The sequence below is a fragment of the Gossypium arboreum genome, chromosome 8 (genome assembly GCF_025698485.1).
Source record: "Gossypium arboreum isolate Shixiya-1 chromosome 8, ASM2569848v2, whole genome shotgun sequence".
Classification (NCBI taxonomy): Eukaryota; Viridiplantae; Streptophyta; class Magnoliopsida; order Malvales; family Malvaceae; genus Gossypium; species Gossypium arboreum.
Window position 1 is genome coordinate 141506758 of NC_069077.1, and position 67919 is coordinate 141574676.

At 32.0% G+C, this 67919-nt stretch overlaps 12 protein-coding genes, 1 non-coding gene and 1 pseudogene across 18 annotated transcripts in view; 8 read left to right on the forward strand and 6 right to left on the reverse strand.

The window, feature by feature from the left end:
• Nucleotides 1–2941, reverse strand: part of LOC108465174 (vesicle-associated membrane protein 714) — a 3586-nt gene extending 645 nt beyond the window's left edge. Inside the window, exons 1-3 of the mRNA XM_017765498.2 lie at nt 2459–2941; nt 1546–1736; nt 694–857 (exon numbers count right to left, since the gene is read on the reverse strand). Of these exons, the coding sequence (XP_017620987.1) occupies nt 694–857; nt 1546–1736; nt 2459–2675 (572 nt within the window). The 5' untranslated portion in view covers nt 2676–2941. The remainder of the gene's footprint in view (nt 1–693; nt 858–1545; nt 1737–2458) is intronic.
• A 3011-nt stretch (nt 2942–5952) lies between these two features.
• On the forward strand, nt 5953–8786 carry LOC108465173 (40S ribosomal protein S14-2). The gene is made up of 6 exons (XM_017765497.2): nt 5953–6074; nt 7201–7320; nt 7449–7494; nt 7777–7862; nt 8022–8151; nt 8519–8786. Exons 1-6 carry the CDS (start codon nt 6072–6074, stop codon nt 8584–8586), a joined length of 453 nt encoding a protein of 150 aa, XP_017620986.1. The 5' UTR covers nt 5953–6071; the 3' UTR covers nt 8587–8786.
• Nucleotides 8787–11394: 2608 nt separating this feature from the next.
• LOC108465179 (uncharacterized) lies at nt 11395–14258 on the forward strand. Its single transcript, XM_017765502.2, has 2 exons — nt 11395–11831; nt 13741–14258. The coding sequence occupies exons 1-2, from the start codon at nt 11702–11704 to the stop codon at nt 14091–14093; spliced, it is 483 nt and encodes a 160-aa protein (XP_017620991.1). The 5' UTR covers nt 11395–11701; the 3' UTR covers nt 14094–14258.
• Nucleotides 14259–15855: 1597 nt separating this feature from the next.
• Nucleotides 15856–16647, forward strand: LOC108465177 (uncharacterized). Its single transcript, XM_017765501.2, has one exon. The coding sequence runs from the start codon at nt 15973–15975 to the stop codon at nt 16522–16524; it is 552 nt and encodes a 183-aa protein (XP_017620990.1). The 5' UTR covers nt 15856–15972; the 3' UTR covers nt 16525–16647.
• A 1215-nt stretch (nt 16648–17862) lies between these two features.
• On the forward strand, nt 17863–20844 carry LOC108465172 (uncharacterized protein At2g27730, mitochondrial-like). 2 transcript variants are annotated; one of them, XM_017765496.2, is made up of 4 exons: nt 17863–17969; nt 18862–18995; nt 19908–19946; nt 20371–20844. In XM_017765496.2, exons 2-4 carry the CDS (start codon nt 18894–18896, stop codon nt 20587–20589), a joined length of 360 nt encoding a protein of 119 aa, XP_017620985.1. In that variant the 5' UTR covers nt 17863–17969; nt 18862–18893; the 3' UTR covers nt 20590–20844. The 2 variants fall into 2 exon arrangements, with proteins under 2 accessions (XP_017620985.1, XP_052887833.1); XM_053031873.1 differs by having other exon boundaries at nt 17877–17969; nt 18870–18995.
• Nucleotides 20845–21347: 503 nt separating this feature from the next.
• Nucleotides 21348–24031, forward strand: LOC108465176 (putative box C/D snoRNA protein SPCC613.07). Of its 2 annotated transcripts, XM_017765500.2 has the most exons (6): nt 21348–21497; nt 21608–21936; nt 22024–22243; nt 22321–22389; nt 22472–22604; nt 22991–24031. In XM_017765500.2, the coding sequence occupies exons 2-6, from the start codon at nt 21741–21743 to the stop codon at nt 23615–23617; spliced, it is 1245 nt and encodes a 414-aa protein (XP_017620989.2). In that variant the 5' UTR covers nt 21348–21497; nt 21608–21740; the 3' UTR covers nt 23618–24031. The 2 variants fall into 2 exon arrangements, with proteins under 2 accessions (XP_017620989.2, XP_052887832.1); XM_053031872.1 differs by having other exon boundaries at nt 21361–21936.
• Nucleotides 24032–26096: 2065 nt separating this feature from the next.
• Nucleotides 26097–31471, forward strand: LOC108465186 (protein transport protein SEC24). The gene is made up of 14 exons (XM_017765509.2): nt 26097–26556; nt 26657–26722; nt 27399–27452; nt 27553–27725; nt 28021–28210; nt 28335–28480; nt 28557–28711; nt 28968–29049; nt 29141–29256; nt 29478–29576; nt 29849–29972; nt 30096–30376; nt 30553–30767; nt 30870–31471. Exons 1-14 carry the CDS (start codon nt 26229–26231, stop codon nt 31079–31081), a joined length of 2241 nt encoding a protein of 746 aa, XP_017620998.1. The 5' UTR covers nt 26097–26228; the 3' UTR covers nt 31082–31471.
• Nucleotides 31472–32116: 645 nt separating this feature from the next.
• On the forward strand, nt 32117–37354 carry LOC108465168 (heterogeneous nuclear ribonucleoprotein Q-like). Of its 2 annotated transcripts, none has more exons than XM_053017972.1 (9): nt 32117–32447; nt 33569–34272; nt 34688–34804; nt 34927–35067; nt 35174–35347; nt 35565–35772; nt 35851–36026; nt 36298–36383; nt 36947–37354. In XM_053017972.1, the coding sequence occupies exons 2-9, from the start codon at nt 33895–33897 to the stop codon at nt 37086–37088; spliced, it is 1422 nt and encodes a 473-aa protein (XP_052873932.1). In that variant the 5' UTR covers nt 32117–32447; nt 33569–33894; the 3' UTR covers nt 37089–37354. The 2 variants fall into 2 exon arrangements, with proteins under 2 accessions (XP_052873932.1, XP_017620980.1); XM_017765491.2 differs by having other exon boundaries at nt 32125–32447; nt 33859–34272.
• A 1540-nt stretch (nt 37355–38894) lies between these two features.
• LOC108465171 (probable calcium-binding protein CML48) lies at nt 38895–42144 on the forward strand. The gene is made up of 5 exons (XM_017765495.2): nt 38895–39385; nt 40439–40485; nt 40683–40840; nt 40969–40987; nt 41715–42144. Exons 1-5 carry the CDS (start codon nt 39013–39015, stop codon nt 41823–41825), a joined length of 708 nt encoding a protein of 235 aa, XP_017620984.1. The 5' UTR covers nt 38895–39012; the 3' UTR covers nt 41826–42144.
• A 1193-nt stretch (nt 42145–43337) lies between these two features.
• Nucleotides 43338–45593, reverse strand: LOC108465170 (uncharacterized). 2 transcript variants are annotated; one of them, XM_017765494.2, is made up of 2 exons: nt 45322–45593; nt 43338–44019 (listed from the first exon to the last, which is right to left on the reverse strand). In XM_017765494.2, exon 2 carries the CDS (start codon nt 44012–44014, stop codon nt 43562–43564), a length of 453 nt encoding a protein of 150 aa, XP_017620983.1. In that variant the 5' UTR covers nt 44015–44019; nt 45322–45593; the 3' UTR covers nt 43338–43561. The 2 variants fall into 2 exon arrangements, with proteins under 2 accessions (XP_017620983.1, XP_017620982.1); XM_017765493.2 differs by having other exon boundaries at nt 43338–44028; nt 45322–45589.
• Nucleotides 45594–46018: 425 nt separating this feature from the next.
• Nucleotides 46019–46105, reverse strand: TRNAY-GUA (transfer RNA tyrosine (anticodon GUA)). The gene is given in 2 exon segments: nt 46019–46054; nt 46069–46105. It is a non-coding gene; the product is annotated as a tRNA-Tyr (tRNA).
• Nucleotides 46106–46993: 888 nt separating this feature from the next.
• On the reverse strand, nt 46994–51663 carry LOC108465184 (cell division protein FtsZ homolog 2-2, chloroplastic-like; annotated as a pseudogene).
• A 2300-nt stretch (nt 51664–53963) lies between these two features.
• LOC108465183 (uncharacterized) lies at nt 53964–61594 on the reverse strand. Of its 2 annotated transcripts, XM_017765507.2 has the most exons (17): nt 61445–61594; nt 60443–60763; nt 59709–59949; nt 59122–59393; nt 58606–58773; nt 58368–58480; nt 57728–58265; nt 57540–57634; nt 57125–57187; nt 56908–56996; nt 56748–56813; nt 55979–56581; nt 55801–55872; nt 55590–55660; nt 55446–55503; nt 54815–55082; nt 53964–54702 (listed from the first exon to the last, which is right to left on the reverse strand). In XM_017765507.2, the coding sequence occupies exons 2-17, from the start codon at nt 60718–60720 to the stop codon at nt 54083–54085; spliced, it is 3615 nt and encodes a 1204-aa protein (XP_017620996.1). In that variant the 5' UTR covers nt 60721–60763; nt 61445–61594; the 3' UTR covers nt 53964–54082. The 2 variants fall into 2 exon arrangements, with proteins under 2 accessions (XP_017620996.1, XP_017620995.1); XM_017765506.2 differs by having other exon boundaries at nt 57728–58480.
• A 1405-nt stretch (nt 61595–62999) lies between these two features.
• On the reverse strand, nt 63000–64908 carry LOC108465180 (beta-1,6-galactosyltransferase GALT29A-like). Its single transcript, XM_017765503.2, has one exon. The coding sequence runs from the start codon at nt 64906–64908 to the stop codon at nt 63739–63741; it is 1170 nt and encodes a 389-aa protein (XP_017620992.1). The 3' UTR covers nt 63000–63738.
• Between the last annotated feature and the right edge of the window lie 3011 nt (nt 64909–67919).

The window sequence follows — 67919 nt, forward strand, 5'->3', positions numbered from 1 at the left end:
TTCATCCATTTGTACAATTAAAAACTGAAGCGGCTAACAAAATAAATGAGCAGTGACACATAATGTGTCATGTGTACCTCATGCTGTTGTACAGGGATCAGTTTTAAACAATAGAAATGAATGGAATTTTTAAAAGGAGGATCAATTTGCTCTTTGATTTAACATACAAGGGCTAATTTGCCCATTTTTTAGCGTAGAGGGCCTCCATGATACTTTTACCGATGTTAGGATGATTTTCTATTGATGTGCATAGACAATAAGAAATGAAAGCTAAAAGTACAATCAGACAAGTTTTCTGTGTCAATAGTCCACTAAAATTGGTCAAAACCAGTGGCTACTCAACTGACCACTCAAAAAAAAAACATCCTTCAATGATAATCAAAGCTAAAAGTGATGTTTTCCCCAGTTTGTCCGGTTTTCCTTTTATAACGAGCCTTGTACACAGTATGCATATTAGATGGATCGGAGGATTGACATTTCACCATTTTGATCAAACCAAATTGAACAAGGTCAGTGGTAAGATAAAACCTCTAGATATAAAATAAAAATTGCTCCATTGTGGTTCCCTTGACAATGGAAGCCACTATTCATGCTTTTGCTCCAAGATTATAGATGATAATAGGACTCATAAATTGGCTATTTCTCTATATTTCTGTAAATATAATCAGTTAAAAAATAGTTGCATGTACTTACAAGAGTTTGGCATTTTTCATCCAAAGTGCTTGACGAAGGCGTTTAGACTGTTTCTTGAAGTGAAAAGCACCATCCTGCATTGTAGCAGTTTTGTCAACAAGAAGCTCAATCCTGTCACCTCTCTCGAGTATCTTCTCAATGTTTTCCACCATGATTGAACGTATCTGAAAATTAAATAAAAATAACAAATTCAGGGCACATTGATCATTTGATATGCTTCCATTCAATGATGTCAATACAGACAATAACATGCACACACATTTTCAGAATAGATATTGAGCAATTGACAGGATTTTTTCTCAGCCAAATTAGTGATTACACTAGTATGTTGTTTGCAAAGTTGGAAAACTGCCACATTCAGGACAATTGAGGAGGTCCAACTCTCGTTCAGGAGAAGTATTTGAAGTGTTGTCTGCCAAGCAGCCAATTGGACCCTCAAACAGTGGAGGTATTGTGCCCAAAGCATCTATGCTCGGTTTTAGCCCCTGAATTCCATGAACCCGTTGGGTTCTTCTTGAAGTTGGGAGAGAAACCCCGGGGAAAAAACCGAGCATAAACATCCCAGGCACAATACCTTCACTGTTTAAGAGTCCGATCGGCTGCTCAGTTGACGACACTTCAAATTCAAAGACTTCACCCGGAATAGAGCCAACCCCCTCAACAAGGACTAGATTTGAATATACAAGACATTACACTGACTATGGCTTGGGAAGTGGATGGTCAAAAATATGAGCATACTTGACTTAGTATGAAAAGTAAGTCAATTTGCAACCAATAAACACATTTACAGGTCCAAGGTAAAAAGAAAAAAGAACGTAGAAAATGAAATTCCAACCAATGCAAGATACTTGCCTCACCCACTTCACCTCTAACACGATTGAGAGTATCTGCACTTGGACTACTGGAGAAAAACTCCATTTGTTGATGCAATACCCGTGAGAACTCATCATTCATCGCGTATGCCGGTGCATAACGAGCCACTCTACCATAATTTTTCATGAACCTCATGTGAATATCCTCCAAGTATGAAAATGGAACTCTCCCTGCATTGAAACACAATAATTAATCGTGACTCGTAATTGTAATCATCTGTATCTTTTTCTTTTGTATCCTTTAGTGTAATCCCAAGGTATCCCAAGTCACATTGAACTTAGGGACTAAATCCGAGCAAGCCAATAAATTTTTCAGCTAAAACCCTCCCAACAAGTGTAATTCCCAGAGGATGAACTTGTATTCTCATCTGGACAGGTGCAAGGCAAATATCAAATTTCAACTAATTTATGCATAATTGTCGACTGACATAGGTGGAGTGCCAAAGGACTCGTGATCATCAGTCCCGGGTTGGATACAATCCCGACCCCTTACCTCTTATTAAATATATATACACACATAATCATGTTTAACCTTCTAGATCATAGAAAGTGCGGAAACAACCTATCCAACGAGGATACAAGGATATTGAATCTCAACTAATTTATGCATATCTTCTCAAATTTTTCATAGTAAATAAAATTCCAAATCTCCAAATTCATGTTCCTAAACATAGCACTAAAGTATTTTTAAAAAATCAAAGCTAAATTAAATGAAAATTATATCGACAATTACACAATAAAATCAGATACAAGTACTAAAAATTAAAATCAAGCGCGCATTTCAAGTAACGATTATATTTTTTACTGCTTCATTTACCTAAAAATTTAAACTCGTAACAAAGGTTAAAAAGACCCAAAATTCAAGAAGAAAAAAAAATATGAAGAAAACGTACTTCCAAAGGTATCATTAGCCATACAGAGGAAAGTGAGGCCATCCGATCTAAGTATATGAAAGATATAACGATCCTGCGATAAACAGAGTCTTGAATCGGCTTCTGGCGGAAGTTTCTCGAGGATCCGTCGTGCCACCGCACCGGTGTTCCCCGTTACGGCACTAAACTCCGCTAGAACCACCGTGCCTCGAGCCACCACGGCGTAAAGAATCGCCATCGAGAACCTTCCTTCTTCTTTTTTTTACTGATTTCAAAGCTAAATTAGATGGCGGGGGCAGCAACGAAGAGGTGTTTTATGCGAAATTTTTGGGGATTAGTCTTAAAAGAACTTTGTTTTGGGACGAGTTGAACCAAACAGGGAATTTTGCCTGCTGGAAAATAAAAATTAATTGAGCAAATATAATTATTTTATAAAAGAAAATCCAGGGAAAAAAAAAACCGAAATTGACTTCAATTAAAAATCAGTGAGTTTTAAAAAAATTGGTTAATTCGTTGGATATATCGATTTTTGAGTACGGAGTGGGGTAAATGAGACATTGTTGTTCATATCTTATTTGAGTTTAAACAAAAAAAAAAAAATCAAATTTGATTGGGTAATTATTGAGTAGAGTTTGAGTTAGTCGAATTTGAGTTTAATAATACTTGATTCGATCAACTTGTGAATCTTATCGGGTTTTTTTATTTTTTATATTTTAAATTACAATATTACCTTTAATATTTGTTATTAATCTTAAGCTTAATTATCAAGTCAAGCTCGAATATAAAATTGGTAAATGAGCTTAATCGAGCTCAAGCTTGGTAGTACTCGATAAATATGATAGTATTACACTCTCAACCCGCTTGTGGAGTCTGAAAATAATGATGAAGTTAGATAATCATTTTTTGGAGGGCGAAGTTATATGTTTTTATAATAACGAATGTGTAATTTCATCATTTTATTGGCGTGTATCTATGTAACTTTTAGAATGATTAAATCGAAAGTTTGTCGTTTGGAGGGGACAAACTGTAATTTTACCATGTGTTATCTTAATTTTTTTTTAAGTTTTGAGAGGGGTAAAACATAATTATCCAATTTTATCTGTCTAAAAAACTTCACAACCTGTATACAAATCAAATTGATCAAATTAATCAATTGTTGATATCGATCAATTTTAAAATTATCTAAATCAATTTGAATTAATTAATTTAAATTAAAGTTGTTTATGAAAAGATCGAGTTTAACTCGAATCATGTAATTCAATGATAAAACATATACATAATTATTCAAGTTCCAAGCTAACATTATTTACAAATTGTTCATTTTTAATAAAAATTGTTAATTTTATTTAATAAATATAATTTATATATTTATCAAAATTTTAAAGATAAATACTTTAACAAAGAAATAATGTATTATAATCTTTTAAATTATATTCGATTCAGATCTTGAATATTAAAACTCATAACTTATATTTTAAATAAGTCATATAAAATTATAATTTTTATTTAATATTTTATCTAAACAATTTAAATTATATATTTTTTGAGAAAAAGTACATATGCTCGTAATTAAAAAAAAAACTAATCTCTAACTTATTTATTAGAAAAGAAAAAGAAAAAACAATCCATATCCGTGATTGATTCATATAATTATAAAACAAAAGTATAATGATAAATTTAACTCTTAATGATTACATATTTTCTCAATTTGATTTTTATTCTTTTTTAGCTAAATTTGGCACGAACCTTTCAAAAGGAGTCAAATTCAACTATCGACATTTTAAAAATAATTGAACTACTTTTCTTAACAAAATACTAACTAAAACGTTAAAATTTTAAACATGGTAATCTACATATACTTCAAACTAATTTTTGAATTTTGTATGAAAATTTATATTTTTATTTTTTATTCAAAAATATTTCAAAATTATTTGTTTACGTAATATATAAAGCAAATAACGTCATGTTAGCATGAAGTACATCTAAACTGTCACACCAAACATCATTAAAAGATTAATGTTTTATTCAACATTTTCATTAAAAAAGGAAATTGACTCTTTTTGAAAGATTGAGAGTCAATTTTAATTTAAAGAAAATAATAATGACTAATCGATAAAATATGTAAGCGTTGAGACTTAAATTTATTATTATGCCAAAACAAATAGAATAATCCTTTAGGGTTAAAAAATAAATTAGTTTTAATATATATTATTCTATTGTTTCCCAATATTAGGAAATAATTGTGCCGTGGAGGTTATTGTATTAGGAGTCAGATTGCATTTTACTGTTTAAACTAAAAAATATCGACAAATTAATCCCTATATATTAGATCAAATAGCAAAATGATCATTTTTGTTTAAAAATTAATCCAATTGTACTTTTCAAAACTAACATAGTTAACAAAATAACCAAACAATGATAGGTGACATGCCATTATACCTCATATTGATGTACGGAGAATATATATTAACAACAAAAATATATGAAACTTTAGCAGAAGGATCAATTTACTATTTAATCTAATGTACAATGATTAATTTGCTCATTTTTTCAATTAAGAGGATATAATACAATCTGACTTTTAGTATACAGGCCTTTATGGTACTTTTACCGAAATAATAACAAGATTAATGGTTGGATTAATATTTTAAATTCAAAAATGCAAGAAAATTTAATTCTTAATTTTAACAATGTTAATGTTAATCAACCACTCATACCTGTGATTGCCCATATCATTGATGACACGAATTTTATAGTATAACACGTGTCATATTATAATAGGATGTTCAATTTTTTTACTCCGTTACAAAAATTGAACTGGACCATATAATTAAATGTAGTTTTACATATTAAATTGGGGTTGTGAAAGTTGTAGTTTTAATCATTGTACTTTATTCGATTGTTTTTAGTCTTTGAATTTTTAAAATTTAAAATTTTACTTCTCATCAAATAATAATTATTAAATTCATTACATAAATATTTATTGTTTAAAAATTTGACGTGCCAAACATATTATCATATGTATAACCTTATATCAGCTTATTATTTCCACATATTATTCACTAAAAATTTAGTTAATGTATTAACGTCTCTCATTTGTATGAAGACTAAAACTTCACAGTTCAAAGTTCTGAAAGTACAAGGACTTGAAATGATTAATTTGGAGAATATGGATTAAAACTACAATTATATGCATAGTACAGGACTAGTATTTGAATTTAACCAAACGGATTTAACTGATACTATTTGGGTGAAGACTAAAATTTTAAAATTTGAAAAGTACAAGAACTAAAAGTGATCAAATGAAAGAACATGGACTACATCCACAAATTTTGTAAAGTACAGGGACTAATGGAAAAATTGGGCTAAAATAATTTAAAATGCCAAAGTGAGATAAAGGTATAGTTCAAGGGTTAAAAGATTAAATTGAAAAGAAAGAAAAGTACGTAAACCATTTAAAAGAAATAACAAGAAACCAAGGACCAAACTATAAAATTATGTAACTTACCCCCGTAAAACCCTAGCTAGCCCTTTCCAGTTATATATAAAAGCCAAAGCTTAAAGTTTAGCTCATTTTCTCCGTCATTTGAAATCTCGTTCCCCATCGACGCCTCTGCTTATCGCATCATCAGCCATGGTAAGCAAAACCCTTAGATTATTTTAAATAATATTTATTTTCTATATTTTTAGATTTTCTTTTATATATATGAAACTATTTGAGGATACTTTTAGACATTCATCTCGATTCATTTTAATTTGCTTGGACAATTTCTGTTTGGCTGCCGAGAAAACGAGTGTGAGATCGGGGAGAAGGATGGCGTTAATTTTTTTAAGTTTGTTTTTAAGCTTATTACGATCAGTTTGATCGAACAAAACACTTGATTTCGAGATCAATAGCTTAAACACTGAAGAAAATTAAAATGGAATGTAAACTAAATAAAGTATTAATAGATGCTTAGAGCAATGCATTTTTCATTTCACATCTAAGATTATGTGTAAATCTTAGTCTTATTTAGTATAGTAACCTGGGCTAAATTACAATTTTATCATTTTTATGAGAGCTAAAATGCAATATTATTATTTTTAGATTTTTCTTGATATATACATGAAACTATTTGACGAAGCTTTAGAGTTTCATTTCGATGCATTTGAATTTACTTGGAAAAGTTCTGTTTGGTTGCCGAGAAAACGAGGATGAGATCCCTGGAGAAAGATGGTGTTTTTTTTTGTGTCAGTTTGTAAGCTTATTATGATCAGTTTAATTGAACAAAACACTTGATTTTGAGATCAATAGCTTTAACACTTAAGAAAATTAAGATTGTGTGTAAATCTTTGTCTTATTTTGTATAGTAACAAGGGCGAACCCAGGAAAATCTTTTGGGGTTGAGATTAGGCTATATATTTTTATGAGAATTAAAATGCAATTTCACCATTGTATTATCTTATATCTTTATAGTTTTTAGGACTAAATCTGAATTTTATCATTCTTGGGGGCATACTATAATTTTATAGATTTTGGGGTCTAATGCCTGAATGTTTTACTTGTCAATTCGTGTATGCGCTTTGTGCTCGTGTATTTGCCATATCTTGATCAAATTTAATTTAGATTTTGAAACATTCATGTATCAAGTCTAGCTAAATGTATACTATGGTTAGCATTAGCAATGGTATTCTTTTTCCATTGTTTGAATCTTTATATGAACTTTGGGGATTTACTTCTATTTATGCTTTACATAAAACACATTATGTTGGTGATTTTGTAGTCGAGGAGAAAGGTTAGGGAGCCAAAGGAAGAGACTACAACCCTTGGGCCTGCTGTACGAGACGGAGAGCATGTTTTCGGTGTTGCCCACATTTTTGCATCTTTTAATGACACTTTCATTGTAAGTTACATGGTCTTTGAATTCTTTTACTTGGTAACACATATTTCTTGTTATTTCAATATGATTCTTTTTAAGCAATGAATTTTAATCGGTTTTATTTTTTTCCCTTGGTATTTTGACATTGATAGCATGTGACTGATTTGTCTGGAAGAGAGACTATGGTTCGTATTACAGGTACGATATCGGGATTGCATTAACATATCATTTAGCTGCCAATTTTTATATTCTAGTGGAAAGGGCTTGTTTGAAATGTCTATGAATAATAACAAAAATTGAACTTTGGACTTATGTTACTCTAACTTGGGTGTGAATGTGAATAAAGCATGTGTTTGATATAAGTATATCCATATATAAATGTATTAGATACAAGCTTGTAGGTACTTAAAGATAGCCTGACATTTGTATTGTTGAACATTTGTTCTTTAGATTGAGTTTGAAATTCTTGAATAAATCCAGGTGGTATGAAGGTGAAAGCCGACAGGGATGAATCTTCACCTTATGCTGCTATGCTTGCAGCACAAGATGTTTCCCAGAGATGCAAGGTCAAATACCATTCCATTTGTTTTTATCATTTAAGAAAAGCACTAAATTGTCACTTTACATTACAATACATTAACTCGTTAGTAGAAGACATACAATATCCGACATTACCGCTGGATTTATATTATTGTTGACGAATTGCAAATCTTTATACTGAGCAGGAACTTGGAATCACGGCCCTCCACATCAAATTACGTGCCACAGGAGGTAACAAAACCAAGACCCCTGGTCCGGGTGCTCAGTCAGCTCTCAGGGCTCTTGCTCGCTCCGGGATGAAAATTGGCCGTATCGGTAAGGCCACAACTAATTTAAACTATTTTAAAATTCTGAGAAACAATCTTTGTTTTGCATATTACTAGGGGTGAGCAATTGGTTTATTTGGTGGGTTCGGTTGGTTTTTTTGGTTAATTGACCTTGAGCTGTTCAGCTTATATGGTTATATATTTATTATATATTAGAAAATATAAATATATTTTAAGTAATTTTAAGATGATATAAAATAAGTCTGTTTTAACAGTTATTTCGGTTTTGAGATTAAAAACTGACTGAATTAACCAAATAAGTCGAGGTCAAAAGTGATTTTTTTTCAATTTTTTTGATTGAAACCCTTACATATTACTGTCGAACCCTTAAGATGTTATTCTATATGATTTTTCAGAGGATGTTACACCCATTCCGACAGATAGCACCCGAAGAAAGGGTGGTAGAAGAGGGAGAAGGCTATAAACTAGCACATTATGTTCTAGCAAATCTATCCTTCAGTGTTTTTTCGGTGGTATTGGAATTTGGTTATTTGGTAATAACTGTTCTTTATGAGCCCTTTTTCATAGTTTTATATTGGTATATTTTATATTGCAGTAATGTTTTATATGAATCTCATGTCATAAGTAGAAATGTTTAATGAATGGTGATATTTTTATTAAAAATTTGTGGGTTTTATCGTTGTTGTTCATATCATAGGTAGTCCCTAAACAAAAATTGTAACTTGTGATGTTATTTTTACAAGTTAATGCTCATGTGGAATTTATTTATTAAAAAATATATTTTAATTAAATTGAAAAACCCAAAACGTGTTTGATTCTTGCAAAACTCTTGTTTCCATCATGGATGTTTTGAACTTGATCAAATTGGTCCACATGGATGTTTGGATTTGATCAAATTGAAAACTCTTGTTTCCATCATAGATGTTTTGAACTTGATCAAATTGGTCCACATGGATGTTTGGATTTGATCAAATTGGTTGGTTTAATCAGGAATGGGTTGGGTAGAAAGTTGGAAAAGACATCAAATTGGTTGTCTTAGGTTGGGTATTAAGTTGGAAAAGACATCAAATTGGTTGCCTTACGTATTTGTATAAATGGTTGAATTAGATTAAATAATTAGTTAATCGGTTTTTATAAATATTTTTTATAATTTTTAATAATTTATTTAATTAATTCATTGATAAATTAGTGATAAAATCAATTTGACTATTGACTTAATTTTTATTTGGCTTTAATTTCTATTGAAGAAATAATTTCGATAAGAAAATACGGTTTTCAAAATTAAATTGATGATCAAATCAACTAAACAATTAATTTTTGTTTAACAATTTTTTAATTTAATTAAATAAATTATTATAGAGTAATATTAAAACAAAGAAGTTGTGATTTGGTTGAAAACATTTAAGACTTTCAACATTTATAAAGAATTATAAAGGTAGTTTAGTAGCTCAAATTTTTTTTTGAATTCCACAAGTAGAAATGATTTTTTTAAATTCCTTATAATTTTATTTTATTTAATACATATATTGCTATTATAAAATAAAATATTTAAATTTAAAACATTTTATTTTATTAAAATATTTATAATATATATAAATTTAGTGATATTTATATTGAATATTTTGTTATTATTTATTTTAATATAATTATTTTTATAAAAAATTTCATTCAAACAAAGCAATTATACTTATTAACGTTTTAAATTGATAAATTTTAAAATATTAATATTTTAAAAATCTCCATAAATTAATTTTATTTTTAGTAAAAGCTGTCTTGAGAAAGAAAAAAACAACGAAATCAATTTACAAGAATCTGAATTTTTGCTTTTAATTATCCATTTTAATAATCAAAGAATCTGAAATTTGGCTTTTAATTACCCATTTTATAATCATAGAAGTTAGCTTAATTTGTAATCAAACAAAAACGAGAAAATTATCTAAAACAATAAATATTAGTTTAATTTTAAATAAAATAAATATATTTATTTCGTTCCAATAATCACACCTTTAAAGTTTAAATTTAATTTTTTTTATAAAATAAGGGTAAAAGCATAGATAGAGGTAAAAGTGTTTAACGAGTTTTAACTTTTTACTGTTCAAATTTTGAAATTCAAATACAATTTTTAACACTGTTAAAATTCTAGAAAAATATTTAACCTTATTACATTTTAAAATTAAAAACTAAATAAATTTTAGTTCCATTTAGTTTTTTTACAATAATTTCTACTTTTATTTTTCATTTTCATTTAAGAAAAACTTAATTTTTATTATTTAAATGAAAATAAAAAATATTTTCAGTAATGAAAACATATTTGGTAATTGTGTTTCTATAATAGAAACACGAGGAATACTGTTTTTACATTTATATGGATTCAAACTAATGTATCAAATTTAATATACGATTAAAATATGGTTTAATTATTTCATAGGTCATTATACTCTTCACAAATTTAAAATTTAATCACTATATTTTTATTTTAAGAATTTAGTATCTCTATTTTTCAGATTTCAAACTTTAAGCCCAATTACTAACATTATTTTTTGGTTATATTTAATGGTGTGACATTTTGAAATTAAAGGAAAAAAAAACTCATTTGGCATCTTTGTAACTAAAAAATGACGATGTAATGAATCAAAATTTAACAAAATAATTTTAATAGCTATAATAATTGAACCTAAATATTGAAATTTAAAAATTAAAAGAATTAAATTCCTTGAAATAAAAATTTAGAGACTAAATTTTAAATTTGTGAAGAGTACAAGAACTTATATATTTAAATCAAAAAACATTTTTACATTCATATGAATTTTATATTGGGCCAATCCATTTAAAGCTAAAAACTCTTATTTTCACCATTTTTAACGAAATGAATGAAAATAACTTTTTATTATTTTTTGCTGATTGAGTTTTAATTTGATTGACATAGGTATTGTTGTCAATATAGGAGAATGTGAGTTCGAATGCGTTGAAGCATATTATCCATTATTTATAGGTTGGAGAGGACCAAAATTGTTTTTTATTGAACAATCTTATTATAAATTTTAATCATATATTTTTTTTTTACACAATGGTTAGAACTATCCATAGCTCTCTCTAATTTATAAATAAAATGATCATGCACTTCAATGCATTCGAACACATATCCTACTAGATTTACAATAATACTAAAAAAAAACATAAAATGCACAAGCATATTTTAACCCAAGAAAACAATACGGCTTATTCAGTAAAATATTTAATTCTCTGATAAATTTATTCGTTAAGATTCTAAATCAACTAAGAAGATTTACTTCAGATAATTTTCATTAAAATAAACGTAATAATTCAATTATTTTTCAACGATGGTGATCTAACTTTCAGTACCACCTCTTTACTTGACCCCCCCCATTGACAGTAACACGCACTACTGTGAGTGGACAGGAACGAACAGCGGGAAAAAGAAAACGCTCTTTATAGAGGAAGTAAATGGGAAAATCGACATTGATTTGCAGTTTTTCTTTATGAAACGGATAAACTGGGGAAGAAATAATACCTGAGAAGCTTAAAACCTCGATTTTCTTTCTTTTTTTGGCTATTTGATGATGGAAACAAGCTTGAAATTGAAACCCATCGGTTTCAAAAATCTCCGATTTTTGTTCTTTTCGTTGCTGATCTCTCTTCAGATTCATCTTCTTGTTGCGGTTCCTCAAGATTCCGTTGTTGTTTCAGGTAATTCTTCTATTTTTGAATCGAATTTCTATTTGATTTTTCTACTGTTGATTCGATGAATTTAAAAGAAAAGGAAAATTGGATCTGGAAGTCAAAAAATAAAGTCAAAAAGAGTTGAAATTGATTGAAACTATTTCTAATAGATGATAACAAAAAAAAAAAAAAGGACAGCTCTTTTTGGCTGATTGAACAGGTTACTTTCGGTTCATTGAATGGATGATGGATGTATGTCTTCATGTATGTATATAAACCAAAGCTCTAGTTTGAAAGAGAGATAAAGGAAAGGTTAAATTAGCCAAATATTCCCCCTCAAAAAAATGGAAAAATAGGTGGACTTTACTGAAATTTAGAGGAATAGACTATTTTTAGGAAAAGTGTGTATAAGCGCATACAGCTGAATATATTAACCCTCAACATTTATATATTGAATAATTTTTTTATAGTTTTAATTTTTTTATAACATTTAAGTTTAATTTTAAAAGAAGATGAAAAAATAATATTTTGGATTTTTGGTATATATATATTTATCAAATTTAGATGATAATTTTATTTTTATTTTATTTTAGTTTTGAGGTGAAAGGGATCATAAAGAAAATAAAATTATAAAAAATAACTAAATTATGCAATATGTAAACATTGAGGGTTAATTTTTTAGAATCAATACTAAATTGATTAATGTATAAATGTTAAGTGTTAAAGTTGTTATTATGTCAATTTTAGAAGTTGTCAGGTCATTTTTCTGTTAACCATTTAACAGCTGTGACAAAAAAAAGATAAAAATGCATAGTTTAGTAACTATTTTATAATTTTTCATAATTGAGTAATCATTTAATGACTTTAACCAAAAAATACAAAATTGCATAGTTGGGTGATTATCAATGTAATTTACACTTTTTAAAATATGGCCTTTCAACTTTTTTTAGTTCACATTAGTCTTGGAACTTGAATTTTTTTTCTCAACTTGGTCCTTAAACTTAGATTTCATTAATAGGTGATGATGTATCACTCTCGCAATGTGTCATGTCATCACTTGAAAATTTTAAAAAATGTATAATATCTAAATATGTAATATTAAAAAAAATTTAGATGATGACGTGACACAATCTCAAAATGTCAGTCATCACACTTTAATGAAATCCAAGTTCAAGATTCAAATTGAAAATAATTACCAAGTTCGCGACTGAACCAAAAAGAAGTTTAGGGGCCAAAATGTAAAAAGTTACTAACTTCAATGACTAAATGTTAATTTATTCCTTTGTATTATTATTCTGTTCACCAATGGAAATGGGATGATGTTTTGTGTTTTTAGAGGGTAGTAAACTACTAAAAATTAATACTTGTTAGCAGGGGCGACACTAGAGGGACGCAGGCAGGGCCCTGGCACCCTTAAAATGATAAATTGATGTTTTAGCTTTTATAAATTAATAATGATAAAATTATATTTTAACTCCTTAAAATAATAGATTAATAATTTAATTTTTAAAAATTATGAAGTTTTAAACTTACAATGAAAAAGATTGTATTTTGGTTTTTATAAAAAAAATTTAATAAAAATTTTAACTCGTTAAAAAAATTCCTGAGTTCACCTCTGCATGTTAACAACATAACTTGCTCAGGAAGAATTTTACTCCATTGTTAGTGGACTAAATAATTATCCTTACAATTTTAGTTCTTTTGTTATGTTTGAAAATTTAAATTTAATTTGGTACAAAATAATCCTTTATTTTTATAATATTATTAGTAGGTCTAAATTAATAACGCTGCTAGTTTCTATCATTAAACTGGTGGTGTTATCATTTTTAAATATTTGTATCTATTTTGTTAAGTTTCATGATGTAAATATGTGAAAAATAAAATCATTTAATATTTTTTTTAGAAAATTCGACTTAATTTAAAGTTGATCGTTCAGGTCACGAAAACAACTTCAGTAGAGAACCAAAAATGTCGAGGAAATTGTCATTCTCAGTTAATGTAGTAGGCAAACATGATACCACAGCTATAGAAAGAATTGCTGCCAACGGCGGCGACAAAGGAGGACAACATGGCGTCACAGTCGATGCTGGTGGTCGAAAGACAAAGTTATCCAATAAGCGTGGTGGAGCGCTAATCCCCGTGTATACAGCCGGTGCAGTGAACAGTAATCGTCGTCATCGTCAACAAACTCAACACCACAGTGGGACTAGTAGTGATACCATTAATCGCATTGCCTCGAGTCGTTTGGTTTTAGTCATCTTCACGTCTTTCTGCTTTGTGTATACGTAAAGGTGGGTGATATGTTGTAAGCTTGGTGCTTAATGTAGTTGGTTTAAATACGTAATATGTTCAAGTGAATTATAGTATCTTGTAATCTCTTACCTTATTGAGCTTTTGACCTTCTTTCTTTAAAACTTTTTTGGGTGCAGAGGGTAATATAATTGATATACGAAATGCTTGCGGTATTTATATTTTATGTATTGATAATATACAAATGTATTTATGTTAAAATATGTATAGATATGTTGATTGAATCTTAGTTTGATTAACATCGGTACTGTTGTCAGTACAGAAGGACGTGGGTGAGTTCGAATGTATTAAAGCGCATTATTCTCCTATTCAAGAGTTGGGAAGGAATTATGAGTAGTTCTAGACATTTTATCAAAAAATGGTAGATATGATAAGAACTTATAATGAGATTAATGTTAAAAAAATATGCTGCATAGGTTTTTTATTTTTAGTTTTGACTTTTTTTTAACGGATAAATTAGTTTATTATGCAAAAATAATTATTATATAATAAATATATTTATAAAAATTATATAAATAATAAATGAAGCGCATCTGTAAGTACAAGTGTTGAAAATTATAGAGATTTGAATTCAAAATTTAGTTTGTGTATTTTTATTTATATATATATTTTATATAAACGATATAAAATGACAAAAACACATTCAAAATAATATCATTTACTTTGTAAAAATTAGGACATTTTTGTCATTATCCAGCTAAGCCGGTGCCCTATAAACTCAGTAAAAAGTTTAATAATCATAGAGAGGGATAATATAATTTTTTGCTCCTAAACTTGTCAATTAGGTTTAAATTGGTACCTGAACTTGGCAACTATATCCATCTTGGTCATTAGGCTTTGATTCCGTCAAGATTTGACAATTTGAAAAGTATTCTCGGCACATGATTAGATTGGTCAATCGGACTAAGAATCGATCAATATACTTGTCTAAATAAAGGGGTTGAATTGATTAAATAAAAAACGACTCAAAATCGGTAAAAATAGAAAACTGGGATAACATCAATAGTTGAACAAGCTGAATAGGTTTAATAAATAATTTTCATGAAATTTTAATTATTTATTTAATTATTGTTGGTTTAGAAGTTGAATTGATCAAACCGATTGAATCGGAAACAGATGGTTTAACCAATTCAACCACTGATCTAATAATTAAAATATTGTATATGACATTTTAAGAATATATCACGTTATCATAAAAAAATTTCATATAATTTCTTAATTTTTAGGTGATTGATATGACATAATATCAAAATGTCACATTATCATTTTTTTATATTTTTCAAATTTAACAATCAAAATAAATTTATTCATCAAAATTCAATTACAAAAATCAACTTAATTAGCCGAAAAAATATTATCCTAATAGAGATAATAGATGTATTTATTTTCAATTCAATTATTTTTCTTGTTTGGAAAATTCTTCCCGTGTCCAGAAATTTAAAGCTACTTTTATTAGAACATATATGTAGCACTAAAACAATAAAAATCACATGTTTTTTTCTATATGAGCTGTAATCCAATCATTAGTTACATCACTAGCTTGTCAGCTTACCATTGGCCCATTTACATTTACTTTCTTTATTATAGCCACGTGTCTTACCTACCCAAAAACGTGCTTTTAGACATCTCCATACTTGATTCCTACTTGTCTTTTTTAATTCCAAAAACACCCTTGTAGATCCAAATAATAATTTGCAATGTAAGGATAATCTCGTAATTTCAAACATCGTCCTCTACCTTTTATCTTCCTTTCCACTTTCCACTTTCCACTTCCCACCCACCACTATCTGCTCCATTTTCCGACCAAAAAAACCCAGAAAGTAAGATAAGGTTTATCTTGTATTTTTCAACCAAAAAGATGGGCAAAAAGGTGAAATGGAGCTGGGCCTCCGCGTTCGTCGGAGCTGCGTCGGCGACGGCAGTGGCTACTCTTCTCAGTGCAAGACCAAAGGACCCAACTTTCCACTTAGTTTCAATCAAGCTTACTTCTTTTAAGCTCAACCTTCCTCACGTGGACGCTGAGTTAATCCTGACCGTCCACGTCACTAACCCCAACATCGCACCCATCCATTACGGTTCGACTGCCATGTCTATTTTTTACGAAGGGACGTTGCTCGGAGCGGCTCAGGTGAAAGCCGGGTCACAACGGGCTCGGTCTTGTCAAGTGTTGAAGCTGCCGACTCGGCTTGATGGAGTGGAGCTGGCTCATCACGCCGGGAAGTTCTTTGCTGACGTGGCGAAACGAGAGATGGTGCTTGATGCTAAAGTGGATATTGGTGGTAAGGCTAAGGTGTTGTGGTGGGGTCATAGGTTTAAAGTCCACGTGGATAGTCATATTACCGTTGATCCTGTTTTTCTTGATGTCATTGATCAAGAAAATAGATCTCAATTGGAGATTTTTCTTGCTTGATGATCCCATTGTTGTTTTTTGTTTTAAGGTAAAAGTTGGTTTTGGTCCCATTTATTTATGCTTGACTTTGAAATTCGGTCTTTGGATTTTAATTCGATATGATAGGAGGTTTTTGTATTATAAGTTTAAATTGTATTTTAAAAGGAAGTTGATTTTTTCTGTTAAAAATTAGCGTAATTGAAAGAATAATTAAATAAATTGAAATTTTGACATCAAGATAAAATTTAAATTTTTTAATAACATATAAGTATTAATTTATCTTTTTTAGTAAAAAGAATAAAATGTAATTTAACTCCTGTTAAGGGGCCAAAATGATATTTTTACCATAAAATTTACTTTTAAAATGTTATATACTAGTTTAAATAGTAACACCATCAATTATTGATATTTTAATTGGTATAGAATATGTGAATTAAGTCATGATATTATAATAGTAGAGAGAAATTGTGTTAGATTAAAATGTACATATTCAATTTCAAATTTGTATATGTTAGAAGGACCAAAATCAGAAATTGACCTTTTGTTTAATTAATGTGCTAAGCTTATGTTTGATTTATGCTAAATAAAAACTTAATCACTTAATCATATTTACTTTTTATGAAATTGATATGATATGATTATGCAAAAGTTGTAATTAAAGGTTGGGGATTTATGGGTAAATTAAGCCTAATTTGATAAAGTTGTAATTTAATTTTATGGAAACTTTATATTTAGTATATTTTAAAAATAATATAATAAAATCACTTTTATTTGCACAAATAAGATTTGGTAAATCTTTGATCCGAATAATTAACTTAATAAATTACATTAATAGTCATCTAATTATTAATAATTTTTTAATTATTCAATTATTTAAAATTATAAAATAATCATTAACTATTTAAATTTATCTTTCTTGGTTGCTAACAATTAAATGTGATAATTTTTAAAATTGATATAATTGCAATCTTAACCTTCAACATTTATATATTGTGTCAAATTAGTTTTGATTCTAAAATCTAAATTAGCTTTGATTCTAAAATCTAACTCGTAATATTTACATATTGTATAATTTATTATTTTTAATATATTTTTACTTTTTTAAGGACCCTTTAATCTAAAAAGCTAAAAGAATAAATTTATTCAATTTAATTGAAAATACAGAAAAAGTAAACATCCAAAAATCTATTTTTTATTTTTAAAATTAATCATAAATGTCAAAAAAGTAAAATAAAAATAATTAAATAACACAAAATATAAATATTAAGAGTTATTTTTTATAATCAAGATTAAATTAATATAATTTAGAAATATTAAGAATTAAAATTGTTATTATCTCAATTTTAAGGACTATTTTTTAAATAATTATAATTGATCCATCAAAACCTAATGGAAAACCAACCCGACCTGAGCAGGTTATAAAACCTTACAATCTCTTTTCATTTTCACCAGTTTTCAGCTGCTCGGTAAGCACCTTCTCTCTCTAGCCATTTTCGTTTGCTCTTTTTTTTCTTTAGTAACGCATTTTGCTTCTTTTTAGATGGTTTAAACGAAGTGATGGGCAAGTTTTTTATATGGAAAATTATTTGCTTATTTATATCCTAATTTAATGTGGTATAGAATATAATGCTGGGTTCAATCTTTTACTGGGTTACTATAGGATTTAATGAAATGAGCTCAGAAATGGAAAACAAAATCTGGGTTTTAGTTTAAAATGCTTAGAGATAATGATTGGGTTTTTATAACGTTTTTGAATTAGATTCTCTAGTGCTTTAATCATTGAGGCCTTTGAAGCTATCATTTGAAGCTGATTTGAGTTTCGAGTGTTAATGAATCATAGTTATGTAATACATAGTTTTGATTCAACTGTATCGGTCCTTGCTTTGAGAGAAATCGTGTGGTGGCGATGATACGGGATATTTACTTGCATATGAATAATGGTTATGTAATATGTAGTCTTAATTTGCTCATTTGATACTTGCCACGAGAGAAATCGTGTGATGGCAGTGATATGGGATTATTACTTGTATATGAATCATGGTTATGTACTATGTAGTCTTGATTTGATCATTTGATCCTCGCCTTAAGAGCAATTGTGTGATGGCGATGATATGGGATATTTACTTGTAAATGAATCACGGTTATGTAATATGTAGTCTTAATTTGCTCACTCAATCCTTGCCTCGAGAGAAATTGTGTGACAGCCTTGATAAGGGCTTTTTACTTGTGTATGAATCATGGTTATGTAATACGTAGTCTTAATTTGATCATTTGATCCTTGCCTCAAGAGATATCGTGTGACGGCGGTGATATGGGATAATTACTTCCATATATTTGGGTTACATGATTGTGTTGCAGCCTTGCAGGTGTTTTTGTAGTTAAGTCCAACTATGGCTACCCGAATGGCTGCTAGATACATGTCTAAAAGGTTCTCAAGTGGTGGGAAATTACTAAGTGAGGAGGAAAAAGCTGCTGAAAATGTTTACATCAAGGTACACAGTCTCTTCTCGCTGTTTTCATTTATCACTTGCACGTAAATATAGTTGTCTCATTGTATCTGACTCGGGATTATCAATAAGTTTATGTTGCTCATAATCATTCTCTATTAGGTTCAAAGGTCTCGATGAATAAAATGGGGTTCAACTGTTTTTGGCCGAGCAGTGACTAGGGATATCTAAGGCGTTTGACACAATAACATGTTGGTCTATTAAACTTAAAATGTGAAATAAGTTATGGTAGTTTTTTATAGTTTTGAAGTTTGAAATGTTCGTAGACATTTGAATGCCTCCTACTGTGCTATTCGGGTCATTCTGGTAGCTAATATATCTGATACCAGTTTAGTTTAGTCCCGAAAGAGACAAACACATATGCTTAAGCTCTTTCCACTTGTGATGCGGATTGTGCCCCTTTCTATTCTATAAACACAGATTCTTTGCTTCGGATATGGCTTAAATCCTCCATTTACAGACGATAACCTTTTTTTTCGATTACATAATCCGGTTCTTTTTAACGGTACTTCAACATTTTTCTGCGTAGCTAGCAATAGTAGTAAAAAAACAAAGCTATCATCTGTCGAATAATGTGGATATCCTCCCGGCTTATTTTCTCATAACTTAGTTCGTATGCTTGAAATTTAAATGGAAAATATTATGGATTTAAAGCAATCTGTGATGCTCAAGTGGTGTGTGATTTGTAATGGTATATATATGCGTTTGTTTTATTTACATTATGCATTATAGAAGTTTGAACAAGAAATATTTCGTTAAGCATCGCTCATACTCTCTTTTTGTATCTCCGTCGCATCCCTTCCACTCTTTTCGCCGCTCTTCACGATCATGAGAATTTATGTTCTTTTCTTGGTTACAATTTGTTAATGTACTAACCAAAATGTTGTATAATTGCAGAAATCTGAGAAAGAGAAATTGGAGAAACTTGCACGCAAGGTAAGCTCTTATCCTTTTAGTCTTTGATCGATTTTGATCTGAAATTCGTAGAATTCAGATTAGATGCTTAAAGGGATTTTTTTAAATAATTCAAGCAAAATACTCATCGAATCAACCTTTTTATTCCCACAAGCCATATTATGCAGCAGCCGATATATTACATGCGAAAACACTTGAAACTATGCATGCCGATATGATGCTTTGTATTTCATTTGTCGAGCATGTTGAATGTCGAAAGCTATGGTTTCGATCTCATCTCATGTGATGAAATTTATATTAGCTGCCAATGTGCTATAGCGGTTTCCGTGTGGACTAGTTTTAGTGAGTAATTAGGTCATGTAATAGGTTAACGATTAAGGTTTTTACGCTCATGATTGCATAAATTTTGAGTCATTAGTATTGAAGGAATTGTTGAAATGTTCAGGGACCGAAACCAGAGGAGCAACCAGCTGTTGGTTCAGGGGGTTCCGTGACTGATGCTAAGCCTAGTAGCTCTACATCAACATCAAGAGCTTCGTCGACTGAGAAAGTATCAACCGATAAGTATCAAAACTATGCAGTTCTTGCTGGTGTTGTAACCTTTGCAAGTGCTTCGGGATGGTATATGATATCTCCAGATAAGAAGAAAGAAACCCAGGACTGAGGTTAACACGAAACCAATCGGATTTTAGAACCGAAATATGGCACGGATAGTTGAAAATAAACCAAACTTTTTTGAGACCAGTTGGTTATGTTCCTTCCACGGCATAAATAGTACAATTTCATCCATTTTTTCTGGGATTTATATGCATCGCACTTGACCTTGAGTATAGGACACTTAAAGGGTTCTACCCGCAGTAGAGGTTAATTGTATCATATATCCTCAAACTATGATACAAATTTTAAATTGGTTCTTAAACTTTGAAATGTTATAGTTAAGTCCTTAAAAGTACTAATATCATATCAATTGGGTCCTTTCATTAGTTTGTTTGGATGTTAATAATTAATAAGTCAACATTAAAGTAATTATGTGAATTTTTGCTAAAACAGCCTCAATCAGTGGTAAATTAAATTTATTATTAGTTAAATATTAAATTTTGGCATGACACTACATGTAATAATAGTAAAAATATTCACATCATCACTTATGGATTTATTAAAATATTATAAAAAGTAAATATATTAAATTATGTCAAATCAAAGTATAATTAAAATTTAGTTAAAGTACTTGAGAGGTCTTTGTATTATAGGAGTTAGATCAAATTAGTCTTATACCATTAAATAGTTGTTTTCAATTTTTTGTGAGGCCAGAATTTGTATATTTTATGATAATAAATTATATCTTTGTAATTTTTAAAAATTAAATTAAATTTTATTATTTTTGAGTGCAAGGTGTAAATTTATTATTACTAATTAAAATTTTATAAATTCTAAATGATCTGAAAACATTTTACCTACGGAACACGGGTAAAATTACTTGTTTTTTATGTAAAATATCTTACAGAGTTTTTTTCCTGTAAGACATTTTCCAAACTTAGTGCGCCGTTCATCGTCCTTGTTCTTCTCATCCAGGTAACTTTTCTCCTTCTTCTTCTTCTATTCTCCCTTGTGTTCTGTTTCGACTAATGTTGTGTTTCACATGGTATTATTTTTGTGGTCCGGGATTGGGGCAAAAAACGCAGCGTTTCAGGGAATAAAAGAAATCCATAACAGAGGCGGTACTGCAGAAAAGTGTTTCATAAAAAAACCCTAGCAAAAGCTTCGATGCAGGCGTAAAACCCTTGTTCCCACCCCCTGTTTTCATTCGTAAAGAAAATGGAGGAACCAAAGATTGGGGATTGCGAAGAGTGCAAAAAGAAGGCGTCAAAATACAAGTGCCCAGGTTGCTGCCTCCGCACCTGCAGCCTCCCTTGCGTTAATGCTCACAAGCAACGCACTGGCTGCACTGGCAAACGCAACATCACTTCCTTTGTTCCCCTCTCTCGCTTCGACGATAATCTTCTCCTCTCCGGTTTCACTTCCACTTCCTTTTCCTATTTATTTACTTATTGTTTTTGTACGAGCCCATTCATCTTTACTGAACCTAAATTGCTTGTAGATTATAATCTGCTGGAGGAAACGAAGAGGGTCGCTGAATCTGCTACAAGAATAAGGTCCAAACTATGTAACACTACCAATGGTGGACATCATCCTCGTTTTAAGCTACCACACCCTCTTCGAAACCTCCGCACTGCTGCTGCCTCTCGCAGAACTAAGCTCTTGTTTCTGCCTTCTGGAATGTCTGAGAGGGAAACTAATCAAACTCAATTTAACCACAGGTTGTTCCCTGTATGATACCTTTGTTAAGATTAATTCCCTAGGAAACGCTTAATTACAAGTTTTGCTCTGTCTATAGGAAGAAGTATATTTCATGGACCATTGAATGGCGGTTTCACTCTACAGATGTTGTTTTACTTGACCATGGGTGAGCTTTCCCCATCTTCTCTATATATTGTCTTTTATTAGATGATTGTTTAATAGATAACTGATGCTTTATTTTTTGCCAGTATACATGAAGATACAAGCCTCTGTTCATTAATTGAAAACCATCTCCAACCTAGTCCCTGGAATCATCCTCTTAGGAAGTTCTGCGAGGAGCAGCTCGACTCCCTCAAGTTTTTTATCCGAAAATACCCTAAGGTGATTTAGGCCTCTGGGTTTCATTCTTTTTTATTCTTTTGAGTTATACACTCACCAACTTGCACATACTCATGCAGAGCATGTTGGTTGTTTGCTCGATTTTTCTATATTTCTGCAGTTTAGCATTTGGGGCATTTCCAAGTTTAAATTGGAGTTAAGCTTTGTGATCCTATAGATATGCACAATTTACTGAAGTTTCTACCTCAGATTCTTGAAATCATGATATCTAGATCATGTTTAATGCAGACATCCTGGATTGAAGACAATTGGCTTGTCTATTTTGACCTTGGATTATAGCTTATATGTATTGATGCTTGCCTTTTCACGTTCTTGTCTGCTGAAAATGTTCTGTCCATCCTATAGATGATTTTCTTGTGTTATTGTAGGGATCCAAATCGCCTTTCCGGGAGTTAGACATAAAGGCCCCATTACGGAAACTATTAGCTGATATGGTTGTTCTAGAGTATCCTGTGATTCATGTGTTTCTTCCTTCGGAACACTGTGATTTTGAAGTTATCAGGGAGAATCATCTCGTCACTCACGGGCCAGAGGGAAAAGATTCTAGTGGTGCTGATAATGAAATACCAAAAGGTGTTACCTTCAAGGAGGAGGAAATAGAAGACAATGGTAGCTCTTTAGAACCTCAGGTCTTTGATCATATGAAGCATGTGCTGTCAAGTCCAATGCATCAAATCCCTTCTCAAAACAAGTCTGAGAAAGCATTCGGTGGTAACTCAGTTTTGTCTTTGTCGGCGAGAGCCGGGGCAGGAAACAGGGTACATTGCAGCCTCCAGGCTAAGGACTCTGGATTATTTGATGACATGGAGTTTGATTTTGATCAAGGCTTAATAGATGCATATTCAGACCTGATTGCCGAAATTAATCCAGATGACTTTCTTGATTTAGAAGGTGAATTTGCTAAGCAACCAGAAACAGAAGATAGAACAGACCTTTCAAATTCGAGGGGAGTTTTCTTTGCTGAGGAATTGGAGGAGGGGGAGATCCTAGATTAATTTATTATGGTCAATCTTTCTGGGGAAGCAGCGAAACAATGGTTGGAAGAAGAATTTTCTAAGAGTTGTTGCTCACTACTGATCATAATCTCCGCGGACAATCTGCCCCAGCTTGGCATATCTATAGAGCAAACCCTGCAACTCTGTGTCATACTGAAGTTGCTCAATTACCTGGTAATGCACAAGATCAGGACAAATACATGGATATCTTGTAAATGCAATAGCTTATATGTAATTTCATTCCTGCTGAAAGGTATCTGTTTGAGAGGGGGGAGGTGAATGTGTTTTATTTTTTTTATTTTTTGCTTGATATTAAAGAGGCCTTGGATTCATGTTATTCTTTTCGGTTAGTTGGGTGTACTCGCGATTGTTGAGGAAGTTAAATTGTATCACATGCTGGTTTTTGTCTACAAATTTGGCTGAATGACCAAATTGTTATAAGTACAGCTGAATTCCCCTTGTAACTGCAAGTCCTAGATGAAAAATTGGCTAATTACGGTTTGCAACATATTTGATTCACGGTTGGACTCAAATCACTCCGTTTCCCTCCATCTTTTAACTTAAATGCTAAGTGTAGAAATTTGGGAAGTTCCTAATAAACTTTTGTTATGAGAAGCAAAATGAAAGTCCCCCTTTTTCATATTTCCTATTGGGTGTAGTACTGTGCTGTTAAGTACCTCTAAAAAGTGCCACAAGACACGAGCAAAGCATCTCATAATTTCAAGTCTTATGTTTAAAAGCTTATAGAGTTGGTCGTCTGCACTATTGTGGTCTTCTGATCTTAGGCCTTCTACGCAAGTAAATCACCTCATCTAATGAATCATGATTCGTGTTTACTCGGCCCTTGCCAAGTCATGGCATTAGATGAAAATGTGATGTAGCTTGATTATAACACACAATAATTTGCTTCAACAAAATCCTCAGCAGGAGTTTAGAGATGCAATTTTGAGAATTATAAAAAAATGCCGATTCAGTTGATCGAGTACTTATTAATACACTTGTAAGCATTGAGTTCGAGTCTCAAGAGTATAGTTCCATTTAATGGGTGAGTGATTTGTTAGTACTACTTTTGATGCTCTATGAGGCTGATGATATGCACTGACTTTAGGCAAAGGTAGCTTTCCCTCCCTTAATACTTTTCCTAATTGGAAAAAATATATAAAATCAATCCTTAAGAGGTTAAGAAAAAAATGTGTGTGTTATTTTTAGCTCTCAATATCACTTTGCTTGATGTGAAAAAAGAAAAAAGGATGAATAGCCTTGGAAGGTAATTATCACTGCATTATCAACATAAATCTTGAAAAGACGACATTGTTATTCATTAGTTAAAAATTAAACTTGCAAAATGCAGCTTTAGTATTAGCTTTAAGATACAAAACACCATAACAAGAACAACAACAAATAAGCATTGATCTAATTTTGGTCATTAATGATCAAGGCTCACTTAACATCCCTAAACTCAATCAAACAAAGAAAAGATAATAAATTCTTAAATATATAAATTTTTATTAAAACAGCTTTTCAGGAAAATATTTTCAGGAAATCTACCAAACAACAGAAAATATTTTACACAGATTCATCCAAACATCAGAAAAGTAAATCATTTTCCAGAAATCATTTTTCAAGAAATTATTTTCCAGAAATCATTTTCCACAAAACATTTTACCTGGAAACAAACGGAGCCTAAATGAAAAATTTTCTATTTTAGGATGTCAGGGCTCTGCCACTACCCCAGGTTATATTTTAATCACTTATATTTGATTTTGTCATTTATGTTAACAATGATGTAAAGGTAAGCTAACGTGACATGTTAAATTATTATTTTAAACAAAAATTTTATGTTAAATTATACAATTAGTCTCCATATTTCTTTCATTTTGAGCAATTTATTTTTTCCTTCTATGTTCTTTTAGCTTTCTTTTTTATTCTTTATTTTTCATTCTCTCGTGCTTCTCTCTCTATTTTTTCCCATTCTTCACATCTTTTAATATAAAAGAAAAAAATTAAATTGTTCAAAACAAAAAAATTAGAGATTAATTGTATAATTTAACCTAAAATATAATAGAGTTATTATTTTTGTATAAAAATATTTTTAAAATCTTTAAAAGTATTAACTTTGTTAAAAAATAAATGATATTTTTAAACAATTCATAGAATTTAAATTTTACCACATAGAAAATTAAAATTAGAATTATACCTTTTATAAATGATGAGGTTTATTTTTAAAATTTATATTAAAGTCTTATCATTAATTTAATATACTTTTATTAATTATTTAATATTAAATATTGTTTTAGTCAATTAAAATACCATTATTCATATTAAAAACAAAAAGCAATATATATGAGAATTTAATTAATATACTAAAGAGTTAGCTTTTGAGTTGAAATTTTAGGAGTAAAGAAAAGTCATTTAAGTAAAAAAACTCGAATTAAAAATAAAAGGAGATCTGCCACGTCATCGCCCACATTCCAACGTGGCATATTCTCTGTTTCTTATTGGCTATCTCCACGAATATCACTTTTCCTAACATACACCGCAGGGAAAAATGACCATATTATTTTCCGGGAAAATTTAGAAAGAGAAAAAGAAAAAAGGATACGGAAAAACCATGGCGGTTCGTGCGACGGTGACACGGTTCCCGATCGATTCCGATGCGCAAGAAGCTTGTGGCATTCCTTGGGGATTAACGGTAACACCTTTCGCTGCTAAAGACGAGAACGGTCAAGCGCCGGTCTATGGATCGGACGGACATCTTTTACCCCGATGCGAGAATTGCTACGCTTATTTCAACACCTATTGCGAGCTCGATCAATGGGCATGGAATTGCTCTCTTTGCGGTACGCTCAACGGCCTCTCTTCTGAAGCCATCGCTAGATACTCTCGACCCCAGTCTTGTGCTGAAATGATGTCGTCTTTTGTCGATCTCGAGTTTCCTTGTAAGTGTGATTTGGTTGCTCAGAAAAAATTATGAAGAAAGTGAGGGATAATGATTTTTTTTAACTACATTAACTCTTTGATTTTATTGTTTCTGTGTAGTGGAAGGATCGGAGGAGGAAATTCTGCATGCTCGTCCGGTGTATGTTGCGGCCGTTGATTTGTCATGTGAGATCTTCACTTTGTTCTAATGTTCTAATATTGTAATTATTTTTATCTGAATTTCAAATTATTTGTGCTGAATTTATGGTAACGAAATGGATTTCGTTTCTCTTTTTTTTTTTCTAGTTTTAATTCTTTCCTGCAAATTTGTGTGGAAGAAATATTTTGAATTGGACACTCTTGAGTGATGAAAATTATTACAGAAGTTAAAGTATTGGATTTGAGTATTATGTAGTTAAGACCATTTCTAGAGTGAAAAGTACAAAGAAGTTATAAGAAACTGAAAAAGATTATTGAATGCAGCAGTTGATAGTGACAAAGTGTTAAAGCACATTTTATGTTATTTGATACACTCAGGTTTCAATCTATATGCCTTATTTTCTTATACTAGTTCATGTTTACATGCGGCTCCTCCGTGTATATATAGTAAAAATGAATATGGGGGCATCTAGTAGTTGTTTGACATTTAACTTTTAACAAAGATTGCTTTTGTGTAATAAATATGAGTTTTTATGTTGCTTGTAGTAGGATGTTCCCTTGGGGGAGTAAAGGCAGTTGGTCTTTGACTCAGGTCTTCTCTTAATGTTTTTGCAGATACCATGCATGATGACTACCTCATTATGCTCTTATTTCTATTCTTTAATCCACATAGACTTATATAAAACTTCCTTTTTGTTTTCAGCTTCTGAAGAATTTTTGGAGCTTACTAAAAGTGCACTGCAGGCGGCATTGGAAGGTTCTCTAATGTTGGATAAAAATGATTTATTCATTTTGTTTATTCTTGATTTTTGTTCTTGGAAGGTTGATTCTTTCCTTCATTTTCATTTCTATTGCAGCTCTTGCACCTGAGTCCCTTTTTGGCCTTGCCACTTTCAGCCACAAATTAGGGTTATATGATGTTCAAGGGCCTATACCTGTTGTAAAGAATGTTTTTATCCCTCAAGATGCGGAGGGTACCTTGCCAATTGAGCTTGAAGATGTCATGCCTTTGTTACAGTTCCTGGCTCCAGTATGTAATCTTCACTTATTGTTTTCCTTTATTTTTGTCCTCTGCCACAGCCCTTTATAAAACATACGGTTGGCCCATTGGATTCTCTGAATGGTATATATAAAGAATGAAATAGTTATTCTATAAGAATAGAATTGGGAAAAGGAGCGGGGAGGTATATCTGTCTGTATTTGGTAAAAAGCCTAGTTGGTAGCGTCTTTTAGTTATGATATTGTTCTGTTGCCTTGTTTACATCAATCGAACCTCTATGTAATTTAGTATTTACTGGTCTCCTTGAAATCAATAACCTATACAGGTTGATACTTGTAAGGATCGTATCACATCTGCACTTGAAATTCTCAGACCAACTACTTCATGGGAGAGAACGCCCCCAGGAACAGGTCAAGAGTTAGATGGCATATTGATGGGTGGTCGAGGTTTTGGTATGGCAATGGAAGCTCTTTGCAATTACCTTGGGTCAGAATATGGAAATACATTTGCATTAGGTATGTGCGATAAGCATAGAGGTCTTCTAAAGTGCAATATCTTTATCTATTGTTTTTTCTTTTTAGCATCATAAATATCTATGTAATGTGCTACATACTGTTGTGTCTCTGTGCGCAACTGCAGCTAGAGTCTTTGCCTTTCTCTCGGGTCCTCCCGATCATGGACCTGGGCAACTTGATACAAGAAGGTATGGTGAGCAATATGCCAGTAAAGGAGAGGATGCAGACCGTGCTTTACTTCCAGAGCAGACACCATTCTACAAAGATCTGGTAGATTTGGATTGACTTTCAGTTTCTCTAATTTTAGCTGTATGGGTTGAGAATGTATCCTTGACATATTTTACAGGCTGCTGTGGCTGTTCAAGCTGGTGTTTGTGTGGACATTTTTGCCGTTACAAATGAGTATACAGATTTGGCTTCTCTTAAATTTCTTAGCATAGAAAGTGGTGGCTCACTGTTTTTGTATTCAAATACAGATGATTCAACACTTCCGCAGGACATGTAAGTACAATTGTTTTCTCCTCAAATTCTTTCATTAGGTTTTAATGGACTAAAATGTTGTTCTATTGGTTAATGGCATAACAAAAGGATGGTAGAATAGTTATTTTCTTTCAGGTTAGATACACTTCTAATTTATTCTTCTTCTTTTTTTTTTTTTAAAGATGGATTTTTGTGCATATTTTTGTTTCAGCACTTCATCATTACTTTTGTTAATGACATGAAAACTAAATTCAGTTCTATTAATGCTATTTTGCAGGTATCGAATGCTAAGTCGACCATATGCTTTTAATTGTGTACTAAGATTGAGGACATCTACTGAATTCAAGCCTGGCCATTCCGTAACTGCCTCTTACTTCTTTCAATTCATCTTGCTAAGGAACTTTATATATCAGTTCTTGCTATCTCACTTCTTTTTCCCTTCTTTTGCAGTATGGTCACTTCTTCCCAGATCCGCAATATGAAAATGTGCAACACATTATTTGCTGTGATTCGTATGCAACATATGCTTATGATTTTGAGTTTGCTAATAATGTTGGTTTTTCAAGGTATGAATAGCCCAGTGACAATTATCTTTATTTTGATTATATGTTATTTACATCTTTCCATTATGTTAATTTCTTGTATGGACCAATTGTAACCACCTGAATGCTTGAAACATCCCCCCTTTCCATTTTCTTTGTTTTCTTCCACATTATTTTCGGTGATAACATTTTGAGGAGCATCAATGTTAATATATTCAGATTGTATAATCGCTCCTCCTTTACAGGCATTCATCTGAACAACCCATGGTGCAGATTGCATTTCAATACACTGTTGTCGTGCCCCCCGAGGAACTCCCTGGTTCTGAATTGCTTTCTTCTAGTAGGTATATTATTCCTATTGGAAATTCTGATCCTAAATCACTCTTACCAGCTTTGTCGGCCTAAAAATATGAAAAACCTTGTAAGTATACTTGCGAGTGTCATTCATGAGGACATGAATATTCTAGCCTCATCTGCAGGTTGAGGAACTTAGAATTCGGTTTATCATAATTCATACAAAATCTTCTAGAAGTTCAAATCATTAAAAATATTTGATCAACAATATTGCTTTCTGGCGCTACTTTTTGGATTGGCTTGATGTGACATTTTTATGCAGAGGCAAACATTCTATTAAACGAAGACTTAGGATACGAACTTTGCAGTATGGAACAGCCCGAAATCTTAATGAACTTTATGATAGTGTTGATCCTGAAGTGGTTCTATCATTGCTTGTTCACAAGGTTCACCTTCTTTCTTTGTCTCTCTTTTTGACTTTTCCATGCATGTCTTCATGCTCGGTTCTGGAGCATTTTGTTTCTGAGTATCATCTCTAGTAGTTTATATGCATATTGTCAATTTTACAGGTCATATTAGCCTCTTTGGAGGAAGGAGTTAGAGAGGGCAGGATGTTGCTTCATGATTGGCTAGTAATCCTCACTTCTCAATATAACGAGGCTTTTAACCTTATCCAATACAAGAACGGAAGTAGTTCTATCATGGGTCAGCTCGATGTTACATTCTCGCAATGCCCCCAACTGCAACCTTTGCCTCGATTGGTTTTTGCTTTGCTTCGAAACCCTCTTCTGCGTTTCCACGAAGAGGGTGTTCACCCTGACTACCGGATCTATGTGCAATGTCTTTTCAGGTATATGGTACTTCCATTTTTGGATCTGGGTTATTCTTTATGCCACAATCTCTTAAATAATTAACAGATCCAAACACGTGGTAGAGGATTTAATTGTAATGTTAGTGTAAATGCAAACTCGTATTCTTACCGCATATTTTGATCTTCTTTTCGTTTTTCCCATACATATGGTGCAGTGCGTTGGAACCAAGTTCTCTTCACCGTGCAATCTATCCAGTCCTAACATCATATTCAACACCAGATAAACAAGCCTATCCACGGCACTCATTGAGTCGTGCTGCACTGATCACCAGTGGTAGTCCGATATTTTTCCTCGATGCATATACGACATTAATCGTCTTTTACTCATCTACTGCAGATCCTAGCCTTCCTTTTCCTCCACCCCACGACTGTAAGCTCTTTTATCACTTGCACAAACAAGTTGATTTTTACAAGTCGAAATGGAAACCGTTTTAGCTTGTGATTTATTCTGAGGCCATTGTATACTTAACAGGTTTGTTACGGTCCACGATTAACAAATTGAAGCAAGAACGTTGTATTACCCCCAAACTCATATTCATCCGAGGAGGGCAAGACGATGCCTCGGTGTTCGAGAACTACCTTATCGAGGAACAAGATGTCAACGGAACCGGCCTAACAAGTGTCATGGGTTTTGTATCCTTCCTTGAAGATATCACCCAAAGTGTATTGGAATACATGAAATAGAAATAAAAGATTACATTTTCCCAATATTTTGGATATCTCCCTACACCCTTTCCTGAAACGAGTGATTCGTGTTATCGGGGCTCTACCAGTACGGGTATGATCTTCGAAACATATGGGAAAACTTCGGAAAATTTGAGTATACCAGTCTTGGATACTTATCTGTCTCCGACACTCACCCAAACTTCAGGTAAAACATAGATTGTTGTTATCATTTTACCTATTTTACCTTATTAGCAAATTCCTTTGCCTCTCATAAACCAAATGGTTGCTATTAGGAAATGTACTTTTCTTTTTTAATTTGTAAAACATAAATGTAGGCTTTGATTTTGGGAACACTTATTTTGCCATTTTGAGTGAGAATAAAAACGAGGAATGTAGAGATTTCAAGAATGATAATCTCAAATGTATTTAATAATTATATATTTTGTTAATTTAGTTTTTATTTTTAGTTAAATTTAATTATTAATCTTTTTAAAAATCAAACAGCTTTTTTTTAAAGGAAAATGTTAATTAAAATATTAAATTTTTAATGATGTTAAGATGACAATTTATGTGATAGTTCGCCTTTATTTTAACATGACATTGTAATGTCAAATAATAATTTAAAAATTATAAAATTATTTAAAATTAAAAAAAATTAACATGAAGTACATGTGGATTGTCATATTTGAACATTTAATGTTTTAGTTATAAATTGATCATTTTACTATAAAAATTGGTGTAATAATAGAGTAACTAGATAGTTACACGCGTGGCGTATCATATATATATATATATATATATCATGTTGACATATAAAGACTAATTTTTAGCAATAAAAATATAAATTTTTGATAGAATGATCATTTTGCTGCTTGATCTAATATATAAGAACTGATTTGTCTTTTTTAATAGAAGAATAAAATATAATCTAATTCTTAATACAAGAACTTATGTGGTATTTATATCAGAAAACCCATAAGTGAATATTTATTATTATTAGTGGTATATTATTAAATGACAAGAAAGTTGAGTGCCTTTAATAAAATTTCCTATAACTGTGGGTGGTTTCGAAAAAAAAAAAATCAATAAAGATCTGCTTCAAATTCATTTGTTCATGGTTTGTTAAAAAAAATGTGAAAAAAATGGATTATTAAAAGATAAGTACAACCTTTCTTCAATCAAAGCTGTTTTAGGGCTTGTTTGTTTTTCTATATTCAAGCTTTCAACCCATATTATGCTTATTTCCCGAGAAAATAAGGAAAAGAAAATCTAGGCGTTCCTTTTTTCCTTTTATTACTTCCAACCTTTACACTTTAAAGCTTAGCCACTTTCTCTCTCAGCTGTCGAAGCTTCTTAAGATTCTTTCTCTACAGCTCCAACTCGGGTATTTTTCTCTTTCTCTCTTAAAACCCATAATTAAAATAGTACTAATTTCTGCTTGTTTCTCGAGAAAAAAGAGTGGGTTTAATTTCTTTTTTTTCCCCCCTCATTTCGTTTAATTCAGAGCTCATTTGAAGTGGGTATTTGTTGAACTTCAATGGGGTTTTTGAAATTTTTTGAACTTCAAATTTGAACTTTTAGTGGAGCAAAGAGTTTATTTTAGGCATGAGGAAAAAAAGGGAAAAAAAAAAAGCTTCCTAGTTGAGGCTATGTATATGCTGAGATTTGCTAAAAATGTACTAAGTAGCTTGGAAGATATGACATTCTTTGCAATTTAGTCCTTAATTAGTATACCAAAAAAGACAGATTGTTAGAACTTTTGTGTTGTTTTATTGGCCTTATTCTTAAATTTCTTGAATTTGTTGATTGGGGTGCACTCTCTATAATTTCGAGAGATTTTGAACCATCATAAAACTTGTTTTATTGATACTCAATCCGGACCAGTTAAGGCTCTTGTACTAAGAGTCAGATTGCATGTTGACCCCTCTACTCAAAAAAATTGGACAAATTGATCTCTATATGTTAGATTAAAAAGAAAATTGATCATTTCTGTTAAAAATTTCATCCTTTTGTACTGTTAGAAACTGGACTGGCTAACAGAATAATCATATAATGACATGTGGCATGTTCCGTGTACATATAGTAACCAGTTTTTAACCGTATACATGGATAGAATTCTTAATAGGATTAATTTGCTCTTTGATCTTATGTATAAGGATTAATTTAACCAATTTTTTGAGTAGTGGGGGCAAAATGCAATTTGAGTCCTGATACAAGAGTCTCTACTTTTACTGGATGAACTACGTATCTGTAAGAATCTTGATGCTTATATTATATGTAAAGTTATTACCAGGGTATAGTGATTGTATATTTAGTTTGAGACTGGTTTTACTTTTTCGTCATTAGGTTATATATATGATGCCTGATTTTCATTTTCCATTAAAGTCATGCCTGATTTATATATATTTTAATTTTGTTTTGTAAGTTTGCATTACGTTTCGTATGAAGCTGGCTTAAGCTTAAACATGTCAATATTTTCTTTTTTGTTTGTTTTTTCGACAGCAGTCTTGTGACTCTTGTTCTGATTTTGAGCAAGTTCATATTCCTTGAAAACTTGCACCAACTACATAAGCCTCTTAATTATCATTCGGAAATTTCTTTTTTTTTTTTTCCATTCTCTTTAAAATCGACTGCTTAATTATACCTTGCAACCCCTTTGAATCTTTTTAGCTCGTGACACGGGTTTCAATTGAGATACATATCTGAAAATCCTTTTGGCCATCATTTTTGTTTCCTCCTTTCAATATGTGTGTACTTCTTCCCTTGAATTCTTCTGGCCTCTGTGCCTTCTTCAGAATTGCCTTGCAAGCTTGTTTAAATAGATACATAAGATGCCGAGGCCAAAGGGACCAAATGAGCCTGAACAGCCTGCTGAATCTGATGAGAGGATCAATCTTGATGAAGAAGATAACGATCCCGAGGAGACTATGGAAGAAGAGGTGGAGTATGAAGAAGTGGAGGTAGAAGAAGAAGAGGAAGAAGAAGAAGAGGAGGAGGAGGAGGAGGAAGAAGAAATAGAAGAGGAAGATCAAGATGTCGAAAATGCTAATGGGGATGATGATGCTGAAGGTGAGGATGAAAAGAAGAAACGTGCCGAGCTTCTTGCTCGTCCTCCTCATGGTTCCGAAGTATATATTGGAGGCATACCACATGATGTTTCTCAAGAGGATTTGAAGGATTTTTGTGACTCTGTTGGAGAGGTTACTGAGGTATTTTCTTTTGCTATAGTGAGAAACTATGGTAAAAGTATCTTGGAAGCCCTTGTGCTAAGAGTAGGATTACATTTTGCTCATTCTACTCAAAAAATGGGCAAAATAGTTTTTATATATTAGATCAAAGAGCAAACTAATCCTTTTGTTAAAAATTTTATTCATTTTTACGGTTCAAAACTGGTCCTTATATATCAACATAAGGTACACATGGCACACTACATGTAAATGTTTAATTATTTTGTCAGCCATGCCAGTTGTAACAGTATAAATGGATGAAACTTTTATTAGAAATGACCAATTTGCTCTTTAGCTTAATGTACAGGGATTAATTTATTCATTTTTGTGCATGATCCTTTTACCCTATTTTTCTTTTCACGAGATAAACATTGACACATCGTAATTATTATGGTAGGTTCGGATTATGAAAGGTAAAGATACAAGTGAAAACAAGGGCTTTGCTTTTGTGACCTTTAGAAGTGTAGAATTGGCCTCTAAAGCCATTGATGAGCTAAATAATGCCGAATTTAAGGTGACAAGTCTTCTATTATCTCATAGGGAGTTCCTGCTTCCGTGTTCTATTTGTTTCTGATAACGGCATTCATGTTTCTTTGGTTGTTAAGTAACTTTGTAGCTTCTATCTTTCTCTCTCAGGGTAGAAAAATTAGATGTTCTACATCCCAATCAAAACATCGGTTGTTTATTGGTAATATTCCGAGAAATTGGGGGGAGGAAGACTTGAGGAAGGTTGTGTCAGAGGTTGGTCATGGAGTTACAGGTTTGGAATTGGTGAAGGTTAGTTTAATGACCTTGTGCATTTTTGCCGATTATTGGTTACTTGTGATCTCTAAGGGGATGTTTAGTGGTAATGTCATATTGTGAATTTGCTTCGTGCTTGCAGGATATGAAGAACTCAGGTAGTAACAGGGGTTTTGCCTTTGTTGAGTATTATAACAATGCATGTGCCGAGTATTCAAGGCAGAAGATGATGAACACGGAATTCAGGCTTGGTGATAATGCTCCAAGTGTGAGCTGGGCTGATCCTAAGAATGCTGATTCTCCTGCTGCTTCTCAGGTATAGTTAAGTTGCTCTCTTTCACTTTCTAGCTTCTTGCGGGGTTCTTTTGGTAGTTTACGTTTCATGCTTGTCTCATTTGAGGACTTTGTTCCTTTTTCATTTCCTTTGAAGCTGACATGCGTACTTTCTTTTGCATATAGCATGTTGGTAACGTCAGTGTCGTCCTTATCATATTTTTTGGATTTGTTAATCTAAGGTAACCTATCTTATGTAGGTAAAGGCCGTGTATGTGAAGAATTTGCCAAAGGATGTAACACAAGATCAGCTAAAGAAGCTATTTGAACATCATGGAAAGATAACTAAAGTGGTTCTGCCTCCTGCAAAACCCGGACAAGAGAGAAATAGAATTGGTTTTGTTCATTTTGCAGAGAGATCTTGTGCCATGAAAGCACTCAAGAACACAGAAAAATATGAATTGGATGGTGATTATCGAGTTCTTATCCATTTTACATTTTTGTTTAATGGATGTAATTCCTAATATTATTATTCCGTTTTTTCAGGACAAGTTGTAGAGTGTTCTCTTGCAAAGCCACAAACTGATCAAAAGACCTCAGGGGGTTCAAGTTCTCAGAATTCCGGTTTTCTTCCTAGTTATCCACCTCAGGTTGGGTATGGTCTCGTTGGGGGTGCCTATGGTGCTCTAGGTCCAGGATACGGTGTTGCTGGCCTTCCACAGGTGAGATACTCGTCCATACATGTATAGGATGGTGTGTTAAACAGCTTCCATCCATATCTTCATCATTTTTTTCTTGATATTCTGCAGGTGATTGTTTATTTGTTTGTTTGTTCGTTCGGGTTTTCAGTTTTGCTTTCGGTTCTAAGTTTGAAAAACCTTCTTTTTTTCCTTCTTTTCTCGTGTGCCATTGGCGTGCTCGAGGAAAAGAGGCAAAAGTTCATTAGATTGTTGAACATGGTTAAAACTTTTTGTGTTAATTTGTCTCCTACAGCCCTTAATCTATGGAAGAGGACCAACACCTACTGGCATGTCAATGATGCCAATGCTTTTACCCGATGGCCGGGTTGGATATGTTCTGTAAGTTCAATAACTTTATTTGGTAAAAGTACCATGAAATCCCTTATACTGGTAGCCAAATTGTATTTTGCCCATTCTTCTCTAAAAAAAGAATAATTTAGTCTCCATATGTTATATAAAAAAGTGAACTGGTTATTTTATTAAAAATTTTATCTATTTCTACTATTAAACACTGGTCTATGTATATCGGTATGAGGTGCGCATAGGATGTTATGTGTAACTGTATGGTTATTTTGTCAGTTACACCAGTTTTTAATAGAAATTGATGAAATTTTTAATAGAAAAGATTAGTTTGTTTTCTATTCTAACATATAGGGACTAATTTGTTTATCTTTTGAGTAAATGGATAAAATACAATCTAACTCCTATTACAAGGGCTTGATGGCACTTTTAGCACATTATTTCCATTCCAATATTTCATACATCTTAAAATCCGTATCCCCGTTCTTTCCATACAAAGCCGGATGTGTCACATATCATCTAATAACCAGCTGTGATACAACCCGATTGTCGTAACTCGGTTGCTTGCCTGAGGATTGAACCTTGATAATCTATTGCTGCAGGCAACAACCGGGATCACAACTACAAAGCCCGCCGATACATCAAAGTAGTAATCGAGGTGGTGGCAAGAGCGGTAGCAGTTCAAGCAGTAGGGGAAAGCACGGTAGCAACGACAACAGTAACAGGCGGTATCGGCCGTATTGATTTGCTTATATTAGAATATGGATTATATAATTGGTGGGATGGAATGTTTATTTAATCAAAATTCCTTTGCAATCTCCACAAATAGTTAACTTTTAAGCTATTAGAAAAAAAAAAAAAAACCTAACTGCTTAGTTTTTTAAGATTGTGTGATTGGGATTTTTTTCCTCTTTGTAGGAAAATGATTGTGCGTGAAATCATCTATGTTGAAATGTTGAATCTATATGATCTTGTTGATAGTCATATATATATTTTTTATTTAGAGGTAATTTCACTGGTTTTAGTCGGTTTTGGTTTTTATTAGAGATATTCATGGCCCGAGTCAGATTATTAGGTTCGGGTCGAGTCTAAGTATAATATTAAAATATTTTATATTTACTTAAGTTCAGTCTGGTTAGAAATATGAGTTTAAATTTTACTCAAGTTAGTTCATATTTGTAAAAGATCAACTTAAATTTATTTTAAGTTCGTCCATATTGTTTATAAAAGGAAATATTATTATCACCTAAGTGTTTAAGCTGCTATAACAATAACGATGTGAACCGATTTAAAACCCGATTAAGATTGAAATTAAACTCTTTATTATAATTTTACTAATTCATTAAAAGAATAAAAGAAAATAATTAATTTTTGAAAATTTTAATAAAAAGACAACATTAATAAGAAAGAAAACTCTAGAAGACATGGAAATTAAGCGACTCCGCCTAATAGCAAGTACCAGACACGCTTACGTAAATTATGTGTCTTCTTCACCACGTGCCCCCTTACTCTATATTTTATGTTATCTTTTGCATTGTTATTGCTTAACTAAAAGGGTTAATTTCATTATAGATACTTAAATTATGAGCTAAATTTTAAATTTATCTCAAATTTTAAAATATTTTTAATTAAATTTTCAAAATAGTAATAATATCATATCATTCAATTTGATGAGCTATATATATATATATTTAAAATTTAATGATATTATCTATTTTAACATTTTAGATCCAAATTAAACATATGATTGATATGTATATATTCAGTATTTATAATTTAATAATGTTTTAAAAATATATATACAAGAGATCCAAATTGATATTTAACTGAAAAAATAGAAACAGAACCTAAATCGAAATTTTTTTAGGGCTAAAATTAAATTATAATTTTTACAATAACAAAATGTAATTTCACTATTTTAATAGTTTATATCTTTATAATTTTTAAAAGATTAAATTAGTTTTTTATATTTTTAGGAGAACAAAGTGTAATTTTACCTTTACTAATTTAAAATTTAAAAATTTTAAAAGTCTAAATAATAAATTTTTCATTTTAGGGGACTGGACCCTACCTACCCCTAGTCTCGCCCTGAATAGAAAAATATTATTCATACAATATTGATATTTTTAAGAAGTGAATTAAAATATTTAAAATTTAGATAAAATTAATCATACAAATAATATACATATATTTACAATTTAATGAGCATGTTTCAAAAATAGATATATCCATATTGATATTTAATTGAACTAGTAGAATGGCCTTATTTGATACTTTAAGGACTTAATTAAAAATATTTTAAAATTTAAATTAGGGAGGTTTGTGCAATTAAACCTTAGTATAAATACAAGCCAACGCCAACTTAAAATTGCACAAAGATCCTGAAATTGGATTTTTTTTTTTCAATTTATCAGATACCCATAGATAAATCCAATTTGATATGACCTCTTGATACTTTAAGGACTTAATTAAAAATATTTAAAAATTTAAAAATCAATTTAAAATTTATATCATAGTTTAGGAAGCTTGTGCAATTAGCCCTTAGTATAAATACAAGCCACCGCCAACTTGGAAATCAACTTTCTGCACAAAGATCTTTGAAATTGAATTTTTTTTTTCAAATTATCCATAAAGCAAAAAATCAATTGTATTTGAAATTTGAAATCAAATGGCAACTTCAAGGCCTTATTCATCTCATTCCACGGCTCCATCGGCGCCGGAGCTGCCTCCACAGTCATACGACCACCACCACCAGCCGCCGCCGCCGCAGCAGCAGCACCAGAGCTATTACGGACAGTACCCGACGCTTTCTCCGCCGCCTTCGTCATCATCAAGTTATGGGCCGAGTGGTGGCGGATTTCCAGCAGGAACATCTCCAGATGTTATAAGGGCGTTTCAAATGGTAGATAGGGATCGAAGTGGATTCATCGATGAATATGAGTTGCAGCAGGCACTGTCTTCAGGTTACCAGAGGTTTAATCTTAGGACTATAAGGTTGCTTATGTTCTTGTTCAAGAATCCTTATGATTCACTCAGAATTGGTAAGTTAATTTCTTTTGTTTTTTGTTTTTTTAACTATTTTCAACATAAAATTGAAGAAATTATCTGCATAAATTGCGACTTGAATCAAAGAATTAATGGTCTTAAAATCACTGTTTACCACAAAACTCTTTGATTGAATTGAACTGCCATGGTGCTGTTTTATTTATTTGCTTATTTTAATGTGCTTAAATGCAAAGCTATCAGATTCAATTTTGAGTATGATCGCATTCCAACGTTTTTTTTGTTTTTTTTTTTTTTGGATTTTAGCATTGCTTTTATTTCCTGGACCCATTCAATTAAATAATGGTCACCACTTGCTACTTTCCTTTAACTTTTTGGATTCTTAGCTTTTGAAATTTGCCTTTTCAGTTATATATATTGTAAATAATTTTCTTCCCAACTTAGCAACTAGTTTCATTTTGGTATTGTATTTTTTTCAATTTGGCAATTAAGTCCATTTTGATACTAAATTTGATCTTTTGATGATGACAATTTGAGATTGTGTCATGCGTTAACATCATCAAATGTTAACATCAAATCTTGAAGAAATTCAAGTTCAGGACTAAAATAGACCTAATTGCTAAGTTTAAATACCGAAGTAACCTAATTGTAAAGATCAGGACCAAAGATTAAATTTACCCTTAATTATATAATATATTGGTTTTATTTATATATTATATACTCAAACATTTAGGGCCTCATCCTATTTCAATTCAGTCCTTTTTTATTTGTATAATACGGATGGATCTAAACAGCTTAGTTTATCCAAATATACAATATGGATAAAGCTTGAGCAGAACTCGGAACTTGTAATTTGAGCCTAACTTAAACAAATATATTTAATGTTGATATCATACATCAGCTTAGGTTTGATAAGAAAAGGTTGTATGAAACGGTGACTTCACTTTAGCGTTTATCATTTTCACGTAAGTCATGCTACATAATCAGTATAAGAAATTTTTTAAGTTGCTCTTAGGCACTCATTAGCTTTCTCAACTTCTCCTTTGAAAACAGCTCCATTAAATGATTGTTGTAAAAAATTTCAATTTCAGGCCCCATGGAGTTTGCTGCACTCTGGAGCTGCCTTGGTCATTGGCGGGTAAGCGATTAAATATTTGCTCTGATTTTCCATACACATACAAAGATACTATCTTTTAAGAACTTTACAAATACATAAATATCCTCGTGTTGGAATATACTTGCATCCAACTGCTCGAGTCCGAGCAACATAGCATTCATCGATTTAACATCATCTTTAGTCACTCGATTAATGTTCACGGATACGAAATTTTGTAGGCTGTATTTGAGAGATTTGATAGAGATAGGAGTGGGAAAATTGATTTGATGGAACTAAGGGATGCTTTATACAGTCTTGGATATGCAATTCCACCTTCTGTTCTTCAACTTCTAATTTCCAAGTATGATAATGGACTAAATTTCGATAGTTTTGTTGAGTAAGGCTTCTTCTTTGCAACATTTTTCTCTTCATTTTCCTTTTCTTTTTTTTCCTTTCAAAGATTTGAAATGTGATAATCTACTGTCTGACTGATGTTGATTTCTCATCTTCTATTTTGATTTGCAGATGTGGGATGATCGTCAAGGTTAGAGATTGCTCACTCCCTTTGCATATCCTTTTTTATTTTTAAACTCTTTTAATTCATCTGGAAAATTGTTGATTATTAGTAATGATAAGAAAACCGGATTGGCGATCAAAATTGATTTTGCCCCACTTATAGGGTTTAACTATATTTGTCAATTGGGCAAATTAGGTTGATTTTGGATTGAGTCAATATAGTTCAGTCTTTTTGGTTAGGGTCAATTTTGTTGAAGATTAGTTTATGTTCGGGTCATTCAGGTTTGAGGTTTATTTATTTTTTGGCTGAGTCATTATAGGTTTGGTGTATTTTGAGTTCTAGTCACTTTAGGTTATTTGTTCAGGTCTATATTTACTCGAACACAGGTGTGTGTATTGGATATAGATACGTATTTCACATGGGTATGGTTAGACTTTTGTAAGATTTTTGATGCATTTGAAAGATCTTTGGAGGTTATATTCTTATATCCACATGTCGAACAGAGGGTCTAAACTGGGTACTTCAACCAAAATAAAGAGTCCAAGCAACATAAGTTTAGGTCATGTTGGGTTCGGATTGTTTAAATTTGGGTTTGTTTGAGTTAAGATCTTTTTGGATTCTAGTTGGTAAGGCCCAAATTTTTTATTTTTATGATAAAATCGGATCGGAAATAGTTTGCAGTTGTTTGATTGAAGATTCTGGTATTGGTTAAAAAATGGGACTATGAATTTATGATGATTGTTGTAATTTTCAGGGATTGACAGAAAAATTCAAGGAAAAGGACCCAGGTTATACAGGTTCAGCAACGCTTTCGTACGAGTCATTCATGTCTTTGGTCATTCCATTTCTTGTTTCATATGATTGATTGATTGATGCCCCTGTGTAATATCAAACCCTAAATACTCAATTATGATATTGTTTGTTTTCTTAAAACCATTTGACTTTAGCTTCACCTTTTTGTAAAATGTAGACCTTTTTAATATGGGAGTTGTAATTCTACATTATTCATATGTGGCGAATGGAAGTATTTTTCAAATACGTGGAAGTTGTAATTCTACACGAATGTTGGGATATGTGTCGATATATGTCGAATACAAGTATTTTTTAGATATGTGTAATTTGTAATTCTACACGAATGATGAAATGTGTGTTAATATGTATCGAATACAAGTATTTTTTTTAAATATGTGGATGTCGTAATTCCACACAAATGTTGAGATATATGTTAATATGTGTCTAATACAAATATTTTTTGGATATGTGGAAGTTGTAATTCTACATGAATGTTGAGATATGTGTCGAATACAAGTATTTTTTTAAATACGTAAAAGTTGTAATTCTACACAAATGTTGAGATATATGTCAATATGTGTTAAATATAAGGATTTTCCATATATGAGGAAGTTGTAATTGTACATAAATGTTAGATATGTGTCAAATACAAGTATTATTTTTTTTGGATATGCGGTGAATTATTTGTTGTTATTTTTTAGGATTTAAGTTTTTAGGTTTGGTTGACTACTCATGTATGTCTTGGTTGTCAGCCCTTGGGAATTTTTTAGAAAGGGTAGAAAAGGAACACTTAGTGTTAAAATTGTAATTATGTTTAAAAATTTATGTTGGTTGGGTTCGATTATGTGGGTCGAATTTTCATATTTATGAAAATTATTTTTTAGGGTTCCGTGATTATATATTTTAATTAATAATATTATTTTTAAATTTATGTCAGCCATTTTAATAATTTATTTTAATATTTAAATTTGAGTTTTTTTTCCTAATAGTGTAATCTCCACACTTCAAATTAATTATTATAAACATCTACAAATTATAACCTAAATTTAATTTGGTCTTAAATTTTAAAACAATTTATCACTATATCAATTACATACTTTCATTAGCTTAATCATTAGCTTGAAGAGAAATTGTTTTATTGTCCCTTATCACTATATTATTTATTATACCTTTTAATTATTTAATTTTTCATGTTTTTAGCATATAATTTTGATAAATTCTTTACCTTAAATCCCAAATTTCAAATCTCAAATCTTGAACCCTAAACTTTAAACCTCGTATCCCAAACTCGAATCTTAAACCTCAAACCTCAAATCCTAAACTCAAAACTTTAAACCTCGAACCTCAAACCTATTTGGATTCAAGATTCAAGATAAAACAAATTATTGGATATTATTAAATAACTGAAAAGAAACCATAACTGATATGGAAGGAAGGGTTCATAAAATAATTTCTCTAACTTAAATGTTAGATGTCGGCTTTTTAAATACGATAATTAGCATATTTAAAATGCATAAATCAAATTAAAAACATGTGTACTAACAACATGGGCAATGATACTTTGAAGATTCGTTTTTGAAACCAATTTAGATCATAAAAGACAATATTGGTATATATTTTCTATGGCAAATCCACAAAGATTATTGAAACCCTAATTTCAGCTACAAACTTTAGAGCAAACACTAAGCATATTAAGCAACAAATTGTCCCTGATAAACATTTAGTCATTTACCCTTTATTTTCCACCAAATTCAGATGAAATTTCTGGGTATTTTAGATAGATTCTACTGATTTCAAACCATAAAATACCTAGTAAAGATCAGCTTCCTTGTGAGTGTGGATCTCACAATCTGAGGTCGGGTACGAAACGCAAGTCAGCAGGTAACCATCGGCAATTTGTTTTTCGTCAAGGAAGGATCCGTCCGATTGATCAACTGAACCCGACACCATCTTCCCGGCACATGTGGAGCAAGCTCCAGCTCGGCAAGAGTATGGCAGTTCAACTCCTGCTTCCTCGGCTGCATCTAAAATGTATTGATCGTCAGGGGCTTCAAACTCGCTCACCTCACCATCCGGTCCTACAAGCTTAATCTTATAAGCTGCCATAAATGTTTTGTGATTTGAGGAACATTTCAAGCCAAAAGGTTTGGAGATGTTCTTAAAAGATCCAAGAGAAGTCGGGGCCTTGACAATGGCACTCGTGAATCGGTTCGGGATCGAAGCTTGAACGATACTAGAGGAGGTAACTCGCACAGTTGCCATCTTTGCTGTTGAACCTAAATAACAATGGTCAGTTTGTCAAGTGGTTGACATATACAAGCATTTAACAAACACATACATATACCAATACACACATACAAACATATATGCATACATACATATGTATATATACAAACATACATGCACGCATGCATACCTCCATATGTATATATACAAACATAAATACATACAAGGCAAGCAAACTATGAGACAATGACTAATGAACACACACACAAACACATACATACATACACACAGATAGATATACATGCATACACATACACACATACATTCATACATACATACAAGCTAAGCAAATAGCAATATTAAAAGAAAAACTGGGACCGATGAGCTAATATTCAGGCTCCAAATTATGAGACAATTGCTAATGAATTAAGATCACTTACCAGCAATTTTGATATGCTGTTACTTTAAAATATCACAAGCAACATAATGGCATATAGACTTATACGATATCGTGTTTCAACATATCGAAGAATCATAACTAGTCCAAGATGTCAAAAGGTGTGAACAGTGTTCTATACCCGAGCCCGAGCAACATAATAAGCTAATATTCAGGCTCCAAGTAGTGAAACAATGACTAATGAATTAAGATCATTTATAAGCAACTGTGATATGTTGTTAAGAGTCTTAAAAATTTTTAATATCACAAGCAACATAATGGCATTTAGCAGTTGGTTAAGAAGCTATGTATATGATTGGGTTTCGAAATCTCGAAGAACTATAAACATTCCATGATGCCAAGAGGCACGAACGATGTGTTTTGTCCCCGAGCCCAAGCAACATAATAGAACAATTACAACCAATAAAAAAGCTGAATTGCATGATAAGCAAACCAACATATATTCGGGCACGGTTATACGCATAAACATGTGCTTGTATCCAACACTTAGCCGAAATCCGTGTTAAAACAGGCCTTAAACTCATCAAACAAGGCTACAATTTCATCAACCCCCATAGGCAAACAAGTCACAGACAAAATAAATACAAAATGAATGATAAGTGAATCAATACAAAAACTTCTTCACCCTTCACTAACATAAAATAAAATAAAATAAAATTTGACTGATAATAATGAAAATGGATCAATTAATCAAACTCCAAAGATAAAAAAAGTTTGTTCTTTTATTTCCTTTTGGATTTCAAGTTTCAAACTTTTTTCCCCAAAAGAAAAAGCACCCAAAGTTCGTAAAAGATCAAACAAGAAAAATGGAAGAAAACCCAGATTTCAAAAGCAGAAAAACAGATCACACAAGCAAAGATGAAGAAAAAGGGGATAGAGAGCTTACAGAAGGGGTATGGAGATTTGGGGTATGAGCGGAGAATACGAAGGGGTCTAAGTTTCTTTGAGACTTATAAAAGAAAAAAAAAAAAAAAGAGGAAGCCTAAATAAAGTGAATGTGATGATGAGAGGGTCGCATCACCTCAGCTCAACTCAGTTGCCAACTTCATTATGTATGTGTATATATATACGAATGCATAAATTAAGGGAGAGAGTTGGGTTGTAGTGAACCTCTCTTGGTGCGTTTGGAGGGGTTTTTGGCTTTTGGTACTTGTTGACCGGCAAAATGGCCAATCACTAGCTGCATGGTTTTTTCAATAAAAAAGGTTTAATGCATTATTTCTATGTATCGGCTCAATGAATATTTATTAAATGTGTTTTAGTAAAAAATATATTTAATTAAAATAAAGGAGAATTAAAAGTATCAAATTGAATATTTAATTAAAATGCAACTGCTTGAAAAAAAATTTAAGTACTAAATTGAAAAATTTAGGTGACAAATAAAATAATGTAGTCAAATTTAAATACCAAATTGCAAAGATATTTAACTAGGAGAAAAATTCAGATACCAAATTGAATATTGAAATTAAATACAAATAGTAGGAAAAAGAAATCGTGTATCAAATTGAAAAACTTAGCTACTAAATTAATCAATTTTGGGTACCAAATTGTAACCTAAAAAGTTGAAAATAATAATAAAAAATTCCGACCTGCCAGATTCGAACCAGCGACCTAAGGATAGCCATGATTGCCACTACAGACCTCCGCTCTACCAACTGAGCTAAGGTCGGCTTGCTTACAGCAACGAGAATTTTTATATTTATCTTGTAGAGAAAAATATTGACTTCGTCATCCCACATGCAAAAAAAGTTTCAAATTCTACAAATAGTCCTTAAATAATTTTTTATAGATTTAATTCTCTATTATAATTTGATTTTTTTATTCTCTTCGAAATGTATATTTTTGTTTTCCAAAATTCCATCAAATTAGTTTTTAAATATGTGATTATGTAATATATATAATTAATTTTTTGCATGTTTAAAGAAGATTTAAAAAGGAAAAATGTATAATATTTGTCTAATAGTATAAAAATATCGATATATATGCTATGTAATTAAGAACTCACTTGAGTTCGAATCTCTAAAGGAGTAAGTGGTAGTCTTTTATTTGGACAGCTCTCTTTTTTAACATAATGTGTCCATGTGTGATGTAAGTATGTCCCTATCATGTGTACACGTAAGTATTAACTAAAAAAATGATAAGAAGAGAGAAAGAGCTCATCAAAAATTTTGGTGAAATTAACCAAAAGAAGCTAGCTTCAATACTGAAAATAGACATTTCGATAAGTAGGGAAAAAAATCAAATTATAATTAAAAAAAAGACTAAATTTACAAAAGAGTACATAATACAGGGACCTTTAATAGAATTTAACCAAAAGTTTGCCATCTTAAATTCGGTCCAATCAAAAGAACATGGGTATGATGCCGGGCGGGCTTTAAGGAGTTGCTTTCTTAGTGGTAATATAATTATAATTATATTTTTATATATATTTAAACTGAATTTCAATGAAATGACTAAATATTTTTTTATATTATTAGATGATGCTTTTCTTTTTCTTTTAATATTTTATATAAATTTAATCAAAAAAACAAATTGTGATATTCCACCCTAAAACATCATTATTTTAAAACTCTTAATTAAAAAAATCCACACATAATATTCGTACATAATAAAACTCAAATCTAAACATTATCTTAACCTTTGCCAAGATTCCCGAAACTTCATTAGCTACTAAGTCTCACTAATACAAGAAATTACAAATATAAATACTCATCCAACCAACTATAATAGTACACAGAATCAATCTATACAATACATAGTTGACGAAACACTAGACAAAATCCACATAAGGCGTATTACACATAGTGAGAGAGAGACCCACACATCGCAAAAACAGATGGTAAGACTCAAACCCAGGCTTTCAAGGTTCGAGACTTCAATCTTTACCAACATTATCAAAATCTCATTATCACCCGTATTATTATATATAAGGATGAGTATAATACATTGAAAAACATAAAAACGAAAATAAACATACTAATATTATATGTGTATGTATATATATATATATATATTCATATTTGAACCCCACAGACATGAAAATGAACTTCAGCATATTATTCCAATTCTTTGAAAAGAACAAAAATTTAGAGAAAGCTTAACAAAAAGGAGAAGCTATTTACAATATTTTCAGGAAAATAAAATCAGAGATTTAAATAACCTGAACTTCAACGGCCTTTCTTCTTTAAGAACTTGGGAATCTCTAATGAACCATCATTGGTAAATGGAAAATGCTTATTAAAATTATTAGAAACATCACCTTCATTTTCCTGCATATATTTTCAGAGAGAATTTAGATATAAATATTAGACTTGAAAATTTAATTTTGAACAAAGTTGAGATTCAACATTTCAAGGGCTTGAACCTGACTGTTATTAGTGTTTGTGTTTATGTATTATGCGTAAGTTGTGGATTTAGGTTTTGAACTTTAAATTTTAATAATTTTCAGTTCTTAATACTTTTTCGAATTTTGAAATTTCAGTCATAACTAAAATGCAGTTTTTAAATCCATTAAGTTTTAATATTTTCAATATTTTATGCGGCAAGCATATATATTATCACATTTGTAATGATATGTCAGTTTCTTATTTTCATTTATTACTCACAAAAAGGTCAGTTAATGGATTTAACAATAGCCAATTTTGTTAAAACTGAATTTTCAAGTTTTGAAAAACATTGAGACTAAGAATTATCAAATTGGATAATATAGACCGAATCTACAATTGTATGCATAGTACAAAATTAATAGTAGAATTTAATCAAACATATTTATATGCTACCTTTTAAGTTAAGATTGAAATTCTAAAATTCAAAAATATAAGAACTAAAATTGATTAAATTAAAATAAATGCACTAAACCTGTAACTTAAGAGCATAGTAGAGATTAATAGCATAATTTGACCCAAAAAAGAAAAAAATGAACTTGATACTTAGTCTACCCATTTAGAATTATTGGCAGGTTAAATCGGACTTTAATAAGCGTATATAAGATTAATATCATGCTTAAGTTTGACCCGAAATGAGACCAAAATGTTGGAAATAGGTAAAGTGAGAAAAGACTTGCCTTGCCTTTCCTATCTTCTTGACGCTTGAATCCGGTGGCAATCAGAGTTATGCTGACCTACAAGCATAAGGAAGCTTTTGTCTATTACCAACATTCATTTATATATTCATTAGTGTTTTTCTCTTTCGCTAAGGGAACTATTCTATCAGGTTGTCAGAAGTACGCAAATCAATTGTTCCTAACAACATAACCATTCGGATAAGATATCAATCACTTGTCACTCACACGCTCAGCAACTTAATAATATCACTTCATCTTGTCAAAGTAAGTATGGACCAATGACTGACAACCTATCAATCAGGACACGCCCACATAGTACTGGGGTCAACCCATTTATACACCTCTCCTATTCCTTAACAAAGGATCCCCTCTCCAACCAGCTCCACCATCACCTTAGGGCTCTCAGCCCACCAAATGAACCGTCAGATTAGCTTCCATCACATTTTCCCCTCAACAGGTATATCCATGTGCCCTTTTGGCACATCCATATCCACCTCCGTGTTCTCCTTTGGCACCATATCCTCCACCGTCCTACCACCACCATTTTCATGTCTTATTTTCTTTAGTGTATAACTATAAGACTAAGCTAGTTACAAAACGGATGCTTTTATCATTCTAACAAATTGAAACTTACTTGGCCACATAGTGATGGATCTATCACTGCTCCAAATATTAAATTTGCTTTAGGATCTACAAGATCATATATAACCTCTGCTGCAGCATTCACCTACAAGAATAAAAAAAATGGCTAACAATTCAATCCCCCACAACAAAATGTGCACATTATACAAAACCAAAATGCTATGGCTTACCTCAAATAAAGTTAAATCGGTTCCACCAGTTATATTCCAGACAATACCGGTAGCTCTTTCGATCCCAATGTCGAGTAACGGCGACTGAATGGCATTTAATGCTGCATCTCTGGCTCTACTTTTGCCTGCAACTTAGCTTAATTTTATTAGTTACCACTGTGTTGATATATGGTAAAATTAGCATGGCAGCCACTATACTAGGAGTTAGATTGCATTTTGCCCCTTTTACTCAAAAAATGAGCAAATTAGTTCTTATATGTTAGATCAAATAGTAAACTGGTCCTGTTAAAAATTTCATCCATTTCTATTGTTAAAAATTGATCATTGTACATCAGCATAAGGTACACGTGGTACGCCATGTCTCACTATCTACTTATTCTATCAATCAAGCCAATTTTTAACAGTACAAATAAATGAAATTTTTAACAGGAATTACCAACTTGCTCTTTAATCTAACATATAGGACTAATTTGCTCATTTTTTAGTAGAGGGACAAAATGCAATCTGACTCCTAGTGCAGGGGCTTTCATAATACTTTTACCATTAATATATATATTGGACATGTATCCATATCCAACACTCGAATGCAAGTCCAAGTAACATAGTCCGTGAGATATGGCAATCAATTATCTTATAGAGCTAAAACTTACCAGTTGCAGTACCTATCCCCATAAGGGAAGAGCCTGCATCTTTCATGATAGCGTGCACATCGGCAAAATCAACATTAACTAAGCCTGGAATCTGCATATCAGTTTTGAAAAACGTTAGGCAGACGGTAACATAAAAATGCCGAATGGAATCGATGAAGGAATCTGTTCTGATAAACCCGAACCAGAATAAGAAAAGATGAATGCAAGGAAACCTCTACCAGACATGTCTCATTTTTCATCTATTGTTTTGATATAATTTTGTGCTAGGCATAAAAAATATCTTTTTATTTATTTATTTGGAATACGTACCGTAATTATATCGGAGATACCGCGAACGCCTTGCCGGAGTATATCATCAGCCAGATTAAATGCTTCAGTCATTAAGGTGGCTTGTGAAACTGCAGCCAACAACTTCTCATTAGGAATAATGATAAGTGTGTCCACACTTTCACGAAGGGCTGCAATTCCCTCTTGAGCTTGGACCGCTCGCTTCCGGCCCTCAAAAGAAAATGGTGTTGTAACAATGCCAACGGTTAAGATTCCCTTTGATTTTGCTATGCCGGCAATTACCGAGCCCCACCGGTGCCGGTTCCTCCTCCCATTCCTGCCTGCAGGTCACCAGCACCCTCGAAAATTAGAAAGCTTGAACGGCAAGGCATGTTCGTGTATTAAAATATCATACCAGTTCCCACATTATCATTTTAGATTGAATATATGGTTTTTAAAAGGTATCAAAATGTTAGAGAAATCAAGTTCATTCACAAAATTCTTCATGTTAGATCCATGGAGTCCCCTGTATGTTAGATCAAAGAGTCTTTTCTATTAAAAATTTCATCCAATTCTACTGTTAAAAATTGGCTTGACTGACGAATAACAAGACAGTTACACATGGGGACCAATTTTTAACCGTAGAAATGGATGGAATTTTTAACAGAATGACCAGTTTGCTCTTTGACCTAAAATATAAGGACTAGTTTGCCCATTTTTTAGTAGAGGCGGCAAAATGCGATCCGATTCTTAGTATAATGGCCTTCATGATGCTTTTATCTCTAAAAAAGTAATTGAACATAACAAAATACAACTTACCATCACAAATACCATGTCTGCACCATGAACGGCTTCCTCGATAGCTTCTCTACTTTCATTCGCGGCATTCATGCCAATTTCCGGTTTACCACCAGCACCAAGACCCCTAGTTAACTCCTGACCAATTTGCAAACACTTATTTGGCAACATAGGAGACATCTTCAAGGCTTGAGCATCAGTGTTAACTATCAAAAACTCCACCCCTTTCAACGAATGCTCGACCATCCTATTAACGGCGTTTGACCCACCACCACCGACACCAACAACTTTGATCTTAGCTTCACCATAGTTATAACTTGGATTACAAGTTTCTCTCAAGCTCTCGTTGATGGTTGTAGAATAAAACATTGCATCATTTTCTTCACCACTAAGCTTCAATTTCTTAGGAAGATTCTTTACTATGATTTGGACCAACATTGTGAGAATTAACACAACATTTGAAGTCCAATAAACTTAGCAAATTTGTTTGCTTTTTGTAAGCAACACCATTGAAATATCTCAAGGAACTAGCTTTATTAATCAACCTTTCGTTTAAACTATAATCTCTCCAAAAGGATAGCAATCCAATAGATGATTGAGAGCCAAATGTTATAACACAAGTAGCCATAAAACCCAAATTCCAAGAGATATATACTTAAAACCAGTATGCTTAAATGCCAAACATTATGTTACCAATCATTGTTCCAAACCTGGTTAAAATACAGTTCCACATTGTTAAAAGAAAATATACAAGATAAAGAAGGCAAAGTAAACATAATTTTTTCCAGTAAAAGAATCATGAAAGCCCTTGTATCTTGTATTAGGAGTTGATTGTATTTTGTCCCCTCCACTCAAAAAATTGGGTAAACTAAGTCTTTTGTATTAGATCCAAGAGCAAATTGATCATTCCATAATAAAAAAAAAATTATGTCTGTTTTTATTGTAAAAATTCCATGTGTACCTCATTCCAAGGTGGCATTTTGCTCTATCAATCACAAATCACTTAACAGTAGAAATGAATTGAGTTTTTAACGGGATGATAAGTTGCTCTTTGATCTAATGTATAAGGACTAATTTTAACCATTTTTTTAATACAAATGACAAAATGCAATATGACTACTAGTACAAGGACTTGCATATTACTATTACCTAAATTCTCCTATTCTCAACACAATGCTAAACATCATCAGCAATGAATTAAAAATCCAACAATATGCTCCTTCAAACTATAATCTCTCCAAAAGGATAGCACTCCAATAGATGATTGAGAACCAAATGTTACAACACAAGTAGCCATATTAGTAGCATAAAAACCCAAATGCTATCATTGATACAAAATCCAAACCTGGTTCTCTAATACCCAAATGATTAAAATACAAAGAAGGCAAAAAGTAAACATAAATTCTACTATTCTCAACACAATGCTAAAAATAATCTCCAAAGGAATTAAAGACCCACAAATATTATCAAAAACCCAGAATAATGATGACCCAAAAATGAGACAATAATCCAAAGGAACCTCACCTGAGAAAATAAGGGTTCAACAATGGAAGATGATGGGTGTTCACTACTTTTAAAGTTCCATGAAAATCATTAAATAGAAACTAAAGAACCGGGATCTTTTTCACTTTAGGATTTAGACTTTTTTGCTTTGAATTGGGGTTGTTGATTAAAGACCGTATTTTTTGGTTGGTTTGTTTTAGTAAAGAGTTTTCTCACTATACAGTCTCCATTGAAGTCTCAACGTACAAGCTTTGTGAGGTCCGTATAAATGGCGAAATGGATAGTACTAAAGGCTTATTAGTCATTGTTTTTTACTTAACTAGCTTGACTGAAATTTCGTGATATTGACAGTTTGAGAGAGGGGTAAAACTACCATGCAGGTCCCTGCCAAATTGCATTTTACCTTTTTCATTCAAAAAATATGAAAATTAATCATTATACATTACGTTAAAGTTAAAGAGTAAATTGGATTTTTCTATTAAAAGTTTTATTCATTTTATTATACAATAACCAAATAGTTACACAAAACGTGTCCACATATATATCGTATAATAACCAGATTTTTAACAAAAATTATGTTGATAATAAGAGCATTCAATCATATATGGTTAAAACCTTGTTGTACCAAAATTGGTGTGATAAAAATATTGGATCTCCTGAATTTTAAGCTTAGATTAACACAATTTGAATAATGTTATTAATATTTAGGCATAGAAACATTATTTATTTTGTCATTTTGATTTTTATTTTTATTATTTTATCATTTTGGCCTTTAATCTTTAAATTTTAGTTGAATTGTTCAACTTTTTACGGAAAAATTAGTTGACAGCATAGCAATTTAGTATACTTCACTACTAACATGAATAAATTTTCTAAACATTTTTATGAACTTCTTTTGAATTTTTTTTACTTTTTTTAAATTTTATGAAATATAAGTGAACTACAACGCTAGTAGCCACATGAATGTTAATGACCGAAAAAAATAAGAACAAAATAACAAAATAAATAAATATTAAAACCACTCAACTGGTAATGAAAATAATGAACCTCGTGAATTTTGATTCGAAAAAAAAAACGAAGTGTCAAAAGAGAAAAGCTTTTATTAATGCAAGTAATGCAAATAAATAAAGTTATACAACAATAATTTTAACAACCTAATAATTTAAATAAAAATTTTAAATAATTCAATGATATTTTATAACTTTTCAAAGTTAAAATGATCAAACTATAAATTTACTAATAATTTAATAATTTTAGATGTTATTTATCCATTTCAAATTGTATACTAAATTAACCAAAGAAGTGAATACAATGATCAATTGCGAAAAGGATTAAATTGCTTCATTTTTAAAAGACACTAATTTGCCAAATCGAAATCGAGAACAACCAGAGAGCCAGTAAATGAAAAGAGGGAAAAAAAAAAAAAAAGACAAGGTAAGTAAATTTAATTGGATTAAACAAGCAAAATTCTTCAATTACATACATATGACATCTATTATATATAAAATGAATCATAATTAGTCCTTACTTGATCAGATTGCATCAAATGGGCTATCAAAATGCAAATTTCAACTCTGAGAGGTCATCCATTGGTATTTCTAAACCTATTGAATCATGGTCTTGCAAGCCATCTTCATCAAAGTTTAGCCATGAACTCAAATCTTGGGGACCACCAATATCATTTGAAACACCCAATTCTTCCATAGGATCTAAATCATTTAGTTGCAAGTTTGCGAAATCATCCGGACGAATATTACTCGGGGTTGGAGATAATGACCTAGCTTCTCTTTCAGTCATCTTGTTAGAATTAGCCAAAGGTGGTAGCAAAGGATCCGAGAGCCTGCCGTTGAATCCATGCCCTGACTTCTGTTTGGGCTTTGCTTTTGTTCTCCGGTCACCCTTGGCACCGTCTAATGATGTCCGACCAGCCCCGGATACCAAACTTGTATTTCTTGAATCTCTTTCGCTTCTATTTCCCCTTAGTCCTCCGGCGGTGCCATCAAGAGCCGGTGTTACCCTAGAAGAAGCACTCCCAACTACATCATCGATCAGTACTTCCCTCTTCCTACCTTTGTTCAGCGTAGATCCGTACTTGGAAACAGCATGCTCTGTCGAGTGAACAGCCAGAAGGGCATCTGGAGAATCGTACCTCTCAAAAGTACCACAAACAGCACCTGAGGCAGAAAATGAAATGAACAAGAATAAGCTTTCATAAATGCCAGTATCCGACACACTCGAGTTCAAGTAACATAGTATTATAGGCATGTAATGCCAACACAAATGTACCTGAGCCCCTGGCTTCGGCTTGATGGTTCGATGTTTCGTTGCAAGTATTACTAGCAGTTCCAGAGCCAATACCTTCAACAGATTTTGCTTCATTGCTGCATGGATGTACAGAAAACATGATATCTTGTAATGCAGGTTCGCTAAAGCAACTGTTGCCCGTCTGTTCGAATTTCCGACATCTATCAAGCGTTCGCTTAATAAAAGATAATGCAACTTGTTTCGAAACCTTGCGAACTGCACTTTTTGATGAATTACCCCCACGACAAGCCTGCGTAATTCATTCAATATCATGGTATGAGATGTAATAGTCGCTCATTAAAAGGGATATGCTCTGTAAATTCACCAAGAAATGCCAACACCAGATTACTAATGCATTGGCATTTTCCCGTAAAAACCACTGCATTATTCATGCTATAAGGCTAAATTAGCAAGCTAAATATACGGCAAGGTAAAGTAGATATTTGATAATTTTAGCTGAAAAGCACATAGCTTTGCATGTGAAGAGAAACATGCAAATCTAATAATCGGGATAAAAAGTGATAATATACTGGCCAATAAAAGGCAAAGAGTTAAACCTAATCAGCTTTAGATATTAATTAGAAACGACTTGCATCAGGTATCTGAGAATTACCAAACGTTTCTTGTTAGCCATTTGTACTAGTTGGTCCATTGCAGCATACTCGATGTTCCTGCAGATTAAACAACACTATTCTAGTTAAAGCACTATTCCGTAAGCCTAATAAAATAGCTATAAGACAATTATCTTATATTGTACCTTCTGTCTACTTCTCTCCCATTCTGAATGGCTTTATCAATCTTCCCCAACTTTTTCTTCTTTTTCTGAATCTAAAAATTAATAAAACAAAATGTTCAAATATGCAGAAACATGCAACGCAAAGAAGGCAGCTAAAAATGTTTTATATGTTACTTAACATCGGAACAATGAAATTTCATTTTAGCAAAAAGGGAAATAGATTATGAACAACCTGTTGATAAAGATTTTCATTAAGTTCAACAACATTTTGATTTATTGCTTCCTCTCCCTCTGTCAAATCAGGCTGCAATAAGGCGAAGGCACGAAATTCGAAAATGAAGATTAATCATATATGATTGAGCACGAAGATATTTGACATCAAATAGACAGCAGCATGAAGGAAAACTCACCAAAGCCTCTGGATAAATACCAATACTATGTAGCTCCAGCGCAAGCTTGTCCTCCATAGACATAAATTGATATTGGCCATCCAAAGAAGAAACGGCAGAAACATTTATTTCCTTGGGTAGGACCTGACCCAGGTCAGTTGAACATATTTCACTCACTGGCCCCATATCCGAATGTAAACATTCATCCTCTCCTAACCACCTTTCACTACTATGTAACGAATTAGACATGCTAGAGTTCCTAAATGTGTTAGATGCAACACTCGCATCATAAGAGAGTCTGTCTAACCGAGAGTTCTTCTGACACTGAAAATCTGCATTTGACTCAACTTCAGATTCCATCCTGTCCCTATCTTTAGATTCAACGTCCATCTGGTTGCATGAACCACAATGGGAATCATCACTTGCGTAGTGAAGGGACATATTCTTAGCTTCAATGTGGTTGTAAATTTCTTCACTTTCATCTTCTTCTATCAAAGCAGAAAGAACCCTTTGGCATAAAGGAGTAACCTTGTCAAACTGTTTTAGATCAAATCTTCCAGTTGAAGTGTGAGTTTTAGCCGTTTCTTCAACAACAGTAGACGCATCTTTTGGCACCACACCACCCTGTGGAAATGAAAGGACTCATATCAATATTTGCCAACGAAGTTAAAGCTTATATACAGCTATCCCTTCATCTGTTCTTAAATCTTTTATAAACTCATTTAAACTTGGCAGTTTACATCAAAAGAGATTTAGTTTAGGGAGAAATACATAAGATGATGGAGTTTACCAAAACAGTATATCCATCTCCAAACATCTGAGACAAACTCTCATCAAGCCCTTCTGCCAAATTTAGCTGATTCAACATCAAAACAATAGATCAGGAAACTTTGATTAACTAAACCCAAAGTGTCAATGAGTAAAAAAATCTGTTAGTAGCCATATGTTACCTGTTGTCTAAGGAATGATGTATCCTCTGAGCTGACAGAATTAAACATTGGTCCCATTTTCTTCCAAAAAGGACCAGTACAAGCAAGACCTGTCAAACCAAGTAAAAGGTAGGATTACCACAACAAAAGCTCAATTCTTAAAAGGCATTTGTTTCTCTTCTCTATCTTTTTTCTCTTTTGGGTGGGGACAGGGCTATTACTGGAGAGAGATACGTACTGTTAGCATTACGAGCAGAAGTGGCAGCAGCAAATAATTCATCCCGATCATCATCAGATTCACCTGAACATGTCATCCCATACACATTGTCATTAGAAATATACAACAGGAGCTTTCAAGGATCTTGCACCCACATCTTTAGTTCAAAAAATTTAGAGGCATATGCACACAGATTATCGTGATTCAAAAACTCATTCCAAATTAGAAAATTAAATAAACAAAAAACAGTCTCCATTAAAGAAAATACTAAATTCATGCAAGTACACAAATATAACTTGTTGATAGCTAAACTAAGAGGAAAATATTTGTAGAAATGATAATGTCCGATCACAGAGATGTGGACAAGAATCCTATCATTCACACACAGCTTTAAGATTGGGAAATGCCTAGTAAATCCCATGGACCTAGTGAATACCTGTGAAATCTGAAGAGACATTATTTTGTACCAACCCAACACGAGCTGTGGCCTTGCGATCTTTCAGCTTCTTGGAAGGCGGACGACCTGTCTTACTGAACCAACAGAAACATGATTTATTCATCAGATTTCCCCAAGACAAATCGACACCCTAATACCAAAAGGGTAGTGGAAAAATATTTAAGAACCTTCTATTTTTCTCAGAAGCAGATCTTGCACTTTGTATTGGCTTGGTTGTAATATTCTCCAACTTCTCCCTCATAGGAGGAACACCTGGTTTAGTCAAGGATGGTGTACTGCTTCCAGTCCTTCCTTGTCTTCGGACTCCATCTCCAATTTCAATAGTAGACATTTTGTTCTTCCTCGTGGGCAGTAAGAAAGACCCAGCTTTTTGAGATGCAGGCAGAGTAACCTCACTACAATCAGTTCCTTTCTCCTTTGATTTGTTATCTCCAGCCCCTGATTCTTCACTCTCAGAAAACCCAAATGGAGAAGAAACATTCTCAGGTTCCCTCTTAATTCTGGGTGTAACATTATCTACATTGCTGCCTAGCACTGACCCTCCAGTTCCGATAGATGCCCTAGCACCAAAATCAGGTGTTGCGAAGCCTTGATTTGAAATCTGAGCTTCAGCATTAGAAGTGGGAGACAGTAAATTTGCTCTCCTTGTACGTGAGTTTTTATGTGGTCTCTGACCACCCCACTGAGACATAGCATGTGAAGAACCTGTAGACATCAAACGTTTTTGATTGCTACCAACACCTAATGGTTGGGTCTTATTTAGATTTGGCTGTTCCCAGCCCTGCAAAGCTCCAGATGAGAGGTGACCTTTAGAAGATGAGTCCAACACCATAATGGAACCAGTACGTGGTGCCCTAGACCCCTTTCCTTTTAGCATTGTACTTGGGCCACTTGCTTGATTGTCATCCTGGAGAGTTGCCCTGATGTATAGAGCAATTAAAAGAATCAATAATCGAGAAGAAACCATTAAAAAGAATATCATACATGAAAGAAATCTTGTATATACACTACAGACTGCTAGAACTTAACCAGAGAAGACACATACTTGGTATTTGCTTTTACTACAACCCTCTGCTCCAGCATAGCTGCACGATCTCGAGGAATAGAGGTACTCTCCAGTTCATTCCTGAGCACTGTACTGGCATCTGAACCAGCTGCTTCAAAAGAACCATCTGACTTCCTAATTCCACCAACTCCTGGGGAAGATTTTGATCTGTATGCATATGAGACCAAATAACATAACAGTAAGAAAAAGCTTTCTGAGAACAAGGTTTGAAAAATGGTTGTAAAATGACAAAAATCACATAATTTATAAACAAAAGGACTAAACATGAAGAATAATCAATTGCAGCAACAAGGCCTTGAGATAAAGGAGAAGAAATCTTACAACATTTGCGTTAGAAAACAAAAATATCTTATCAAGCATTCAAAAATGCCACACCAGAAAACAAGCAGTTATAAAGTTCAAGTCGAAAACTAATATACCCACTTTCCAGCAATATGAGATGGCATTCTTTTTTAAACCTAGAACTAGGAAGCAAGTTCAGTCCTAGACAATCACCTAAAACCCTGTATATCACATGATCTCAACTTTGATTCAGAGCTCAGCTTTGGTTGAATAACTCGTTTTATATCTCGATCACCACCAGCGACTCTATTTCCTACTGCTGCAACAGATCGTTTCCTTTTCATCTTTGTCTCCCATCCTTCACCTGGCAATCTACGGATCTTTTCTTCAATTCGAGCAGAACCACCATTAACGGCTGAAGGCACATCACCATCCTTTTCTATTGTCGCCTGCTGCCTTGGATTCACAGCAGTTCTATTATCAGCCTGTGTCATGAAGGAAGAAAAAACAAGAGAAAGGAATAAAACTAATGAAGCATGAGCTAAAAAATTAAGAGAAAAAGTGAGGGTCTAGTAAAGCTATGTTTTAAGTTTCAGGCCCACTTTATCTTCTTTCTTTTATTTGTGCATAAAATAGCACATCCAATTATTGTTAACTAAAATGAGTGAAGCCCCGATGCATCACTAAGCAATGATCAACCGATTTTTCTATGGAAATCACAAGGTAATTCACCAAAAGTATCTTCCATAATGCATGCCAAGACTAAATAGGTATTCCAGCAATATAAGTATAAGACAAACCCGTAAATCAGCTACTGATGTGCGAACACGTTTGTTCAGCCCCATACTCTTCGGCCTATCCTCCAATCTTTGAGTCAATAAGTCATGACCATTTCTATGAATCTGGCTTCCCATCTTTGCGATACTTACTCCACTTGTTCTCTCACTTGAAATATCACTTCGTTGTCGCTTCTTTGAGCTTAAAGCTTCTCTATACCTTTCAAGTTTAGAAATTGACTCTCGCAACTTTTTTACTCTATCCCTGTTAGAAAGACAATGTAGATTCAATAACTAAAAAATGATCACATGACTTATGAGTAACATCATCATGATCCAGATAAAATATGCATAGAGAAGAGTACATGAGCAGTAAGAAAACTGCAACAAGAACCATTTGACTTGCAGGAAAGCTCTATACTTCCTATCCAAGACGGTCATCTACATACTCAAGTTCCAAGGACATGTCCGAGGACTGGATGCCTAGATTGCATGCAAAGATAATATCTTAAATGTATCACGATACATGAGCATTGCATGCATTGTAACTAATCATATACCAGGCAGATTGTTATTTGCCCATTATGTTCCCAAAGGCAGTTCCTACCATTACCAAATTAACATTAAGGCCCCCCGTCACCACAATTACAATGAGAAGTCACTATACTAACTCATACAGGATACCATATTCCATAAAATATAGAACATTCCGAATTTTAGCCTTTCTTAATGGTTGCAATAATGAAGAAAGACTGTACCTGGCCTTTCTGGAGGTATCTTGAACACTTTCCTTAAAGTTCTTAAGTTCCTCTGTTGCCACTGGAGGGGAAGGCTTAGGGTGTGAAACTCCAAAAGAATGATCCTCTGATGTACTGTTTCGAAGAGGAACGCCCAACACCCGGCTTAACTCTCCAGACCGTGTATATTTCTGACTGCCTAATGAAATCGGTTCCAAAGGCAAACACTGAGGTAATGGTGGCATATCTGATGACAACCCCGCATTTCCTCGGCTTAAATTATTCCCAGAATTCAACATTCTTTTTTCTCTCTGCCAATCTAATGACTTAGAACTGCCAAATCTGCAGACATGAACACGAGACAATTATCCACGACAGTCCAGTAACTCATTTCTCCTCCATTATCTATTCTTAAATCAATGATAATTTTGCCTTCCAGTTTTTACCATTTTCTTTTGCTTTTTAGCAGCTTTTCATATGATAAAAAAACAACAATCAAACAGAATCTTAGCAAATTATATCAACTACCCTTTTAAACATATAACTGAACAACTGCCTATATTAAAATATACTTAAAGACTTGAAATTTCTCTCCTATAATGCTAAACCTTAACTATGTCTTCTTCTCTTGCTACTACTTGTTAAAAGCACTAAAGCAGTAAACTTCGTTGACTTTTAAGTCACAAATAAAAATCCCCAAAAAAGTTCAATTAAATCCCAATACTAAATTTACAATCATAAGAAAGAATAAAAAAACAAAGAAAAAAAAACCTGTAAGCTCAATTTCACCAAAAAAGGAGCGAAAACTCAAAAACAAAGCACAAAAACTTCTCTTCCTATCCAAGAATGAAAAATAATTAAAAAATATAAAAGGAAAAAAGGAAATTTTTGAAAATTTGAGAACTAGGCATATGAATGAAAACCCTATCTTTAGAGATATAGAAATATAAGAAAGAAAAGCCGAAATTGAAGGGAAATTAAGGTAAAATAAGATGAAATTAAAGAGATTAAGGATTCAATTACCTAAGAATCAACCAAGTCAAGCACAGATCAAAATCAGTATTTTTTTCTAGGGAAAAAAAAAAAGGGGGAAAGCGAAAGCGATTATTGTAAACGTGTGTATATGTAATTATAAAAAAATTCTTTTGGCGCAGAAATAATACGTCGCCGTTTTGCTTTCGTTTTAGTTCATTTTTCGTTTTTTTGAATTTTTTTCATTATTTTAATGTTGCTTTTTCGGCGTAGGCTTCTTGATGTCATCCATATGTAAAAATTACTCTAATTGGAGTAAATTGCATTTTGACACTTACGAAATTTAAATTATTTCAATTGAACCCTTACCATTTTTCCCTTTCTAACACCTGGCGGCTTCTTGACTCTACGAAGATTAGTACTCTGTCCGCTGCCAATTACAAGTGTAATTAAGTCGAGTCAAATTTGGATAATAGTTAACTTGAGTTTAACTTCAAATTTAAGATTCAATACTCGATTCGAGCTCAATCGAATATTAATTTTTAAGTTAATTAAATTTCAACTCAAGATTTAATTGAGCTACTCAATACTCAAACTCGAGTTTAAGTTTGATTAAACTTGTTTGTACTTAATCTCTCTCTATATAATAAGAGTATAAATATAATTTCATAATATAAAATATATATTAAAATAAATAAATAAAAACTCGATAAAACTTGCTTGCAATTTGAATAAAGTATAATGATACTTATATTCAGTTCAAACAATAGCTTGAGATTAACTCAATAATTTTCTAATTAAGTTTTTTTTCGAGTCAACTAGAGTTGAATGAAAAACACGTTCGTGTTTACCTTCGCGATGTAGGGTAAATTACATTTTGACCTTTATAATTTTCAATATTTTCAATTGACACCATGTTTTTGCATAATAGCAAGAATAATACACATAGTGAAACTTTCCCTAAATCTAGGTTTAAACAAAGCATACTTAAGGGTTAAAGCTTGGTTTAGACCGACCCGAATTATAGTATTGATAATAAAATATTGTTTATTTAAATTTAATTATAAAAATAAGAATAAATATCAAAGTTATACATGAACATTGATTCAATATATAATATTATGTATGAACTTTGATTTTGTACAATTTTATACATGTAATTTTAATTTGATTCAATTTTCACAAATCATGAGTAATATTATCGAATTAGTACCATTTTACGTTGATATGTTATATACATAAACGATTATATTATTCCAAGAATAAATAACTATATGCATTCATTTATTTAAATGTGTGCAGTTAAATTAAAATCAAAATTTTATTTATATATATGAATTACAATTCAAATTTCATGTACATAATTACACCAAATAAAAATTCATGAATCAAATTGAATTAATGTATCAAAATTCATGTACAGATTTGATATTTATCCCTAATTTTATTTTTAAGATTTTATTGTTTTAAAGTTTGTGAACCCAAGTTTAGAGTTTCACAAAATTTTGAGCTAATATTAATAATCTTGCACATGATCCAATTTTCATCCATGTTTTTGAAGGATAATTTGACAAACAAGCAAAGTATAACTTTAACCATAAACAAAGAAAAAAAGCAAATGGATAACTTGATCGATAAACTATGTTTGCTAGTACAGGGCCAGTGTTGTTCCAATAGGGTCGGAAGCGTGTAAATTATTGTACTAAAAAATCACACAAAGTTCAATTCCCAGGGAAGAGAGGTGGATCACAAGGATCTCTTAAATACCAAGTCTTTCCTTAGTCAGAATATTCCTTCTAACGTAATTTAATAGCACAATTAAATACTACTATTATACCCTCAAATATTGAAAGAAAAATAGGACAAAAAGAACACAAGAGTTTTAACGAGGTTCGGTAAATTATACCTACGTCTTCGGGCACTAACACCAGATGATAACTTTACTATCTTCAAAATATTACAAACAAATAGAATTCCTTAAGAATTCTCAAATAGGAGAAGAGAGAAAACTAAGAGAGAAAGATTGGTTGAGATGATGAAATGAGAAATGAGAAGGCCTATTTATAGTTGAGGTTCAAGGACCAAACTATAAATAGCCCATTATCTCAAGGACAAAAAAAAATTATCCCATGCCACTTTTCCAAAGTTGGTGGTTGTCATTTTTTATTGTCTCCCATTAATGTTAATGGCAACCATTATTAATTGTCTTCCATTAATGTTAACAGCCAGAACATGAAACAGAGATCTTTGACAATCGTGTTAGTGTTCGTGTTTTTCATGTTCCTTTTCGAATATCTAACAGGAAACTACCGATGGGACATGAATACAACGAAACAAGCCAAAAATCATAGATAGATTACAACAGGAGGGAATCTAAACTTATCTGAAACGAACGGTATCGCAGGTGGATTCTTTACCAGATCATGATAGAACTCGTATTCGGCCTTGTAATCATGTAACCGGAGCTCGGCCTTTTGGTTAGTATGATAATGATGCGCAGCAGAAGCCGATTTCCCAAACCCAAACATACCAACTTTATCACAAATCCCTAAAGCAAGCATAACAGCTTGAAATCCAGAGGAATAATGAAACAACGAACCGTCATGAACCGGTCCCCATTCATCCAACGTCTTCCCCATCTCTTCAACAAATCGTTTCACTGAATAATACTTCACGATCCTTGCACACAACACATCAAACCTCGGGTCAGTAACCAACATCGGCGCCTCACGAGACGAGTTACACATCACATAGTCCGCGAAATGAACCGGTTGGCAAATGTACATCACAATAGGAACATTACGTCCATAAGGGTCACAAAAACAACTTTCACCATCCTTAGCACAAAGATGCAATACATTGCTATTAACAAATGATATATTTGTTTTAGTCCCTACTTGTTTTTCAAACCCTTTAATTCTAGCATTATTCAATCTAATCACAATCTCATAATCATCAATCAGATTCCCATACTTTTTATTCAATAAAATCCCACTATTTCCCACAATAGCACAAGATTTATACTTATTTGTACCAATGAAACCATTATAACCATCAATAGGGACCTTCACTAATTGAACTAATTCCATCATTATATTAGGTTGAAACACTTTTTTTCTAGCCCAATCTTGTAAATTCCTTCTAAAATCTAACCAATAATGATGAAATTTTGGGGATTTGAACATTACCAACAATTTATTATCCCTTTTGGATTTGACTTTGGCATTGGCATCATAGTGATTGAACCTTCTCCATGTTGTATAACCTTTAGTTCTTCTTTCATTGTCATAGTTCCTTTCTAATAATTGGTCTATTTCAAGCTTGGATTTTTCTTCACCTATATCAATGGCTGCAAAGTTGAGCAAAGTAGAGTTGAAAGTTTGGGTTGGTGAAGGTTGTTGGGTTGCTGCCACCTTGAAGACACGGCGGCCGTAGATGAAAATCCGGAAGGTTAAGGTTGTTGCTAATACAACAAGCATTAGAATGCTTAGCAATGGTCTAATTGATCCTTTCATGGGGACCAAAAACAAGATTTTGGTGAAAATAGAAAAATGGGGTTTGCTATATATAGCTAAAAAAGATTTAAAACAAAAAAGTTTGGGTCTTTAACACATATATATACATAACAGTATTTTTTTTGGGGGGGGGGGGAGGGGCTTCTGAAACAAAAAAAATGGATGAAAATCAAATTTTCTTTTGCATGAAAAGCAAACCCAGACAGGAAAAGAGAACAAAGATCAAATCTTGTACTACGAAACTAACACACATATGTATGTATCTATATATCGTTTAAAAGAAGTTTGGGTCTTTAACACAGATATATATAAGAGAAGCGGTAGATTTTGGGGGGCTTTTGGAACAAAAAAAAAGTAGATGAAAATCAATTTTTTTGTTCATAAAAATCAAACCCAGAAAGGAAAAGAGAACAAAGATCAAATCTTGGAATGGAAAACATTACCAGGAACTGAAATATGAATTGCATGGAAATGGGTTTTGTTTGGTAAGTAAGAAAACCATGGTTTTTTTTCTTTAACAATTGCTAATGAGACTAAAAATTTAGCTAATATTTAGAACTAAAAAATGGGCAACTACAGAAAATGAAGAAATGGAAGACTTGACTGAGAGTCAATGTCCAGTTTTATTGTTTTTTTTCTTAAAAATTCGAGCTTTTTGGCGTGATTAATACGTATGGTGTTTATCATAGTATTTCACGTTGGCCGGACTTTATTATAAAAATGGAAAATATTTTGTTATTTTATTTTTGTTGTATTATGAGAATTTTTTTTATTATTGTGAAATTTATATAATGAAATATATTCCAAATTTTTGTGAGTGAGGTTAGAACTAGATTGAATCTGCTGGTTCAACTAAGGGGATAATATAATTTTTGGTCCTTGAACTTGTTAATAAGGCCTATTTTGATATTTATATATTTTTTAATTCATTTTGATTCTTAAACTTGAAAAATATAAAAGATTAATTATGTGGCATTTTGAAATTGTGCACACCATCACTTGTAAATTAAAAATTTTAAATAAATTTTAATGTTGTACAATGTTAGAGTGGCACATACAATATTTTAATAATCAGATCGGTGGTTAAACCGATCAGATCATTAAATTTATCAGGTCAACTGATAAACCAATATTAATTAATTAATTAATTAAAAATAGATTATTAATCTGGTTTGACCTATTAAATTAAGGTTCTTATCCTGATTTTCAATTTTTATAGGTTTTCAGCTGTTTTTTATTTAATCTGTTCAGCCCCTTTGTTTGGACTAGTATATCGATCGATTCTCAGTCCAATCAATCTGACTGACCAATCTAGTCATGTATCAAGAACAATAGTCACATCAACCAATCTTAACGGACTTCAAATTTATGACCAAAATAAATTTAGTTGACAAATTTAAAAACTAAAATGAACAAAAAAATACAAGTAATTGCCAAGTCACGAGGCCAAATTTTATATTATATCATTCTTTTGCTATATCATGAGATTTTTTTTATTTGATTGTGAAAATTATATAATGAAATGTTTTTTTTTTTCTAATCATCGTATAAATATATCATATTTGTTGTTCAAATCGAGAATCGGTGGTTTAATTAATTTGATTGGTGGCATAAAATCAAATATAAAACAAAATTGTTATGAATTGACAAAAAGTCGAAAATCGAGATAAGAAACTTATGGTTCAACAAATTGAACCGGTTTATGATTTTTTTAAAAATATTTATAATTAAATTTAATTATCATTAAACTACAATTTCATCGATTGAATCGAAAAGTAATGGTTTGACCACCTATTTGGTTTTTTACAATATTTACTTTTAGGATTGGTGTATCATTTGGTACCCGAGTTTAGTTTCAATGTTCTATTTGGTACTTAAAATTTTTTTGTCCCAATTTGGTACCTAAGTTAGGCTTCGATGTTTAATTTGGCACCCAAACCAAAAGGCATCATGTGATCCAATAAATATTTGACACACCTACTCCCGTAAAAGAAAAACATAGGTACTTGATTGGGATAAAAGAAAAACTAAAGTATCAACTTTAACATTAAAGCTAAACTCAAATACTTATACAGGATAAAGAAAAATATCAAGTATCAATTTGAGAAAACTCATACACCAAACTGAACATCGAAGTCAAACTCATATACCAAATAAAATTGAAGCAAAATTCAAGTACCAAAAACTATATTAACACTGACTTTTTTATATAATTACACGTATCAATCCAAATCAATGTAGTCGATCACACCTGTGGGTACACCCGTTTTTCAACTAAAATTAGGATGTACCAATTTTGATCTATTTCAGTATAACATTTTAATTTTAATAATATTTTTTAAAAATATTTAATATTTAATATAATAAATTTACAAATATCAAACGAATAATATTAAATAAAGTTAAAATATAAAAAATTATAAATCATATAAAATATTTATCAATAAACTCCATAAATTAAAATCTATCACTTAATAAATTCAAAATAAACAAAAATAACATCATACACTATAATATTATTCACAACAAAATAATATATAAATTGAAGTTTTATAAAAATATTACGAATTAAAAGGGTGAGTGAGGCGTTTACTTTTTCCATATTTTAGTTTTTACATTTTAAATTTAAAAATGTGAAAAAAAAACCAACTTTCTTTTTAGCTCTCCGAAACAGAATTTTATTATTTATTATTGTGATAGTAAAAGTTATAAAATTTATATTTTTAAATATTATTTTTGCACCAGTCGCGCTATATCATGTTTCTATCTATGTGATTGGAATTTGGCAGAATGAGCCGATATGATTAGTACGGATCAAAAATTTTTATCAGTGTGAAAAAAAGAGGGTTGATTGTTTTGGTTTTATTACACATCGGGTCGTATAAAAACAATCCACTGAATTCCTCCTTTTGCTCCTCAACTTATAGGGTATTAGCAGTCGTTTCTAGTTGTTGTTTTTCTCCCAAGAGTGAGTTATTATGCGTTATTTACCCGTCCCCCACTAAAAGGGT

What these genes read in the sequence shown, in the direction of transcription:
- LOC108465173 (XM_017765497.2), top strand. An exon ending in GACTATGGTTCGTATTACAG is followed by an intron (nt 7,495 to 7,776) that starts GTACGATATCGG and finishes GAATAAATCCAG; the next exon opens with GTGGTATGAAGGTGAAAGCC. An exon ending in GATGAAAATTGGCCGTATCG is followed by an intron (nt 8,152 to 8,518) that starts GTAAGGCCACAA and finishes ATGATTTTTCAG; the next exon opens with AGGATGTTACACCCATTCCG.
- LOC108465168 (XM_053017972.1), top strand. Translation starts at nt 33,895, where the DNA reads ATGCCGAGGCCAAAGGGACCAAATGAGCCTGAACAGCCTGCTGAATCT. An exon ending in CTGTTGGAGAGGTTACTGAG is followed by an intron (nt 34,273 to 34,687) that starts GTATTTTCTTTT and finishes TTATTATGGTAG; the next exon opens with GTTCGGATTATGAAAGGTAA. An exon ending in TAAATAATGCCGAATTTAAG is followed by an intron (nt 34,805 to 34,926) that starts GTGACAAGTCTT and finishes TTTCTCTCTCAG; the next exon opens with GGTAGAAAAATTAGATGTTC.
- LOC108465170 (XM_017765494.2), bottom strand. Translation starts at nt 44,014, where the DNA reads ATGGCAACTGTGCGAGTTACCTCCTCTAGTATCGTTCAAGCTTCGATC.
- LOC108465183 (XM_017765506.2), bottom strand. Translation starts at nt 60,720, where the DNA reads ATGTTGAATTCTGGGAATAATTTAAGCCGAGGAAATGCGGGGTTGTCA. An exon ending in GAGATGGATATACTGTTTTG is followed by an intron (nt 56,582 to 56,747) that starts GTAAACTCCATC and finishes TCATTTCCACAG; the next exon opens with GGTGGTGTGGTGCCAAAAGA. An exon ending in GTATTTATCCAGAGGCTTTG is followed by an intron (nt 55,873 to 55,978) that starts GTGAGTTTTCCT and finishes GCCTTATTGCAG; the next exon opens with CCTGATTTGACAGAGGGAGA.
- LOC108465180 (XM_017765503.2), bottom strand. Translation starts at nt 64,908, where the DNA reads ATGAAAGGATCAATTAGACCATTGCTAAGCATTCTAATGCTTGTTGTA.
- LOC108465176 (XM_017765500.2), top strand. Translation starts at nt 21,741, where the DNA reads ATGGAGGAACCAAAGATTGGGGATTGCGAAGAGTGCAAAAAGAAGGCG. An exon ending in CGATAATCTTCTCCTCTCCG is followed by an intron (nt 21,937 to 22,023) that starts GTTTCACTTCCA and finishes AATTGCTTGTAG; the next exon opens with ATTATAATCTGCTGGAGGAA. An exon ending in GTTGTTTTACTTGACCATGG is followed by an intron (nt 22,390 to 22,471) that starts GTGAGCTTTCCC and finishes ATTTTTTGCCAG; the next exon opens with TATACATGAAGATACAAGCC.
- LOC108465171 (XM_017765495.2), top strand. Translation starts at nt 39,013, where the DNA reads ATGGCAACTTCAAGGCCTTATTCATCTCATTCCACGGCTCCATCGGCG. An exon ending in TTATGATTCACTCAGAATTG is followed by an intron (nt 39,386 to 40,438) that starts GTAAGTTAATTT and finishes TTTCAATTTCAG; the next exon opens with GCCCCATGGAGTTTGCTGCA. An exon ending in GCTGCCTTGGTCATTGGCGG is followed by an intron (nt 40,486 to 40,682) that starts GTAAGCGATTAA and finishes GAAATTTTGTAG; the next exon opens with GCTGTATTTGAGAGATTTGA.
- LOC108465172 (XM_017765496.2), top strand. Translation starts at nt 18,894, where the DNA reads ATGGCTACCCGAATGGCTGCTAGATACATGTCTAAAAGGTTCTCAAGT. An exon ending in CTGAAAATGTTTACATCAAG is followed by an intron (nt 18,996 to 19,907) that starts GTACACAGTCTC and finishes GTATAATTGCAG; the next exon opens with AAATCTGAGAAAGAGAAATT. An exon ending in TGGAGAAACTTGCACGCAAG is followed by an intron (nt 19,947 to 20,370) that starts GTAAGCTCTTAT and finishes TGAAATGTTCAG; the next exon opens with GGACCGAAACCAGAGGAGCA.
- LOC108465186 (XM_017765509.2), top strand. Translation starts at nt 26,229, where the DNA reads ATGGCGGTTCGTGCGACGGTGACACGGTTCCCGATCGATTCCGATGCG. An exon ending in TGGAAATACATTTGCATTAG is followed by an intron (nt 28,211 to 28,334) that starts GTATGTGCGATA and finishes GCGCAACTGCAG; the next exon opens with CTAGAGTCTTTGCCTTTCTC. An exon ending in CACCATTCTACAAAGATCTG is followed by an intron (nt 28,481 to 28,556) that starts GTAGATTTGGAT and finishes CATATTTTACAG; the next exon opens with GCTGCTGTGGCTGTTCAAGC.
- LOC108465179 (XM_017765502.2), top strand. Translation starts at nt 11,702, where the DNA reads ATGATGGAAACAAGCTTGAAATTGAAACCCATCGGTTTCAAAAATCTC. An exon ending in AGATTCCGTTGTTGTTTCAG is followed by an intron (nt 11,832 to 13,740) that starts GTAATTCTTCTA and finishes TTGATCGTTCAG; the next exon opens with GTCACGAAAACAACTTCAGT.
- LOC108465177 (XM_017765501.2), top strand. Translation starts at nt 15,973, where the DNA reads ATGGGCAAAAAGGTGAAATGGAGCTGGGCCTCCGCGTTCGTCGGAGCT.